The 68,264-nt window shown below is 49.9% G+C and overlaps 1 protein-coding gene and 1 long non-coding RNA gene across 11 annotated transcripts; one reads left to right on the top strand and one right to left on the bottom strand.

The window, feature by feature from the left end:
* Window positions 1-15,839: 15,839 nt before the first annotated feature.
* Mef2d (myocyte enhancer factor 2D) lies at window positions 15,840-43,262 on the top strand. 9 transcript variants are annotated; one of them, XM_035452050.1, is made up of 13 exons: window positions 16,156-16,478; window positions 23,750-23,822; window positions 28,197-28,300; window positions 28,711-28,892; window positions 29,398-29,601; window positions 31,121-31,258; window positions 32,220-32,430; window positions 32,630-32,686; window positions 34,701-34,891; window positions 36,537-36,666; window positions 40,832-41,045; window positions 41,350-41,656; window positions 41,939-43,262. In XM_035452050.1, the coding sequence occupies exons 4-13, from the start codon at window positions 28,839-28,841 to the stop codon at window positions 41,948-41,950; spliced, it is 1,518 nt and encodes a 505-aa protein (XP_035307941.1). In that variant the 5' UTR covers window positions 16,156-16,478; window positions 23,750-23,822; window positions 28,197-28,300; window positions 28,711-28,838; the 3' UTR covers window positions 41,951-43,262. The 9 variants fall into 9 exon arrangements, 8 of the variants coding, with proteins under 8 accessions (XP_035307943.1, XP_027248898.1, XP_035307944.1 ...); XM_035452049.1 differs by lacking the exon at window positions 23,750-23,822; XM_035452051.1 differs by lacking the exon at window positions 28,197-28,300.
* A 2,072-nt stretch (window positions 43,263-45,334) lies between these two features.
* On the bottom strand, window positions 45,335-51,680 carry LOC103163404. Of its 2 annotated transcripts, none has more exons than XR_003480658.2 (4): window positions 51,049-51,680; window positions 46,014-46,238; window positions 45,684-45,887; window positions 45,335-45,575 (listed from the first exon to the last, which is right to left on the bottom strand). It is a non-coding gene; the product is annotated as an uncharacterized LOC103163404 (long non-coding RNA). The 2 variants fall into 2 exon arrangements; XR_004772192.1 differs by having other exon boundaries at window positions 45,684-45,884.
* Between the last annotated feature and the right edge of the window lie 16,584 nt (window positions 51,681-68,264).

Below are 68,264 nucleotides of genomic sequence, written 5' to 3'. Positions count from 1 at the left end.
TTACAAGAGACACAAATGCAAAGTCCCTGTTATTGTCATTGGATGCCCTGTACCACCTTGGGACTTCCCTGGCAAGAAGACCAACATGAAATGTGGCCAAGATGTCCAAAACTGTGAGCCGAGAATAAACAGGGCTGTTATTGTTTACAAAGTATAATCTTGTAGTATTGTGCCATTGCTTTGTTTGCACTTTGACAAGTTCTTACAATGAAGATCAAGCTGGCCTGACACTATCACCCTTGCCTTGGCTTCCCAAGTGCTGGGCTTAACAGGAGTGAGTCATTATGCCCTGTTGGTATTGTGTTATTAGCAACAGAAAACAGGCTAATGCAGTCACCAAAACCAATAGTGAGGTGCTACAGAGTGTTTAGAATGCTAGAACGTTTTAAATTAACTTTTCTCTTTAAAAATTTACCTAGTGTTGGACATAGTGGCACACACCTGAGAGCCAGAGGCTGGTGAGCCTCTGTGAGTTTGAGGCCAGCTTGGTCTACAGAATGAATTCCAGGACAGCCAGGGCTACACAGAGAAACCTGTCTTGAAAAACAAAAACCAAACAAACAAATAACAAAATGCTAAAAGTTAATAACTCTGACTGCCCCTGCAAAGGACCAGGATTCAATTTCCAGCACCCACAGGGCAGCGCACAACCAGAAGATCCACTGCCCTCTTCTGGCCTCCCTGGGTACTGCACACGTAGCACATACATACAGGAAAAACACCCAAACACATAAATTTAACTTTTTAAATGTTAAAGTAAAATTGAAGACAGGACTCTAGCTACTGGGAAAAGATATTAGGACAAGAAGTCAGAAGCTCCATATCAGCCTGAATTAGAGAATGACATCCTGTCATAAAATAAGGGATTAGAGAGAGAGCTCAACTGTTAAGAAAACTGATTGATCTTCCAGAGAACCCAGGTTTGACTCCCAGCACCTACATGACAGCTCACAATTCTCTGTAGCTCTAGCCTCAGAGGATCTGATGCCATCTTCTGGCCTCCTGGGCATCAGGCCCTTATGTGACTCACAGACATACGTATGGACAAAACACCCATACACATAAAAATAAATTTAAGAAAATTTGAGACAAGGTCTCTCTATGTCACTCTGATTGTCCTGGAACTCACTATGCAGAACAAACTGGCCTCAAACTCAGAGACCCACCTGCCTCTGCCTCCTGAATTCTGAGGTAAAAGGCATATGCCACTATGCCCAGCACTACATAAATTTTTAAAGAGAAAGTTTAACAAAACACTGTGCCAGGCAGTGGTGACACATGCCTTTAATCCCAGCCCTTGGGAGGTAGACATAGGTGAATCTGAGTTCAAGCATAGTCTACAGAGTGAGTTTCAGAATAGCCAGAGTTACACAAACAGAAAACCTTCTGGAGATATGTAGAGGAGGGTAGAGAAAGGGAAGGGGAAGGCAGAGGAGAAGGGGGAGAGGAGAGCTTGCTAGCTTGGCCACCTGTGTGGTTCCCTCATTGCACGTGGTGAACTTCACAGTGTGGGGGGCCAAGAAGTCATGGAGCCAATGGGGTGGTAGATTCCATTTCCATCCTTGTAGCACTTTTGGTTTCTCTGAGTTTTCTCAACATCTGCCTTAGAGAATCAGGAAAAGAGAAGCTAGGAGTTTTGTTCTTACCCTCTGTCACTAGTGTCCATCTGTTCCAGCAGGATGAGGTTAGCTTCCAGCCGTCCTGGGTACCTTGGCACCAAATATGACTCCATACCCTGTCCCTTGCCTACCACTGAGGAGGGCATTTTGCTACAGTCCTGGCAAATCCACAGATTTGCCCCCCTCTTGAATTTGACTCTAGTGGCATGTCTTTTGAAGGGCCACAACAGAAGCACCATCCATCATTTCCAGGCACCGATAGACATAATATTTTGTTTACACTATTTGTTGTCATTTTTGTAACCCTTTGAGTAACTCTCACATTATCATAGCACTAAAGAAGCCATGGCTCAGAGAGGGTCAATGATTCACCCATGGTCACACAGCTAGAGATGATGGAGCAGGGACTGGATCCCAGAGGAGTCTGACCCAGCCTTCCCACCTAGCCATTTCTTTCCATTTCTTTCTTTCTTTCTTTTTTTGTTTTTTTTTTTTTTTGTTTGTTTGTTTGTTTGAGACAGGGTTTCTCTGTGTCTTTGGAGGCTGTCCTGGAACTAATTCTTGTAGACCAGGCTGGTCTCAAACTCACAGAGATCCACCTAGTCTCTGCCTCCCGAGTGCTGGGATTAAAGGAGTGTGCCACCAACGCCCGGCCCCACCTAGCCATTTCTAAATATGAGTAATTCTGAGATTCCCCAAGTCCAGACTGGTGTGTGTGTGTGTGTGTGTGTGTGTGTGTGTGTGTGTGTGTGTGTGTTCTTTCTTCATTTTTTTTTTTTTTTGAGACAGGGTTTCTCTGTGTAATTCTGACTGTCCTGAAACTCACTCTGGAGACCAGGCTGGCATCGGACCCACAGAAATCCGCCTGCCTCTGCCTCCCAAGTGTTGGGATTAAAGGCGTGGGCCACCACTGCCAGGCCTTCGTTTCTTTTTTTTAAGATTTATTATTTAGAGGCCAAAGAGATGGCTCAGCAGTTAAGAGCTCTTGCTGCTCTTATAGAGGACTAACAACTGCCTGTAACTCCAGGGGCGGGAGATCAGATGCCTCTTCTGACCTCTGTGGTTCCTGCATGCACGGCATTCATGAAGGCATACACATATAGACGTGAAATATGCATGTATACATATATATATTATTTGTGTGAGTGTGTGTGCGTACGTGTGCGTGTGTGTTCTCAGAGGTTGGAAGAAGGCATTGAATCCCTTGGAGCTGGAGTCCCAAGTTATTTTGAGTCACCTGATATCTTACTTTTTGTTTAGTTTTGTTTTTTTGAGACAGGATTTTCTGTGTAGCTTTGGAGCCTACCCTGGCACTCACTCTTTAGACCAGGCTGGTCTCGAACTCACAGAGATCCACTTGCCTCTGCCTCCTGAGTGCTGGGATTAAGGGCATGCGCTACCAACACATCACCTATTTTACTTTAAAAAAAAAAAAAAGATTTACTTATTATGTATACAGTGTTCTGTCTGTATATATGCCTATATGCCAGAAGAGGGCACCAGATCTGTTTGCTGGGACTTGAACTCAGGACCTCTGGAAGATCAGCCAGTGCTCTTAACCTCTGAGCCATCTCTCCAGCCCCAATATCTTACCTTTCTATTGTTGTGAAGACACCATGACCAAGGAAACGTAGAGAAGAAAGAGTTTATTGGGCTTACAGTTTCAGAGAGTGTGTCCATGACCATCATGTCAGGCAGTATTGCAGCCAACAGGCAGGCATGGTGCTGGGGCAGTAACTGAGAGCTTATATCTTGATCCACAAGTACCAGGCAGAGAGAGAGTCCTAACTGGGAATGCTGTGGGCTTTTGAAACCTCAAAGCCCACCCCCAGTGACACACCTCCTCCAACAAGGCCACACCTCCTAATCCTTCCCAAACAGTTCCACCAGCTGGGGACCAAGCGTTCAAATATATGAACCTATAGAGACAGTTCTCATTCAAACCACCACATATGACCTGGCTACTGGGAACTGAATTATTCCAGTCCTCTGGAAGAGCAGCAATCATTCCGCCCTTCTTTTTTGTTTTTTCTTGGTGACACCTTCACCATGTGCTTGTAAGGTCTCGTTCTAAGTATGCTTCAGTGATACGGGGTATTTGTACACTGTGTGAAGAGGTATTGCTATGATTGGTGTAATAAAGAGCTAAATGGTCAATACCTAGACAGGAGGTACAGGTGGGACTTCTGGGAACACAGAGGACTCTGGGAAGGGAAAGATAGAGACACAGAGCAAGCAGGATGTGCGGGAAGAGAGGTGACAACCATGAGTCATGTGATAGAATGTAGATCAATACAGATGGGCTAATGTAATTTAAGTTTTAAGAACTTGTTAAAAACAAGCCTAAGCTATAGACCGGGCTTTCATAATTAATAAGAAGTCTCCATGTCATTATTAGGGAGCTGGTGGGAGCTGTTTGTTTGTTTTTTGTTTGTTTGTTTTTGTTGTTGTTTTTCAAGACAGGGTTTCTCTGTGTAGCTTTGGAGCCTATCCTGGCACTTGCTCTGGAGACCAGGCTGGCCTCTCCCGAGTGCTGGGATTAAAGGCGTGCCCCACCAACGCCCATCGAGAAAGACTTGTTAAACTCAGTACTTGCCCCCCACCATCTCTGGATATGTCACTATGATCATGGGGTGCTGGCTGTCTTCCTCAGCAGTGATAAGGTCCCAGCTGGTTTTTCCCTGTCCCTATCACTCCTGTCTGCTCACATGCAGTACGGAACTGGAATCCCACAGCTACTTTCTGGGTTTTCCTTTTGTTTTCTGAGACACAGTCTCACTAGCTTTGGCTTCTCAGCAGTCCTCCTGCCTCAGCCTTGGGAAAGCTGGGATCCTAGGCATGAGGGGCCATCTGGCTCCACAGCCACTTGTTGCTGGATGGGCATGGGTGTACTCATTGGCCTCTATGATCTTCAAGTTTCCTTGTCCGAGAGCCTCCAAGCCCTAGTGAGCAGTGTGGTGGCATAAAGCAAGGATGAAGAGAAAAAACACTTACACCCTTTTTGTCTCCAACTCTTTCTCTAAACAAGAGGCTTTCTCAGAGCTTCGTGTACCCCCCTCAGCAGTCAGCCCTGGCTTAGGTCTGGAGCATATAAGACCAGGATTTCAGCTTCCATCTCCTCTTAGAAGAGGGGGCTGCAGGAGGTGGGGCCATACCAGGATGAATGGCAGAAGACTGGCAGCTAGCAGGTGCCACATGTGGGAGCTCATTGTCACAACAAACCTGCTGAGGTTCCAGCCTGCTGGGTCCGAGTACCTTGACCAGTGGAGTCTAGCTGCTTATTAAAGGCCTGTTGAATAAAGGCGAACATGTCAGGGGAGAAACTGAGCCAGTAAAGGACAGCAAGAGAATGGCATCGGCCCTGTTTTAACAGGGAGAGACTTGGTGGCATAAATCCTGCTAAAGACACAGTCACTTGAGTGAAGGCCAGGCGAGGAAGAGCAATTAGTCTTCTATGGATTCCATGGACCCTCCAGATGGTAGGCCCTGCCCACCTGTGGCACAGTGCAGCCAACCTGAAAATAGAGAGGAGTTGGCACAGTAGTACAGCCTTTGATCACAGACCTCAAAGGCTGAGGTAGGAGGGTCACAAATTCCAGGCCAGCCTGGGTTACAGGATCAGACTCTGTCTCCTAGAACAGCAACCAAGCTGGCCATAAGTGACATGCATCTGTAATCCCGGTACTCAAAAGCCTGAGGCAGAAGGATGACTGGGAGTTCAAGGCAAGTTTGAGCTACAGAGTGAGACCCTACCTCAAAGTACCCCCAACCCCCACACAGAGACTCACAACTGAGAGGAGGATTGGGCATAGTGCTGTAATCCTAACACGCTTGGGAAGCAGGAGAAACTGAAGTTCAAGGTCATCCTCAGCTTCTTATTTAGTTCAGTGCCAGCCTAGATTATAAGAGACCCCACGTAAGTAAGTTCGTAAAATAATAAATAAACCAGGAAAGGTAGTGGTATGGTAGGAAAACCAGGTTTGAAAAGTACCAGAGGCCCAGTGTATGCTGTACTATTAAGGGGACACATCCAGCTGCTTCCAGCTCCGGCCGGCTTCTACCCCTTTTCTACAGGAGTCACCCTTTGGCCTTTAAACAGGAAACTCCCCACCCACCCAACAGGCAAGAGCTCCATCCTGAGATACACTGAAGCCCAGGACTGTGCTTAACCTTATAGTTCCTGTCCTAGCCTTGCACAGTCCAGGTTCTCAGTCCTGTGAGTACCAAGCTAGAGAAGGCTCACACACTTCTTCCTCGATGCTTGCTGAGCCGCAGTCATCCTTGCCCTGTAGCTATGGGGAGGCAGGAGAGAGCTATAAACTTGGCCCACCCAGCTCTTTCCTGTCTCCTTGCTTACCATCAGAGCCAGGACCCCTCCTACATGCCTTCTGTTGCTTGGTAACCATGCATCCTCCCCATCCTGCAGCAGCACCCTGGAAACTCTAGTGGTGATACTGTAGGGAAAGCCTTGGTGGACCCTGCAGGACCTGACAAGCCACTAGTGGTCAGTATGTGGGAACAAGATCCAGAAAGGACTAGGTGTGAACTGGCTGCATCACATTCGGGCCCCATACCAACACTGACTGCTTGGCCTACGCTGGCATGTCACCTCTGGCACTCTCACCTCTGTACCTCTCATCCTGCCTTTCTGGGTCTGTGCCTGGGCACTCTTCTTCACTAGCTCAAGCAGCACTTCTGTCATGTTGGCTGACTCTTGTCAACACACACTTCCAAGGCCTAGCTGTCAAGCATGTAGGAGCCGGTCCTCACACCACTTACTCCTGAGGACCAGGCACTGTAGCTCCCTCACGATGTCTCAAAATGAGGACTCCTGTGACATCTTCTCACATAGCCCATGGTGGGAGAGTCACAAGGGCCTCAGGAGCATTCTTTCTCAGTCACCAGCAGGATCCCAGAGAAACCACACTGGCCTTAGTGGGCCAAGCAGACAAGGGCTGGGCCCTGAATAGAAAGATTTGCACCCTTACTTCCCTTCATTTATGTGGGCAGTCCTGGGAGACAGTGTCTGTGCCAACCAAAAATCTCTCCACCCAGACCATCACTCCACCACCAACCAACAGCAAGTACCCTTCAAGGGCATGTTGCTTGCCTGATCCACCCAGCTGTCCTCTGCCATCTAGCCTTCCTGAGTCACTGATGCTGGGTTTGACACTAGTTTTTGTTTTTGTTTTTGTTTTTGTTTTTGTTTTTTTGTGGGTTAAGAAGCTGGACAGAAGCCGGGTGGTGGTGACACATGTCCTTAGACCCAGCACTCAGGAGGTAAAGGCAGGAGGATCTCTGAGTTCAAGGCCACTCTGGTCTACAGAGCAAGTTCCAGAACAGCCAAGGCTATACAGAGAAACCTTGTCTTGAAGAAAACAAACAAACAAAAAACCACCACCATCCACCCAGAGCCAGCTGAGACAAGACACTGGCAGGTTGAAGGGACATGCTGCGAGGTGGGGCAGCTAGCTCCCAGCAGTCTGGAGGGATAAACTGTGTGGGGAGCCTGCAAGCTGCCTTCTTCTAGCTGAGGAGGCCAGCAGACAGTAGACAGCAGGTACTTTTAGTCCTGGGCCAAATGATCTCACCAAACCCCATTGCCCGATGCTGTTGCAACCTGGCTAGTCTCCCAGCTCTCCTGGGTCCCCAAGTAGAAGGGCTTTATATAGCTCACTCCCCAACTTGGGTTTGAATAATTAAACAGAGTGGACAGAAATAGCAGCCGGACAGTGAAGATGGGTTATTTTGGGGTTTTCTGGAACACAGTGCTCCTAGTGTCACCCAACCTCTATAGAGGGTGGAGCCAGCACTAAGGCTGCTGGGAGATTCCTGTGGGAAAACCCACCTGACTCTTTGGGCTCCATGGGTTGTTAGAGCTGCTCTGAGCCAAAGGAGAATCTCAGCTCTGCTTGGGCCTCTTTTTTAAGGATGAGTTGGCGCCACTGCCTCCTGATCTCAGTTATTCCAGGCAGGAAGTGCCCTGTGGTGTCTGTCAGGCCTTCAACCTTGGAGAGGGTGACAGAAACTGACAAGGATATCGATAAGCAGCTGCAAGACAGGCTGAACAAAGACTAGGTGGTCTCTAACTACAAGAAACTGGAATCAGGTGACAGAGGCTCTGCTCCCTCACCACAGGCATGAGGCTTAGGATGGGGAGTAGAGGCAGAAATAGGGAGAGAAGAATGGCAGCTGGGGGTAGGGGTGAGGGAGAGCAGGGGTAAGGCTTCAAAGACGAGAACACCCGAGTTGAGTTAGTTATCTGGCGGAGAAGTTCCTGCGCTAGATGCCGCATTATATATCTGTAATTACACTCTACGCTGACGTCAGATTGCAGAGTCAGGCCAGCCTGGGCTACAGAATGTTTCCTGGCAGGAAACGGGTCCAGCCTTCCACATTTCAAAGCAGTTGGCTAGCTGAGGCACATTTTAGTTACAGAACTGAACCTCAGCTCTCAAAGTTAAAATCCCCATGATTATACCTCTCTCCACCTCAGGATAACTGCAGGGTGGGAATTTAGTTCAGATTTGGGAGATACTAAAGTCATTAACTTTTTCATTTTTATTCATTTAACAAGGTGTGTATGTTTCGTTTTAGATGGTGTCTCATGTAGCACAGGCTGGCTTGGTACTCTTTATGCAGACCAAGGATGACTGTCTTAGTCATTGTGATGTGATGCCACTGTAATGTGGTGTCACTTCATTGCTGTGATGAAACACCATGACCAAGGCAACTTATAGAAGAAAGCATTTAATTGGGGGCTTGCTTACAGTTCCGGATGGCGAGACTATTATTATCATGGCAGAGAATGTGGCAGCAGGAAGGCATGGTGCAGGGGCAGTAGCTGAGACCTTACATCAAGAACGATAGGATGGAGGCAGAGAGGGGGTGGGGGGAAAGAGAGAGAGATTGGGCCTGGGCCTGGCTTTTGAAACCTCAAAGTCTATCTCCCCAGTGACACACCTCCCCCAACAAGGCAACATCTACTTCACAAGGCCTACCTCCTAATCCTTCTCAAATAGTTCCACTAACTGGGGACCAATCATTCAAACCTATGATCCTAGGGGGCCTAGGGTTTGAATTCTTATCCAAACTTCTACAATGACTGAATGCTTGATCCTCCTGGGTGCTAGTATTTGTTACAGGTGGGCACCACCACTCTTGGTTTATGAGACATTGAACCTGGGTTTTGGGCATCTAGCCAAACACTCTGAAAAACTAAGCTAACAAGAAACCTTTGGCCAGGCATGGTGGTTCATAACTTTAATTCAGCACTTAGGAGGCAGAGGCAGACAGATTTCTATGAGTTCAAGGCCAGCCTGGTCTACAGAACAAGACCTTGCCTGAGAAAGAAAAATAAAATTTATTTTCAATGACTTTTCTGTGTATGCTGGGAAGACAAGGGCCCTGCATCACATATATCATTAAGCTACGTCCTCAGCCTTCATGCAGCAAACTTTGAACTAAAATGTATTGCTATGTTTTATTTTTATGATTTTATTATTATTTGGACTACATGCATGCCTATGTGCTGCCTGCATGCTTGGTGCAGAAAGGGAGCAGAAGAAGGCATCAGATCTGCTGGAACTGGAATTACAGACAATGAATTACAATGAACCTCCATGCAGGACCCTAGACTTGAACACAGATCCTCTGGAAGAGCCGAGCTATCTGTCTAGCCCTTCCTGATTTAGAGACAAGGTCCCATATGTAGACCAGGCTGGCCTTGAACTCAAAGATATACCTGCCTCTGCCTCCAGAGTGCTGGGGTTAAAGGCATGCACTACCACACCTAGCCTGAGATTTAAAAATTCTTAGTTATGTGGCAATATGTAGGAGTCATCTGATGCTAGTGTGTGCTTGAGCACACACACACACACACACACACACACACACACACACACACACACACACACACGCACGCACGCACGCACGCACACACCAGCACACACACATATACACATACATACACACATACATACGTGCACCAGCACACACACACACACAGCACACACACACACACACACCAGCACACACATACACACATGCACGCGCACACACACTACATATACACACACACACACACACACACACACACACACACACACACACACCAGCACACAAACACACACACTGGCACACACACACAAATACACACACCAGCACTTGTGTGAAGGGCAGAGGACAACTTTCAGTGATCAATTCCTTCCTTCCACCATGTTGGGTCTGGGGATGGAAGAGATGGTAGGTTTGACAGCAAGTGCCTTTACCACTGAGCCAGCTTGCTCATTCTTAACATTTTTGCTTTTTGAGACAGGATTTCTCTGTAGCTTTGGAGCCGGTCCCAGAACTCGCTCTGTAGACCAGGCTGGCCTGGAACTCAGAGATCCTCCTGCCTCTTCCTCCCGAGTGCTGGGATTAAAGGCGTGCACCATCACTGTCTGGCTCAACAAACATTTTTTAAAAGCACCTTCTATAAGCTCCATGTTGTGTTTGGTGCTGGAAATAAATTTGATTGCCTTATTCTCCAGAAGCTCAGTTTCAGTAGGGGAGAGGGTCATTTCAGAGCCCATTCCCAGCCAGGCATTTAATCCCAGTACTCAAGAGGCAGAGGATCAACAGTTTAGGGCCAGGCAGAGCTGCCCAGTGAGATTCTGTCCTAAAAAATATTGACAACCCTACACATACTCTGCACTACTGCTGAGTGTTTGCCCCAAGCTAAGTGCCATGCAAGTACTTCACAGAGGGCTGGCAAGCCTGGTGACCTGCACTCTGTGTTTCACACCTGCACTGTAGCATATGCACACACACATTAACAATGAATAATTTTTAAAGGAGTTGTGTGAGATGGCTTTCTGGGTAAAAGGTACTTGCCATCAAGCCTGACTTGAGTTTGAACTCCCATAGGCTGTGTCCTTTTACCTCTACATGCAAGCATGGTACAAGTGCACACTCACACACGGAGTAAATAATGGAGATGCAACAAAAGAAGAGCTTGGCTGGGCAAGGTGGCACACACTTTAAACCCCACACTCTGGAGGCAGAGGCAGGGGGATTTCTGTGAGTACCAGGCCAGGTAGGGCCCCACAATGAGATGTTGTCAAACAAGTGAAAAGCTTCCGCTGAAATTGCCCTATTTAATGCTCACAGCAAGTTACACTGTCCAATGTCAGTCAACTAATAAACAGTAGAACCAGAGCGGGGACCCAGGTTCCAGTGCACATGGCTGGAAGGCAGGAAGGCAAGAGACGTTCAATAAATGATATATGCTTCAAAAAACAAGATCATCTGGTACATGAGTGTGTGTGCTGTGTGCATGGGACAAATAGGAGAGCCTCTTGAAAAAGGTGAGTCTACTGGGCTCAAAGTATCAATTCTCCCATACTACAACCGTCTACTCCCTGCTTTGCTATAGTTGGAGGCACAACACTTGTGGACAGACACACTGAGTATGGTGAAGGAAAAGACTGAACTCATGGTTTTTGTTGTTTTTGTCCCCCACCCACCCACCCATAGACAGAGTCATAGTAGGTAGTGATGACATCTGGAACTCACTATGTAGAGTCATATGTAGACCAAATTGGAACTCACAGAGATCTGCCTGCCCCTGCCAGTGTTTCTACCCAGCTAGAACTCAGGGTCCTTTTCTTTTTTCTTTTTGTAGTTTTTCAAGACAGGATTTCTCTGTTGTCCTGATTGTCTTGGAACTTGCTCTATAGACCAGGCTGGCCTTGAACTCATAGATCTGCCTAGCAACTCATGGTTCTTAAAGTTCAAGCCTCCTTTGCCTTTAGACTCAAACTGCTTCTCCAGCTCTTGGGTTTCTTTCCCAGATAAACAAACCCAAATGTCTGGGGGAATCTAAATGAAAAGCTCGGTTTAGCATTCGCCCTCTTGAGCTGGGGTATGTAGCTCAGTGGTAGAATGTGTACTTAATAAATGTGAGGCCCTAGGTTCAAGCCCTATAAAGGGGAGGAAGAGGTGAGAGGAAAAGGGAGGAGAGGATTAAAAGGGGGCCTCAGTTTCAACTGTGAAGAGAGCTTACTGCCCCAAATCGCCCAAAGTAAAGATCTGAGTTCGAACCCAGGAACCCACAAGGTGGATGGAGACCCAACTACAAGTTGTCCTCTGATCTACACACCACACACACACAATAGAAAGCAAAAGAAAAAAGAATATACTAACCTATTCTGAGAAGTCTTTTTAAAACAGATTTATTAGTACTGTACGTTTGGGGAAGGAAGAAAATGATGTATGTGAAGGTCAAAGGATAATTTTGGGGAGCTGATTCTCGGGCTTGCACAGCACCTTTAATCCCCTGAGCCACTTCGCTGGCCTTATGCGGTCCTTCTGAAAGTCTCCCCTGCATTTCTTCCTGCTCCAACTGTTTCCAACATTCCACTTGACTTTTCCTTTCTCCGGCAACCTAACAGGCCCTGAGCGACTGTCGCTTTAAGATCGCCTTCTTCCCCCCACGTGCTGTCTGGTTGGGCTGGCTATGCTGACGCACGATTGACGTCAATAGCAGCTGCTGGAGTTTGGGCACGAGGAGAGAAGTTGGGATGGGGGTTGGGAGGAGCGGAGCAAGAAGGCGAGTCATTTGCATTTAAAGGGGCCTCTTCCGAGTTAATCCTCGCTTTAAAGAAATTTGTGCTGGGCAAACTTTTTGTCCTAGGCTGGAGATGGGGGCAAGAAAATGGCGTGGTACAACTTGAGTTCATGACAACGGGTTTCAGATGTCCTTCCGCGGAAAATGGGAAATAGTCCGTCGATGCCCAAGCTGAGAGCACGTGACCCGGAGGGGGTGGAGGCAAGAGCTGGGGGAGACTACTGTCGGGCTGCGCTCGTCTGCCCCCACCCCCACATCCTGCCCACCCAACTGCAGCTGCCACCACATCCTGCCCAGCCGGGGGCAGGGAGCTCCTGTGGGGGGTACACGGACTCGGGACCCACTCTAGCACCTCTGCCTCTCAGCTCCAGGGGCCTCTGCTCTCGTCCCCGCGTCTGGTCCGAGGCACCCTGGCTCTCAGCGTAGGGCACCACTGTGCCACACCGGCCTTGCGTCCGGCGGACTCCGCTATCCATCCCTCACCCCAACTCTGCCCTGAAGCGGAGTCGTAGGGCCCCAGACTCGACCCCTGTCCTTGGCTAACACGATTATCGATGCCGAAATAAGGTGTTCAATAGAGTTTGCACAATCCCAACTCACACAGCTGCGCATATACATTTGCTGAGCGCGTTCCACGCCAGCTCTGCATCCCCGCAGGAACTCAGATGCTGGTGAGGAAAAGTACCTTTAGAACCCAAACCAGCAAGCCAGTGCGTCCGGAGGAGACAGGCGCGAAGGTGGAAGCAGCGTCCCACCTTCGCGCTGAGAATACACACGCCCACCTGCTGAGGGTCCGGTTCGCAAGCGTAGTGGCAGATGCGGGGAGAGATTGGAGGGTCTTTGCTGGCATCATCCAAAAACTGGAGGAAGAAGGATGAGCTGGTGGCTGAATTGCGGGTGGAGGTGGAGATTGAGAACTGTCCAGATGGCGCAGGGGAAGGAAGGTGAGAGGAGGGCCTGCCAAGCAGCTAGCTCACCAGACTACCAGACTAGAAGGGACAGCAGGAGCACTTTTCCTAGGTTAAGGAAGGTGGAAGGGGGGTGCTGAAAGGGATGGAGACCTGCGGGAAAGACCTTTCCAAGCACAGGTGAATTGGAGAAGCCTGAGGAGGGGCGGATAAAGGAGGGTTAAGTTTTGTTTGCCAGACAGCCTTGTGAAGATGGCACTGCAGGTGAGTTTACATGGTATTCTTTTTAGGACTTCGGTGGGCGTTTAAGTGTCCCAAGGGCCCACGGGGGAATTTTACAGCCGCTTTGGGCTGGAAGGGGACATTATTATTATTATTATTATTATTATTATTATTATTATTATTATTATTATTTAGAACAGATGGGTAGAAGCCGGCGAGATGGCTTAGCCAGTGAAGCGCTTGCCAAGACGCCTGGCAACCTGAGTTTGAGACCAAAACCTATGGAAAGGTAGAAGTAGAGATCGACTCCACAGAATCGTCCCCTGACCTCTAAGCATGCACCATGGCACGCTAACAAACACAATAAATTAATAAGAGATAGGTGTACAGTCAGAGATGGGAGAGGAAACGTGAAACACAGTCATTTGCCATCGAGGGGATTCTGGGATGGGAAGTCCAGGGTCTAGAAGAAAAGAATTCAGAGTCACTTTCCAATTTTCATCCAGTCTCCAACTATTACCTTGGCCCTTTTCGGTCCTCTGTGGAAATCAGGACCTCACGTTGTCACCTCTTCGCTTCTGCTCCAACATGTTTTCAGACTCTGGATTTTTGTCCCACTTGTCCGGTCTCGTGTGAGCTGTCTCGTCAGCACGTTAGCGTCCAGGGCCCCCACCTCCCCGGAGCTCTTCCCCCTTCCTTTTCCTTCTAGCTAGTCCTTTAATACCTTCCCCAGGTGACTCACCTTCCTTCCTCATTCCTTTGTTAAGGACTCAACATTCCAGGTCTAGAAGGCCCAGCCAACCAATCAAAGCTCTGGAAGGCCCGCCTCAGGTTTGAGATTGGCTAGGGCTGTGGTTGGCGGGAGGCTCACCAGGCAGATCTAGGAGAGGTTGGGGAGGGGATTCTGGGAAAGAATTTCTTCTGGGCTTGGTTGTGTTTTGAGAAACAATCCTCAGATAGAGCTGGGCCAGAGGGTTCTCTAGCTTGGATAGCCTCCAAGGTTGAGGCAGGTTGAAAACTCCTGAGGGCTTAGCTGTCCCGGGCCCATCCTGTTTTGTTTTCCTATGAGCTGGGACCCAGTGGTCTGAAGGCAGTGTTCCCAGGCCTGTTCCTAAGAAGTCTTTTACAGCAGCCCAGAATCTCTCCAGTCTCAACATTCTGCTTTTCCCGACGTCGGAAACAGCCGGAAAATAAACACCCTGATGACTAAACGGTTTCTCCAGCTAGAGCCTGGGGAAGCACTAAAAATAGAGGCCACAGTGAGGGAGGTTCCCCACAGGCAGGGCACTTTCCCATACTGCTCCCACCAGAGCTTCCAAGCCCGAACAAGGCTGTATTCTCCAAGTGCTTGGGGAAGGACAGATGCTTTCCCTGAAGTATTGGGGGCAAACCAGCCTGCTCAGGAGTACTGGCAGCCCCACCCCCCATACTACTAGGGAAACTAAAGAGCAACATTTGGGGACCATGTGTGATACTGTATAAATCGGGCTCTGGAAGGAGGGGCCCGAGTAGGATTGAAAAGGGAGGCCAAGGGAATAGGAGGCTGCTAGCTTCCTGTTTAAGGAGGTCCATTTAAGTCTCCAAGCTCTTTGCAGTACAGTCCTATTGAACTTATCCCCCTTGAGCCTTGTCTGGACTCACCCCCACTAAAGGGGCTCTTTTTTTTTTTTCAGTTTGAGCAGCCCATGAGTCATTACAGTGCAACATGAGGCCCTGTACTCATCTACTGGGAACTAAACTCACTCCAAATTCACAAGTACTGTGCTCACCACCTTCATTTTACCCAAGAGGCAGGAGAGTTAAGAAATGTGCTCTGCTCTTCATAAATAGTGGAAGGATTTGAGCCAAGACAGTATGACTCCAAGATAGATGTTTCTAACGCGCTCACTTGTTGCCTCTCCTAGACTCTCCCACAAACACCCAGAACAGGGGCTTTGTTCTGTAAACTAGATCCTAGCTTGTGAAGAACCTGTGTTTCTTTTCTACAAGGCTTTGAAGTCCAAGCCAGACGCCGTCATTTCCTCAACCTCCAGGTAGAGCCAGGGAGGACTTGGAAGTGACAGGATGCTGGACAGGAAGTCTGACGGGTCAGTGTTCAGAAGCAAGGGTGCGCACAATCTTGTTGTGAAGCACTTAAAAATTCGCCACGCCCAGAGGACACCAGGGATTTTAAAAGGTTTTTTTTTTTTCTTTCTTTCTTTTTTTTTTTTTTAAGAGAGTTACTATTTCTTCTTTAAGATGAGGCTTCTGGATGTTTCCTGTAAGGCAAGGGAGGTGGTGGTTGGGGTCCCGCCCCTTTAAATTGCCCCCTTGGTAGTTAAGTGCGCTGGGGCACTGAAGATTAGGTCACCCGAGAATTATGCACTGTTGCTTTAAATGGCTGGGCGTCAACCGAGCCGGGCCAGGGGAAAGGAGGGGACCTGTCACAGGTAGAGGGAGCAGCGGAGCTCCCCAGGTAACCCCGAGGCGAGAACGCGATCTGGCTTTGGAGCTTTGTCACACAGTAAGTGGAGGAGCCGGGGCCTCCCAACACTCTCTTCCCCGCAGAAGTTATCTACTTAGACCTCTACCAACTCTGGGGCCGGGGTGCGGAGGTCCCCGCGGCCTCGCACCGTCCCGCAGGCGGAGGGATCTGGGCTCCACGCGCCGCGGCCGCGCGCCCCGGCGGGGTGGGGCGCAGGCGAGGGCAGGGGGCGGGGCTGCGTCCAAGGCCGCCCTGCCAGGCCCCGCCCGCGCCCTGCAGGGTCCCTCCCATTGGCCCCCCGCTTGTCCATCACCTTCGTCTTTCCCCCCCTCCCATCCCGCAAGCTAGGCTGCGCGGTGCCTACGTCGGCCTCGAGTCTGGGGCTGGAGGAGTTGCCTTTGGAGCCCGAAAGGAGGAAGGAAGCAAAATATCAACAACCGTCGAGGCGGCTTGGGCGCTCGGCCGCGTCCCCGCCGCCCGCCGCCGCCGCCGCCCCCGCGCGCACCAGGGGGTCTGGGCCCTGCGGCGCCGCCCAGGCCGCGTGGACGCGGCGCCTTCGCTGTTCCCCGCCGGAGCTGCGGCTTCGCGCAGCCGAGGATACCGCGGGCCGGGCCGAGGCTCCCGGCGCCGTGACAACCCCGTTCCCCAGTGGGCTGGTGAGTCGCGACGCGCGCCGGCCCCTTTAAGAGCCCCTCCCCCACGCCGCGCGGCCGGGCGCAGGGTGGTCTGGAGCGCGAGGGGTGCCAGGGCGCCCAGGCACGAGCGTCCCGGGGGCCGGGCCGGGCCGGGTGGGGCAGCGGCGGCTGCGGCTGCGGCGGCGGCGGCGGTGGTGGAGGTGCTGGGGCGTCTGCTGTGACAGCCGCGCCTGGCACCCGAGCCCCCGCCGCCTCGCGCTCTGGCGGGCGCAACGCACGTGGCTCCGGCCGCGATCTCGCACCCGTGGGGGCCCCCCGGATCGGGTGTGTCAGCGACGCCCGCTGGAGAACCCCTGGCCAGGAGTTTGCAGCTGTTCACGTCTGGCAGGACCGGTCCGCGCCTCTCTCGGTCGGTGCTGGCCGAGCTGGTGCGAGTAGGGTTCGAGTGGTGTGGCTGGCCCAAGGGACTACGGTGCTCACGGCCTCCCATGGCAGAGATGGGGCAGCGAGGCCTCCTAGAGATTCCACCGAGTCTTTGGGGTTCCCAGTGGCCCTGGGCTACCCAGCTTGTCCCGAGTGCCAGCTCAGCCTGCGACTGACCGGCGCATTAGGGCCAGGCTAGGGGAGTACAGTGGGTGGATCCGGTATCCTGCCCTCCCCGTGAGAGTTTCCCTCCGAGGCCTAGCTGCTTTGGCTGAGTGAGTGGCGGATCTGGCGGATCTTCCCCCTCCCCCTAGCCCTCAGTGGGTCTGAGCTGCCTGACTGTGGGAAGTTTGCCGTCTGGGACGGTGACCTTGGGCTGCTCTGGCTGGATCTCGGAGGGGAGCCTACTGAGTGCACTTGGCCTTGGGAGCTGTCCACCTTGTGTTCCCCTCCCAGCTCTAGCGGAGGTGTCTGCGGGAGGGCAGCATTGACGAGGTACCTGTCAGTGTTCCCAGACACCCAGCTTCTGGCCTCTGGCCACCGGCCACCAAGCCCCAGTTCTCAGCCTGGCTGCCCCCAGCTCCCATGGCCTTGCCTGTGAATGAATTTCCTTCCTGCGTCTTCCAGGATGGGGGTGGGGTGGGGTGGGATGATTGTGGGAGTGGCTGAGAACCTTGTTATGTGGGGTGGTAGGGGAATACTGGAGCTTCTGTAGAGCACTTTTCCCATTTACCCTGAAATGGACACTGGGACCTTGGGATCTCAGCAGTCATATTCTTTGTTGTGATTATTGTGCCCTTCACACATACCCTATGTGTGTCTGCTGCATGCACTTTTGTAAGAAGATTCACTTGGAAGGCAGGGGCTTTCATTCATTCCCATACCTACCAGAGTGGTCAAGCATTGTACCTGATGTCACACAGCAAATCTGTATCAGAGTTTAATTTCCCCCTCTTTCTGCCACAGATTTCATGCAGGGAGACTCTTACGATTTAGAATGAGGACACACAGCCTTGCTCTTGCAGGCACTGGCCTATAGAAGCAGTAGGACCCAGTCAGAAAGTATGGGAAGCCTTGTGTTGGGGGATGGGCCAAGGGCTTGTGCTGCCTCTGCTAAGCCCAGTGCCTGGAACAGAGTGTGGGGGACTTGGACTAGAGGCAGGTGCAGGTTGCCAATCCCCCCTCTGTGTGGTGACACTGGGCTGGAGGACCCTGCTCCCTGCTCTGGCCTTCTGGCTTCTAGTGCTCATAGGCAGGGCGATGTGACAGGCTGGCTGGCTGCCGTTACATAATCTCTCCTGCAGGTTTTTTTTTTTTTTTCTCTCCTCCGGGTCTTCCTGGGTGGTATGGTGGGAAAGGTAGAGGAAATCTCCCCAAGTTGGGAGCTGGACCAGGGGATAGATGGGGTTAGGCTCACTGAGACCCCACTCTGACCCTGCTTTGGAAAGGGGCCTCTGCCGCAGCATCTTTAGCTCTCTCTCGTGTCCTTGGCCTGGACCTCTGCCCATCTTCCCAGCTTTGTCTTCTTTGCCAACTTAGCCCCCTGTCCTCCATGGTTGGCCCTGGCCTGGCACCAGTCCTTGTAGTACATTGTGCCACTCACACTGGAGTTGAGTGGATAGACTGGCTTCTTTCTGTTGCTTCCACTTCTCTGTCCCCCTGCCCAGACAGTGTGGCCTACAGAAGAAGAGCTGGAGGCAAGGGGATACTGTGTGTCACAAACACAGTTGTTGGTATCCAGGTTCCCTAAGGGGACTGATGATTTGAGGCAAGCCCAAGCCCATTGGCAAGGGTCAGATCTTGGGACCCTGGCTTGGACTTTGTAGGCTGTCTGAAGCCAATTGGCCTGAGAAAATTATCTCCCGTCACAGGGAAGCGGGAAGGAGGAATGGCCGAATGCGCACAGCCTCTGCATCGCTGTAATCACTGGTGGCTTTTATGAGGCAGTCATGGGGCCAGAGTCCAGCCAACCCTCTGTCCTTCTGTCCCAGTTTGGTGACTTACTCATGGGGGAGAGGTTATAGAAGCGGACATCTGCTGTGTTGTGGCTGACACTGCCCTCTCCACAGTTAAGGCTGGATGAAACTTGGATATCAGAAAGAACTTCCCAGTGAGGCTAGGTTGGGGAAAAGATGGCTCTTAACTTGGCCAGGAAAAAGAGGGGAATCTCAGGCATTCTCCAGTGACGCTGCTAAAAAGGCTTTGACCTTTGGCCTAGTGGGGCTGGTGCTACTTGGCTCCTGGAATATTTTCTCATCTCTCCTTGTCTAGAACAAAACATATTCTGAGTTGTCCTGGAGCAGTGGGAAGACTGACCTTAGAGCCCCTTTCCCCAGAAAGCAGGCTGGGGGTCTCCTGCAGGCCCAGTTGCACCTGGCAGTCTCCAGCAGGTCATGGGACACTTGCAGGAAGGTGTACAGCACACCCTTGGGGGTGTGACACCCACAGAGCAGCTGTTGCACTGCGGGGGTGGGGGCAGCAGTGGTAAAGATGATTAAAGGATTGGAGAGTGGGGGGTGGTGAGGGACTAGAGGCAGGAAGGCACACAGAACCCAGAGAGCCGGGCTGGTGCGGGGCTTGAGGTCAGAGCACAGATGGGCAGGCAGGGCCTCCTGTCTGTGGAGAGCGTGCCTTGTGAGTCAGGGAGCACTGGCTGACTTCCACCTCCCTTGCTGTTCTGTTCCCTGGCTAGCCACTGCCCCCCACCCTGGCCTGAGTCCTTGGGTAAGTTGCCCCTCTTCTCCCTTTTGGTGGCATACACACCTGTGTGCTTGGTGGTCCATGCTGATCTTTGTCCCCACCTTTCATGAGTAAGGCTACTCTGTTGCATTTGGGGGCAAATCCTTAGCTTAGGAGGTCCCCAAAGCTCTCCATATCCTCCTTTCCTTTGTCCAGGTTCAGCCCATATGCCACCCCTATCCCAGTTTCCAATGGCAGAATTAGGCAGCACTGCCAGTGTGGCATGGATTGAGGAGGTTGATTGTGGCTGACAGCCCCTTCTGTGTAGTGTACTGGAGGGAGTGACTTGCCCCAAGCTCTGGCCTGTGGCAAACCACACCCAGGCGGGACCATATTTACTCATTTAAACTTACCCTCCCAGGAGGCCCCGAGCTCCAGGCTTGGTCACTGACCTTGGCGAGGTGCCCCTGGCTGTTCTGGGGCCACTCCCCTAACATTGGGCAGACAACATGCCACAGGGAAGGCGTATCCTGCCTGTCTCTAGCTCTCCCCTCCTGGCATTAACCATGCACACCCAGATTCACAGGGTGCATGGTTCAGAGTCAAAAATGAAGACTTTTGAGATTCCCCAGAACTGGATGAAGGGGTACCATTGGGTGTTTCTGTGAAGAGTCCTAAGCTGGGCAGGGTTCTTTCTGCTACTGGTCTTTGGCATTGGGGAAACTGAGGCTGAAAGACTAAGGATTTATTCAGTGAAGTCCATTGTGAAGGGTTGAGGGATTTTGTCTGAGAAGGCATCTGTCTGCAGGAGGGAGACTCTAGGCCACTCTTGACTACAGTACTGTCTTGGTGCAGCACCCAGAGGTCTCAAGGGTGTTTTGATGGCAGTTTGTGGGTGCATTGCTCTGACTCCTGAGACAGTAATTCCTTCAGATGTCCCCCACCAATGGAAGAAGCCCCAAAGCAAGGATCTGGAACAGGAGCCAGCAACACACAGAGGCCCCTGGAACTCTGATTGGAGCAGACAGGAAAGGGATTGAAGGTAGCTCAGGGACAGGGCAGTCTTATCCCCCCCCTCCACCTCTGCCTTTCCTAGAGGAAGTAGGTTCAGTGAGAAGTGTCACAGCTGCACCCCCCCTCCCAGGACCTTCTGCCAAGACCTAGGGTGTGAGGATAAGGACTGGAGAAGGCTTTGAAGGGACCATAACACAAGACCCTGGAGTGGCATGAGAAACGGGATCTCCTTCCCACGCAAAGCCAGCTGCCTCGTGGTCTCAAAACCTGCTCTGCAGACGTTCCAGGTCCTTTCCTATTCCTAGTGACGTCCTCCTCCCCCCAGACTGGGTTTGAAGGCTAGGAGACTATAGACTAAGACAAGGGGGTCAGTGGAGTGGGGGGGGGCAGATGGCAGGGGAATAGGCCTTTTTTCTGGATTCTCTCTGTTCCAGTAGATGAAATATGAAGTGAGGACTGTGAGCAAGGGCCTGGCTGCTCTCCTCCAGCATGTATGGTGGGTGAGGGTGGTTCTTCTTGCTTTCTCTCCCCCTGACATCTGGACCCCTCTCTTTTTGCCCCCACACCTGCCTGCCTCTTGGCAGACTCCCTTGTGTGGTCCCCAAGCAGGCCCTTGGCCAGGCATGGAGTGGAAAACAGGTGTCCTGGCCCAGCTGTTCCTACTCTTCTCCCCCACCTGTCAGTTGGGGGTGGGGAGCTGAGGAGAAATGAACCCTTCACCTGTTCCCAGGGATGGGCCTTGCTTGTAAAAGCCCCTGAGAGCTTCCCTCAGAGGAGGGAACCCTCTAGGTCATGCATACACAGACAGCAGTCATTGCTGACAAAGTCAGAGGGGTTTCTGCAGTGAACTCTGTTGAGTGAAGACGTGTTTGGATGAGAGTATGTATTTGCTCAAGGTTGCTCAGGACCGATGGGCTAGGCACCCATCCTCACCTAGCCTTTCCTTAAAGCAATAAGCTAATCCCTATAAGAGCCACCTTGCCACCTTCTGCCTAGGGCTTAGAGACCCAGCCACCGCCAAGGCCCCTTTAAATCCTTGGTGCTCCTTGAGGTCACAATACCAGGAGGATTTGGCATCCCTGATTGGATTGGCCTCTTTCTGGCCTGTCTTGTCTCAGTGTGGGTGGCCCTTCAGTCTGCACTGCTTCCCATTCACCTTATCCCAGAAGTCCAGCAATCAAGGCTTAGCTCTTGGTCTGTTCCTGGATGCCTGAAAAAAAAAGTGCCCTAGGAGAGATCCTTTGTGAGATTCTCCAGTCTTCTCTGGCCCATGACATGCTCAGAATTCCATACTGTTCTTATTTCCATGGGAGGTCCCTCCACTTATCTTGCTAGCACCCACTTGTTGCAATAGCACACAGCCCCAAAACCAGCACTGGTGGCATCATGCTCATCCCAACGCCTGTCAAGATGATCTGTCTTCAAGGCCCAGCTGCAACTTTCACTTCTGTCTCCTGAGACCCCAGGGGGAAGTAGAGTAGGGAGGTGGAAGGTGACATACTTAACGGTCTCAACTGCCCCCACCTCTCCTCAACTAAGGCTTCTGATGGCCAAGGTCCCTCATACCGTATTCTTGTCTAGATGATTGAAGTGGGCTTAGATTGCCATGGCAGGATTGGCTGTGAGAAGGATGGCAGTTAGATACCAGAAATGACTTCCCAGAGTAGGGAAACTCAACTGGGCCTCAGTTCAGAGGGTATGGCTAATGTGTGGATGAAGTAACTGGACGGATAGCAGTTAGACTTCCAGGTATTCTGGGGCTGCTTGTCTGCCCACAGCACCCTCACGACCTCCATATGTCCCCAGCTGCCTGTCTTGGTTGGCTAGCTTCTGACAAGGTGAGCTTGAACCCCAGCCTTCAGAGTCCCCCCAGTAATCTAACTAATGTCCACTGTGTTGCACTCACTCTGCACAGTAGAGAGTGAACTCCAGAGGTCAGGTAGGAGTGGCCTGCTGCTAGTAGCCCATCTTGAGCCCTGTTCCAGATGCTCCTAGGTAGGCTGTGCACTTCTGCCTTTCTGTCCCTTTCCCTGGACAAGAGTGAAGTTCACAAGGATGGGTGCTGCAGGCTATGTCCCTGGGCTGTTTGTGCATTGAGGGGTACATTCCAAAAGAGAAGATGGAGCCAGGTCCTGAGTACCACCGGTGCTGCTGGATAGGGGTGGCCTACGCTCTGGAGTGGGAAGTTGAATTTGGAGGAATAAGGGTGGAGACACTATGCAAATCACCATGCAAATGAGCAGCAGTGAGTCATGGCTACTTGGCCTATTAGAGCTAAAGCAATGCACAAGCTTGGGTTTCAAAAATGGGCCATATCAATGGCAGTGACCTTGGGCCTAACCAAGACCAGGACCCTTGGATGCCCCACATCCTGGGTCCCAAAGGTGTGCCAGGTATTGGAGGGGACCCTGAAAGCTGCAACTGTTACCAGGGCCTCCTGTGCTCTACCTGGCACTGGCCCCAACAGAGTGACCCAGAGCCAGTGCTCACTCATCAGAAAGCACATCTGGGGAAGGCTCCGTGTCTGCTCCCCTCTGGCCCCAATGGGCCTTTCCTCACCAGCTGAAGGTTGCCTAGGCTGGCGCTTCTCTTTGGAGTACATGGCTGACTTTCTTCCTGATGGGCCTCCACAGGAAGAGCAGGGGCAGAGGACTGGGGAAGTAGTGCACCTGGGAGAACCTCACCATTCGACCCTTCTGCCATTCTGCCTCGGGGAAACTGGAGGGTCAGTGAGTGATTCATACACGCAGCAGGATCTCAGAACAGGCTAGAGAAGCCCGGCCCAGACCCTCCTGGCAAACTCTCCCTTGCCTGCCTGACCCCAAGGACTCACCCCTTGCCACCAGGGTACTGTGTGTCTTCCGTAGCCCATGATGGTTCCTGAGACCCAGTGGTGGCTCTAGGAACTTGGCTGTGGGTGGGAGTAGCTAAGTGGGAGGAGGCACAGGGAGCCTCAAGGCTTCAGCTGCTACAGGAAGAGTGAGAGCTAGACTTGAGGAAGGACAGGGAGTGGGGCACAGTTGACAGTCCCTCATGGAGAAAACAGGATGACATTTTCCCAAGAGGTTTGCTAGACAGGAGAGGTGGGAAGCAAGGATGGCGGCTGGGGGGGGGGGTGTCGGGCAGGCAGAGGGATTACCCAATGGTGCTCCTCAAGTCAGTTTCTGTCTCTACAGGTCATAGTGTCTGGGACCACCCCTCCCTTGCTTTCCTGGACTGTCCCCTAGCCCGCCCTCAGGTCCCTTGTTGGTGAGTTATAATTAGCTCACTGCCCAGGCTAAAAATAGCCCCTACCCAGCCCCAAGCTGCTGGCGGGGGAGGGGATGGTGGGACGTGGTGGGAACCAGGGTTTTAGGTAGTCAGCCTGCAGAACTCTGAAGGCTTGGGGCCTGCACCTTCATATGCTGTTGGGAACTCTGGAGGAGAGTTAGCTTGGGGCAGGGAGGAGAGGAGAGGGCCTGGAGGGTGCCCCCAGGACAGGCTCCTGGAGCACCCCTCGGCTGTCCATCCCAGTTGCTTTCCCAGACTTGTGCCTTCGCCTCACTGGCCCCTTTCTGTCTTCTTCCTGTGTCTCTGCATCTGTCCCCACCTTGCCCACGCCTCCTCCCACTAAAAAGCAGGCTGCCCGACTGTGGGGGTGACAGGTGGATTGGATTGTCGCCCCCTCCCCCAGCGCCTGCTGCTTATTTCATGCCCTGCAGCCCTACCAGGGAGAGGGTGGAGGAGGGTGACAGCTGTCTTCAGTGCTGCCTGAGGCCCCCCAGCGGCCTGCAAGGGAGGGGGAGCGCTTAATGAGAGCAGATCCCTCCTGTCTCCCACTCCCTTAGCCCAGGGCTTGGCCCTTCTGGCCTCTGCTCCTTTGGAGCCTGCTGGTATAGGGCTCCAGAGTCAGATGCATGCTGCATTTTAGAGCCTCAGGCAACCAGACTCAGGGCAGAAGGGTGTGAGAGAGCAGAGAATGGGGGTTCATTGCTAAAGAGCTGAGAGAGGATGGAGACTCCTGGAGGAAGGATGTTTCTGCTTGGCCCTTCAGCAGTGGCTACAGGAACCAGTCCTGACCCTACTCCCATCTCCACCCAGGCCCTTTACACAGGAACTGAGATGCCTCATTCTGAAACTCCAGAGTGGTTTGACTATTGCTCAGGTACCAAGACGTGTGACATTAGGGAGACAAGGGCCTATACTCCAATGATCCTTCAAACCCATGCCCCTTTGCTTTTCACTAGTCCCTCTTTTGCGGATAAACAGTGCACAGTTGCCATGGGATCCTAGATCCTGTGCTTTCCTGCTCCCCACCACCACCACCCCCCTGCTGTCAGCCTCCCTACAGATCCTACCAGCCAGTGCTTTCTTCTTTTACTACTGTGGTTATGGCCTGCTAGGAACACCACCCTGTCCAGCTAGAACCTACTGAAGGGCACTGCTGTGACACAGCTGTGGTCTGAGGTCAGAATGGGAAGGCCTGGGACCTGACACCTCAGCATGTCTGCTAAGAGCTGCAGACTAGGCTTAAAAGAGCTGCCCAGTCCCATGGTGGTGGCACACACCTTTATTCCCAGCACTTAGGAGGCAGACAGATCTCTGTGAGTTCGAGGCCAGCCTGGTTCACAGAGTGAGTTCCAGGACAGCTTGAGGTTATACAAAAGAAACTCTGTCTCACCCCCCCCCCAAAAAAAAAAGAGAAAAGAGCAGCCCAAAGGAACAGAGCCTGCATCTGGAGAGCAGATGACCGGGCCCCTGGCTCCTGGCAGTTAGTTAGGTTGTGGAACAGAGGACTAATTAAGCAGGTCCAGGTGTTGGTTAAAACCTCCTGATGGAGTAGGGAAGTTGGGTCAGTCTGAGGTCCTTTGTGACCATCTCTGCCCAGATGCCACTCTTCCAGAACTAAGATTGAATTCCTAATCTTGCCCCAGGGCATCTGAAGCAATGTGGAGCATTGCAGAGGGGACAGAGCCTGCTTTGTAAGAGAGCTTGTGGTTAGCTAGGAGGAAGGACTGCCCAAGGCAGGGTCTGTCCTCTGGTAGAGGAAGAACAGCAATGAGCAAGACCTGAGAGGCATGGGGTTATTATAAATGTCTGAACTAGTGTAGAAGGAGTCAGGGTTGCTGGGCCCTGACCTCTTAGACAGGTTCCCTCTGTTAAAGGATACTCACTGGGTCTCTCTGGTTTCCCTGCCTTCTCAGCCATGATCTTTCTCATATCCTAGCTCCCCCAGCATGCGGCAGGGATGGGGGGGGCAGTGTAGGAGATCAGCCAGGGAGCTGGTTGCCAGGCGACAGTTGCCTAAGCAACCCCATCCTCTCCATCTCCATGTGCTCAGGGCTACTCCTTAGAAGACTTAGAGTCTTACCCTCTGCACCAGCCGAGCTGAGTGTAGACAGGGATGGGGATGAAGGTGGCAGGGTTGGTTGGAGGGTCAGAGGTGTCCAAGCTGATAGGCTTTGATTGCAGCTGATAGCTCTGCAGAGGACAGTGAGAACAGCAGGATGGACAGAGATTAGACTGCAGGAAGGACTTCTTATGGGCTCATGTTTTCTTTGCATAGGTATTTCCTGGGCTACTTCCTATAGGCAATAGCATAGTAAGAAGACAGATCTGGTTCCTGCCTTCATGAAGCTCCAACTTTGGGGTAACTGGGCACAGAAGAGAAGCATAATTATTTGGAGATTGTAATGCCAGAAAGATTGAGACAGTTCACGCCCCCTTGCCTGAGGACACAGCACTGGCATAAGCAGAAGAGAGTTCCTGTCATCAGAAATCTGTTCATGGACTGAATGTGTTGAGCTGGGGACAGGAAAGGGGACAAGAAAAGAAGGAAGGCAGCCACGTGGCCACTAGGGTCAGGAGTTCCCGAGGCAGGAGTTCCTGAGGCTGTGCCAGAGAAACTTAAAAAGCCAGCTTACCATAGCCCTTGCCCCAGTGTGCCTTTCCACCTGCTGAGGGAGATCTTGAGAGTTAGGGATAGAGTCTTGAAGTCCAGCTGGAGCCTCTGCAGTGAGTTGAGCCACAGGCCAAGATTTGGGTCACAGGCCAGGAGAGATGACTGTTGCTTGGGTCATGCAGGGCTGTCTAGGCTGCTGCTGGTCTGGGATGTGGAGGGTGGACAGTAGAAAGCCAGGGACTGTGAAGCTCCTTGAGTGTCAGAGTCTAAGGGGAAAGGGCTTTGGTTCCCCCTTTTGGTAACCTTACACACATGCAGACAAAACACTTCCTTCCAGGGGAAGAAAAGGAGCTACTCTGTTCTCTGTAGATACTTAGGCAGGGTGGAAGCCAGACAATGAATTCTGAGGGACAGTCATGTGATCCGTGATGGTCCTAAGCAGCTTGAGGCCTTTCCTCCCCCGACCCCTTCATAGTCCGGTGCCTGGTGAACTTGGTCATCTACTCTGTAACCTTCACACCTTGTGGAATAGGCTAGAAAGGCATAGGTTTCACTTGGCAGCCACTGGCACCCAGCTGTTGCTGAGGAACCCTTACCTCCCTGCCTGTGAGTGTGTCTGTTCATCAGGTGCCTGTGGAGACCAGGTGACATTAGGTCTCCTAGGCTAGGTAGTGGTGGTGGCAGGGTCTACAGCACACACCTTTAGTCCCAGCACTCAGGAGACAAAGGCAGGTAGATTTCTGTGAGTTTGAGGCCATCCTGGTCTACAAAGCAAGTTCCAGGACAGCCAGAACTGTTATACAGAAAAACTGTGCCACCCCTGCCCCCTCCAAAAAGAAACATTTGTTCTGGGAACTGAACCCAGGTCCTTTACAAGACCAGCAAGAGCTCTTAAATGCTAAGCCATCTCCTCCTCAGTCTTCCAGAGCACCTACTTTGCAGATCTCCTGATGCCTCCCAATTTATTTATTTTTATGTTTTTTGGTGTTTTTTGTTTGTTTGTTTGCTTTTTGAGGCAGGGATCTCACTCTGTATGTCAGGCTGGCCTCAACTCACTGAGATCCACCTGCCTCTGCCTCTGCCTCTGCCTCTGCCTCTGCCTCTGCCTCTGCCTCTGCCTCTGCCTCTGCCTCTGCCTCCCAAGTGCTGGGATTAAAGGTGTGCAGCAGCAGCAGCACCACCACCACCACCATGGGCTATTGTCTTCTTGTTGTCTTTGTCAGCAAGGCTGCTGCAGCACTGGTTCCCTGGTCCTTTACAGAAACACTGGCCTGGATTAGGGTGAATTCAGTGGTGGAGCACTTACCTAGGGAGTGTGAAACCCTAGGTTCCATTCCAGACACCACAGTCATCAGAGAAAAGAGCCAGACTTTGTGGTGCAGGCATGTCACCATAGTTTCTTGAGAGGTTGAAGCAGGAAGATCACAAATTTAAGGCCAGCCTGGGAAACTTAGAAAGATCTGAGCTCAAGAAATAAAAATGGAGGTTGAGGGTGCAGCCAGGCAGAGCACCTTCGTAGCGTGTACAGGACCATTGGGTTCAGTCCCCTGTGTGAGGTGAAGAGTTAGGGAGGATAGATTTGCTGCCCTCCAACCTAGAGTAGCTTGTCTGTGTGTAAGCAGTGGGAAATCCCTCCCTCCTCCACACAAAAACTGTACTTGGGCTGGGTGAATGAAGCAGACTGATGTACACAAGCTCTGACTGGGGATGGACATTCTATAATTCAACCTCCACTGTCCCAGGTTCCATTAGTACATGTAAGGACCCTGCTGCCAACCTGAACTGGGACACCAGACACCCTTATTGACACCAGGCATCCTTCCTCTGCCTGCTGCATTCAGTCTGGGTAGGCATTAGTTCAACATGTTCTCTCTATGGTTCTCTCCAGTGGTCCAGGTGGTGGTGGTGGTGGGTAGGAGGGAGGGAGAGTACAACACATAGTACAGACAAGCTATACAAAGAATAGGGTATGGGTGCTCTCCAAGAAGCCAAGAGCCCTATATCTTCTGTGTGACCTAAAGCCCAAGGAGAGCAGTGACTTGACAATCAGCCTAGACCAAGTACTGGTCCCAGTAGGAGACCAACTTATACTTGGTATTGGGGGCACGTTTTCTCTATAGCCAATATTGCTTCAGTTTGGGCATGGGGCAGAGATGCCACTAGTCTGTCATAGGGGTAGTGAGTCTGGCTCACATCTCAAGCAACAAAGCTGGTGGTTGGGGGTCTAACAGTCCTCTTATGACCCTCCCCTCCCAGGAGGCTGTGCAGAGGTGTTCTGCAGACCATGAACTGAACACTAGTCCCAGACATTCATGAGCACAGTGTGAGGCTCCTGACCACCACCCAGCAGCCCCTTCTTCTGGCACTAAAGACCCCCAGAGAAGATGGGGAGGAAAAAGATTCAGATCCAGCGAATCACTGATGAGCGGAACCGCCAGGTGAGGAGGTCCCAGAACCCCATGTGGTAGATGAGCAAGGGCAGGGAGCCAGCTGCTATCACCCATGACCAGTTCTAGAAGAGGGCTTTTTTGGAAGCCCAGGGACTCACTGGAGGTTGTAACAAAGGTGGGGTCTGAATGGAGAGAGGAACACCTTTGTGTACCTCTTTAGTTCTGCTGGTCTGAGATAGGCCAGGGCCTCCTCATACCATTGCCATGCCCACAGCTCCCTCATCCCAACAGGAATCCTCCCTTTCCGTGCCTGGGAGCTGTCTTGCTCTTCTCATCCCACTGCAGAGAGATGTGGCCTCCTTTCCCATCAGAGGCTGATGTGTCTTGGCTGTGGTCTGGTCAGGGCTACTATTTTGTTCCTTTCTAGATCAAGGGTTTCCATAGACAGTGACTGAGTCACCCTGAAAGCAGAACTCCAGGGGAGGGGCTGTGTCCAGATACCTATGGGCAGAGGGACTCTTGTTAGACCTGGCCACCCACTACTCTCCTGCAGGTGACATTCACCAAGCGGAAGTTTGGGCTGATGAAGAAGGCCTACGAGCTGAGTGTGCTATGTGACTGCGAGATTGCACTCATCATCTTCAACCACTCTAACAAGCTGTTTCAGTATGCCAGCACCGACATGGACAAAGTGCTGCTCAAGTACACGGAGTACAACGAACCGCATGAGAGCCGCACCAATGCTGACATCATTGAGGTGCGCCTGTGCCCGCCTCTGTCCATGTGTAAACCCATCTCTTCTCCTGAACCAAGGCCCCAAGGAAGGAGGGGCATGACAGCAAAGGCATGAGACATGTAGCCAGTACCAGGCTTCAGCTTGACTTAGGCAGTGTGTGCCAGGTCTGAGGCGCATCCTGTGTCTTCTCTGTCTCTTTAGAGCCTCCTTCCTTCATCCTCTGGGATATTCCTTTTTGTGTCTCCCTCTTTGTTCCCACCTCTCCTTTCTGTCCTGTGTGGCTCTTGCCTTCTGTTTCAGAGTCAAATTTTGAAATGTTGAGGACTTGAGCTTTAGGACTCATCTCTGGTCTTTACTGGTACATGGCCTTAGGCAGGTGGTCTGGGCTGTGGTCTCTTCCACAGACTGAGCAGTGCTGACTTACAAGAGTGTTCTGTGAACAAATGAGACAGCCAGCTCATGCTTCTCACTCTAGGGTGCCAACATGGGGTACAGAGGTTAAGAGTACTGGTTGCTCTTCCAGAGGAGCTGGGTTTGATTCCCATAGGGCAGCTCACAACTGCCTGTAACTCTAGTCCCAAGGGATCCACTCTCTTCTGACCCCACAGGCACCAGGCACTCATGTGATACACATACATACCGGCAAAACAGACATACACATGAGATAAAATAAAAATAAGCCAGGTGGTGGTGGTGCACACCTTTAATCCCAGCACTCGGGAGACAGAGGCAGGTGGATCTCTGTGAGTTCGAAACCAGCCTGGTCTACAGAGTGAGTTCCAGGGCAGACGAGGATACACAGTGAAACCCTGTCTTAAAAAGAAAAAAAAAAAAAAAAGTAAAAATGAAGCAAGGGCTGGGGAGATGGCTTAACAGGTAAAAGCACTTAATGCCAAGTCTGATGACCTGACTTTAAATCCCAGGATCCTTGTGATAGAAGGAAGAGAACCAACACCTGCAGGTTGTCCTCTGACATGCACTCATGTGCCATGGCATATACACACACACACACAAACACACACACACACACACGCACGCGCGCGCGCGCAAGCACACGTGATTTTAAAAAAATGAAGCAAGTATCTTTAAAGTTTTGAGCAACCACAAGCACTTGGGTCTGCCACAGGTACACTCTAAGGTCATGTGCAAGGCTTTGGCCCCTGGGAGAATCTGGGGTGGTAAGTGCAGGTCCTTTGTGCTCTCCTGTGTCCTCCTCTCCTATCTCCATCCAGCTCGGTCACCTAAATAGAACTTAGGGGTTTGGATGGGCAGAGTTCCCCACCCCTAAACACATCCTTAGGGGAACAGGCTGGGGTGACAGAGTCGTGTAATATACCTGCCCCATGCCTAGGTTAAGTCCACTTCACTCAGGACCCCAAGGGAGCATTGTAGGGAGGAGAATGGCTCTGAGGGAGGGACTGGAGCTTCTGGAAACCATGGGAGAGAAGGTTGGAGAAGAACAGGGGATCCTTGGGAGGAGCTTGGAGGAGGCAGGAGGACCATTGCTGGCTGGCTGGCTGACTGAGTGGTGCGGTTGCAGACCCTGAGGAAGAAGGGTTTCAACGGCTGTGACAGCCCAGAGCCGGATGGGGAGGACTCACTGGAGCAGAGCCCCCTGCTGGAGGACAAGTACCGGCGGGCCAGTGAGGAGTTGGATGGGCTCTTCAGGCGCTATGGGGTGAGCCCTCCTCACCTTTTCTGTGGTCCCCTTCCGGCCCCTCCCCCAGGCGCTGCACAAGAAGCACAGGGAGTGTGAGAGCCCTGAGGTGGACGAGGCGTTTGCCCTGACCCCCCAGACGGAGGAGAAGTATAAAAAGATAGACGAGGAATTTGATAAGATGATGCAGAGTTATAGACTGGCCGTGAGTAGTCGCATGGAGGAGAGCCTCCTGTGCTGCATGGTGTGGCTTCACCCAGCCTTGCCCGGCCCGTGGCTGCCTCTGATGGGTGCACTAGGATGAGCCATCTTGGAGCTGGTACTGACCACTGAGGAATTCCTGACCTCGGTCTTGATAACCCTCTTCTTATAAAGTCCTTGCATAAGCTAGAGAGACAGGCATTCTCCCCTCACCAACAAAAAGTACAGATACCTTGAGTCTTTAGAGGACAAAAAAGAGTATGTTCTTTGTCCTGTTGTTTTGGGGGAGGCCCCCTTGGGCTGCTTTGGCACCCCTGCCTAAGGCATTCAGCTTTGTTTAAAGGAGGTGGAACTGCTAAAGGGAAGGGAGAGGGGTGGGCTTGAACTGCTCCTGAAGCAGGCCAAATGGTGGATGGCAACTTAGTGAAGCCGTATTCTTAGAAGTGTGTGAGTTGGGTCTGTATGCAGGGCACTAACTTGCTCCCAGTGTGTCCTGCCTGGCTGAGGACTAACCCACCTCCACTGGGGGTATCCAGTCCTGTCTGCAGGGGGCAGAGCCTTGCTCTTCTGCCTTGGACCAGAGCTATATTACAAGGTGCTCTCATCTTTCTGATGGGAGGTAGGTAGGATTACAAAAGGGCTGAAGGCAGGGAGTCCAAGGTGCTGGCCCTTGGAGATATAGTCCAGGAACCAAAGAACCCTTGTGCCTACCCTCTTGGGCAAAATGGGTCCAGGTGGAAAGATTCACCTGGTGTGACACCGCCTCCGTCTTTCTGTCTAGTCATCTGTTCCGGCCCCCAACTTTGCCATGCCTGTCACAGTGCCCGTGTCCAATCAGAGCTCCATGCAGTTCAGCAATCCCAGTGGCTCTCTGGTCACTCCTTCCCTGGTGACATCATCCCTTACGGACCCACGGCTCCTGTCCCCCCAGCAGCCAGCACTACAGAGAAACAGTGTTTCTCCAGGCCTGCCCCAGCGACCTGCTAGTGCAGGTAAGTGGGCTGGAGGGTGAATTGCTAAGGCGGAAGTGAGCCTCTGGGCTTCCATTTTCAATGGTGGGTCTTCCCTTCACAGAATTCCTGCATGTGTATGACTCTTGAGGGGGAAAAGCCTAGGACTCCTAAGGGACCCCCCCCCCCCTTCTTGTCCAGTCCCAAGACAAAGCTCACGGTAGCTCTGCTTTTCTCCCAGGAGCCATGCTGGGTGGAGACCTCAACAGTGCTAATGGAGCCTGCCCCAGTCCCGTTGGTGAGTGTAGCTGCCTTCCACAGGGTGGCTCAGAGGGACCAGAGACTTAAAAGAAAGGGGAGGAGAAATGGCAAGACCTAAGCAGGAGGCATCAGAAAATTTTTGTTTTTGTTTTTTGAGACAGGGTTTATCTGTATTGCTTTGGAGGCTGTCCTGGAACTTACTCTGTAGACCAGGCAGGCCTCAAACTCAAAGAGATCCTCCTGCCTCTGCCTGCTGAGTGTTGGGATTAAAGGTGTGAGCCACCAAAGCCCGGCCAGGCCCCTGGATTATTTTGGAGTCTACAGCAGTGACTAGTTAGAGTGACTAGTCACTGGGTCCAGGTGGAAAGGTTCACCTGGTGTGACACCACCTCCGTCTTTCTGTCTAGTCATCTGTTCCGGCCCCCAACTTTGCCATGCCTGTCACAGTGCCCGTGTCCAATCAGAGCTCCATGCAGTTCAGCAATCCCAGTGGCTCTCTGGTCACTCCTTCCCAGTGACTAGTACTAGAGGTACAGGTCAGGAAAACTAAGAATGCATCTACAGTGTATTGACGTGGAAAGTCTAGGAGACAAGTCTCACTATGTAGTCCTAGCTGGCCTGGAACTTGCTGTGTAGACCCAGATGCCATCAATTCATAGAATCCACCTGCCTCTGCTACCTGAGTGCTGGGATTAAAGGCGTGTGCCACCATGCCTGACCATGGTCCATCATTTTCAAACAAAAGGGACATCTTGCTGGGATTAGAACTTACCTAGACAAATGGTAGGCATGCACCACCCATGCACACAGGCCTCTGTGCTCCCATTGAGTCACCATACAGATATGTACCTGTGGGTATTCATACCAGAGTCACAGAAAGAAACTCCTGCTACCCCTGTGCCCAGCCACTTCCAGCCATTCTTGATCTTGGTGTGTGCTAGTGTCTGGCTGGTGACCTTCTAATGTCACCATTGACGTCACCCTGTCATTCTTGCCATTCCCAGAGTGATCTTGGAGTTGGGATAGAGACAGCAACATACTGTGTGCTCTTGGGACAGAGCAAGGTGGGATTTTGCACTGTAGTCACCACATACATTCCTGAACCTTAGACTCCCCCAGCTCAGTCTCAGCCAATGAACCACCCCTTTCCTGTTCTGGTTATTACCGGTCCTGTGTAAAGTGGGTGGGGGTGAGGGTACCTCAGCAATAGTTGTGCATTGGCGTCATGAAATTATGTACTAGAGATGTACCCCCTCCTTTCCTTGCCCATGGGACCTTGAACCCAGAATTGGGAACTCAGTGAGATGCCCTGGGCAAGTGACCACACCTCTCTCAACTAGTGCCATGCTTCCCCCTCTGCCCAGAACTGCTAATGCCCATCCCATGTGGCTCCCAGGGCTGGTGTGAACATGTATGATATACTGTGTGTGGAAGGCCTGTGCCTTGCAGAGTGCAGAACAAATATAAAAGATAGTTGTGATGCCTTTATCCCATTCTAGTTACGGTCGTGACAGCATCATCAGCCCTGGTGCCAGTAACACCATCACCGGCATTCAGTGGCCTGTCTCCCCCCAGGCTGCAGGCTTGTCTTATGCTGATCAAAAGCAGAGATACAGTTCCTGGCAAGGAAGCCATCTAAATGGTTAGCTAGCCCTGGCGATCTGTCTCCTTAATGAAGACCAGATCATAGCCTGCCCCATCCTTTGCCACTGTGGTCCTTGTGCACCCTGTGAGAAGTAGACGGAGGGGTCTAAGTGCTAGCTGGGCAGAGGCATGGCTGCAGGGCTGTGTTGTGTGCCCAGGGCGGACAGTGGCAGGAGAGGCTTTCTCTGTGTTCCCACTAGCCCCACACTCCCACTGGCCACATTACTTTGGCTTGGAAGCTGAGTTTGGGCTGAGGTCGTTGGGACCATGGCTTTAGGCTGTTCAGTGCCCATGTGGAACCATAGCATGCCTCTGAGGTCCTCCAGGTGACAAATGTGCCTGTCTGGGGCAGTTGGCAGGACAGAAGGCAGGCCAGCATTTTTCCTTTCCTCATCTCACCTCTCCAGGGAATGGCTACGTCAGTGCCCGAGCTTCCCCTGGCCTCCTCCCTGTGGCTAATGGCAACAGCCTAAACAAAGTCATCCCTGCCAAGTCTCCGCCCCCACCCACCCACAACACCCAGCTTGGAGCCCCCAGCCGCAAGCCTGATCTGAGGGTCATCACTTCCCAGGGAGGCAAAGGGCTAATGCATCATTTGGTGAGTGTGTTTCTGGGTCATGGCAGGGGCTGGGAGGTGGGAAGGAAAGAGTGACCTCTAGCAAGAGAAATGAAGGTTAGTTGTTTGTAGGACTGAGGGGGGAAAGAGAATAGGTTTTTTTGGGGGGGGGGTGAACCTTTTTTTCTCTGAGGCCTTTTGTGAGGTTACAGCACAGTAGTGCTGGCCAGAGGGTAGTAGAAATGAACAGGGATAGGAGAAAAGGTTCTGTGATGGAGAGGATGATAAAAGGAATTCACACTGCAGCATGAGAATAAGGACTAGCTCACAGTGTCTGATTGGTGGAGGCCAGGTTACAGCATTTTTCTGGATATCAGATGGCTAGAATATCTAGATATATCCTGCTGGGCCAGAAAGAACACTCTGCTCTCAGGCAGACAGGTGGATGGGGTGGCTATGTGGGAAGGACAGAAGCCTGAACATCCTCTTGGCTTTATTTCTGCTCCCAGACTGAGGACCATTTAGATCTGGTAAGTGTGGCTGAGATAAGCAGTGCTTTTGGGTTCCAGCTTTGCCTGTGTTATTCAGTCTGCAGCATGAATATGAGTGCCAGTCTTCTCCCTGTGTGTTTAACACGTGGTGTTTAGTTCCTGGTTGTCTGTCAGGAGCTGTGCTTAGAGCTGAGTGAGATATTGAGGTGAATGGGGCAGCGGGAAGGGCTGGACATGGCATGCATATGTATCTGTGTGTGCCTGGGTGTCTATGTATTACCACATTTATTCACACACATATATTTGTGTGCATCTGGAAAAGAGCATGAGCTGATTCCCAGACCTTTGAGGCCCCAGCCAGATGCCTGAATTGAGCCTCTGAATCCCACTGGCTGTCTGACTCCACATAGGCCCACGCAACACTGGAACCCAAGACACGGACCTAATTCTTAGAGGAAAATCTAGAAAAGTCAGTTTTCAAGGGGGAGCTGAGCCCTGAGGCAGGACTGAAATCGTTCTTAGCAAGGACTTCCCTGCTGCCTCTTTGCTAGCTCCTATCCTGAGCCCATCTCAGGCACTCATACAGCCCTCCCATGCTTGCATACTCACCGTCAGCCAGGAAAGAGGAGGGCGCTTCCTCCCCAGCTTGCTGACAGGAGGCCAGAAAGGCTGGAAAAGGCAAGCAGGCTTTGGCGGCCAACACACCGGCAGTTTCGGCCCCAGCGTGGAGTTGGAATAAACAAGTGACTCAGCAGCAGATGGAGCTGACAGCCCTAAACACGTGTGTGCATACATGCCATCACATGCCACCCCAGATCCCACATTCCATTCGCAGATGCTAGTGTATATCTCCAGGGGCATCTGCTACTGTAATGGGTGTAGAGGAGACCCCAGTGGTTCTAACCCAAGGGAGACCACAGCGCTTCCTTCTGTCCTTCCACCCAGGGGCCAGGGCTGTGTTCACGTTGAGCTCCAGGCTGTCCCTATGCCTTCCTTTCTGCATGGGTGCAGATGCAAGTGAATCTGTGCATGCTTTTCTCTGTGAGTCTTCCATCCTTGTGTGTGTGTGTCTGTGGGCCTCCAGGCTATGGTACCTTCCCTTGGAATTCAGGGACCTAGTTCAGATGTAGTATGGTGGACCGCCTTGAGGCAGCCCACCCATTTGCCATCTCTTGACAGACAGTTTTCTCCTACAGAACAATGCCCAGCGCCTTGGGGTCTCCCAGTCTACCCACTCGCTTACCACCCCGGTGGTTTCCGTGGCAACACCAAGTTTACTCAGCCAGGGCCTCCCCTTCTCCTCCATGCCCACTGCCTACAACACAGGTGAGTGTTCCTGTAACTTGGTACATCGTGCACTTGTACTTAGGGCAGGCGAGTGACCAGAGAAGGAGAATTAGAATGCTGGATAGGCCCCAATCCAAGGAAGGTTCTCCATTAATTAGTGTTGTAGTTAGTAGATGAAACAAATAAAAACAGGGTGCCAGGCTTGGGGTAAAGTGATTTGGTAAAGAGTTTAACTTGAAGGCATGCAGCCTTGGGTTCGGTCTAGCACTTCATAAGCCAGATGTGGTAGCTAGCACATCTGTAACCTGAGCACTCAGGAGGTGGGCACCAGAGGATCAGAAGTTCAGTGTTACCCTCAGCTACAAAGGAAGCTAAGTCCAACTTGAGCTACACGAGACCTGACTAAAGAAAGGGCTTAACAATTAGGAGTACTTGCTGCTCTTCCAGAAAGCCAAAGTTCAGTTCCCAGAACTCACACTGGGTTACTCACAGCTACTCACATCCTATAACTCCAGCTCTAGGGAATCCAAGACCCTCTTCTGGCCTTTAGACACCTACACACGTGTGGCATACACACACACACATACACAGACAAAAATAATATTTTTACGTTTATAAACAGAAATAACAAAATTCTTGGGTAAATTTGAACTTCAGATAAAACAAGTACATTCTTTATGCTAAAATGTATCCCAAAAACATGCTTATGTTTTTTTTTTTTAATGCATTATTTATCAGAAATCTGCTTTGAACTGAGTATCTTTTACTTTTAACATAGGTCCTTATGGAAGAAAAACCCCTGTCCAGTGTGGGGGGTGAGGGGCAGGATGGAGAGGTGGCCACCAGGTTAATAGATGTGAGGTTTGAACCCGGGGAAGAGAACATGATTAGTGCAGCAAAGCTTCCTGGAGGTGAAGAACAAGTGAGACAAGCAGCTGGGGGGTGCAGAGTGGGTTTGCTCAGTGCAGCAGTGAGTGGGAGGCAGGATAAGGCTAGGGAAGGCTGGGTGGGTCTGAAGGTGAGCCGCTACCTGGGGACATGGGGAAGGCCTCTGGATAGAACTGTGGTAGGCTGACATGGGTCCCCAGGGTTCTGATTTTACCAGCCACTCATACCTTCCCCCAGAACAATGTGCAATGTTCCCAACCTTCCTTGCCTGCCTTTTCACACTGTGTTGCTGTGTCTGTCAGAGACCTGCTGGTGGGGAAATGCTTTGTCACCTAGTTTCAGAGCTTTTGGCTGTAGGCTCTTTCCCAACAAGGAGGCCATTTCCCACCTCAACCACTGGCCCTCATAGTTGAATGACCTATGCTCAGACAGTTTGTGTGGTGAGAATAAACTAAACCAGAAGACCCCAAACTCTCCACCTCCCTAAGTCCTCTTAAAGCTGAAGCAAGTTAAGGTATAGACTCCACTACAGATACCCACAAATCCTGCCTTTGCCCTTCTTCCCAGCAGTGGAAGAAATCCTGAGTGGCATGCAGCAGCCTAGTTAGTTCATGCTTCTACAGGGACAGGCTATTGACTCCAGGCAGACTTTCCTGCCCAAATAGCTGGGGAAAGGCTGTTTTAGAAATGGCACCCTGTGGGCTTGTCTCCTGTCAGGGAATATTAGTAGATGAGAGGACTATGAGGCTCTTCTAGCCTGCCCCCTCACCCCACCCTAAGGGTAAGGAGAAGTCTTCCTGAGTCTAACAGGACAGTGAGCTAAACACAGCTCAGGTCTCCTTGGAAGCTTTGTTTGGGAATCCTACCATGTTGACTCTCTGCTTTTCCCATTCAGTCTTGTGAAAGAGGAGGGAAGTTAGTGTGCATCAGTGAACCTGAAACAGGCTCTCAACAGAATTGGCCATGGACTCCTGTATCACTGGGGTGTCAAACAGTTTTGGCCTCCGAGAAAGCAGGGCTCCAGTTCCTATTGCCACAGGAGTAGCTAAGCAGCCTTCTGTCAGCAGCAGACATTTGTGGGTACCCCATATAGTGTAAGCCAAACCTCAGCAGGTGTTGGTGATCTACTCTGGTAATAGTCTTCATAAGAGATGGGCCCAGCCCTGTAGACACAGCTTCAGAGGTCTGTTCTGTCTGTGATGACTACCACAACAGCTTGAGGAGGCAGCCAGGTGGCCTGGGGCTTGACCTCCAGGCCCTTAGGAAATAGCTTCCCAGTAAATAACGCTAGTGTGGTGGGATGGGGCAGAGTTGGGTTGTTCTGATCCCTCCCTACATCCTTGGGCAAGGCTCTGCCCTGTTCTGGACCTGGCTTCCTTTTTTCCTTTTTTTATAGTTAGTCCTAGGGCCTACTTTTTGCTCTTACACCGCTATTTTTTGTTGTTGATTTTGGTTGGTTGGTTTTGGGTTTGGGGTTTTGGGTTTTTTGAGGTAGGTTTTCTCTGTGTAGCCCTGGCTGTCCTCACTATGTAGACTAGGGTGACCTCAAACTTACTTGCCTCTGCTCCCAAGTACACCACCACCAGCTCTCTTGCACAGCATTGAAAACCAGTATCCAGGTGTCTGGAGAGATGGGTCAGTGATTAAAAGCACTGGCTGCTCTTTAGAGGACCTGGGTTCAATTCCTGGCACCAACATGGCAGCTTATAACTAACCCCAGTTTTAGGGCACACGACATCCTCACACATACATATATGTAGGCAAAACACCAATATACTTAAAATAAAAATAAATTATTTTTTTAATTCTAGGGAAAAAACCTTAAAAACATAAAAAACAAACAAACAAAAAACCTAGTAACTGGATTGACCAGGCTATAGTGAAGGTTAAAGGTACTAGAAAAAGCTGGGCATAGTGGTATACACTTTTAATCCCAGTACTCAGTAGTCAGAGGCAGGCAAATATCTATTAGTTCAAAGCCAGCCTGACCTACATACTGAATTCTAGGTCAGCCAGGGCTACATAGTGTGACCCTGTCTCAAAAAATAAATAAATAAATAAAATTGTTGGAGAGGCTTGAAGTGCAGAGCAGATCAGTAGATCAGTGGTGAGTTCTTGCCTAGCATGTGCAAGACCTGCACTGTGGAAAAACAATAAATAAAAGCAATGAAGTGGCCAGGGCTCTCAAGAGAGCTACCACTAGCTTTTCCCATGAACAGGCAACTCCTCAAACCTGAGGCTGCATCCGTCTCCTGTGAGCAGTGGTGTTTGGTAAATCTTGGAGTGTTCACTAGGAGCTCGGTGCTGTTGCTGTCCTGCCTACCTTCTATAGGACATGCTGCTTGCTTATCCTTGATGGCTCTGCTGCCCCTGCTAATCTCATAGTGAGGTTGCCAAGAATCTCTCCTCCTAACTGTGGGTGTTAGAGAGGTCACAGGCAGGGATATAGCAAGTGACCTTGAATTCACTGTGACTGGATGGCGCATCTCTTTCTAGCATGTCTTCCCGCTGTGTACACATCTCTGTGGCTTTTGTGGAAGGCATTTCTAAATGCCTCAGATACGATACAGCATGAGGCATACTAGAGCTGTGTGAGTGGTGAGTTGCTTAACTGGTCACCTATTAACAGGGCAGATGGCATAGTGTTTTCCTTAAGATCAGTGCTAAGCAAAGCAACTTCCCCCATAATGCAATGTTCCGCAGCTTAGGTCCTGAAGCCCCCTTGTGCTTCAGGGACATGAGTGCTGGTGGCAGACTCTTTTCTTCTGTCTCTATGCAAGCAGCAGCTTGAGCCCTGTTTTTGTTGTTGTCATTTGGTTGTTTGGTTGTTTTTTTGAGACAGGGTTTCTCTGTGTAGCTTTGGAGCCTGTCCTGGCACTGGCTCTATAGACCAGGCTCTGCTTGCCTCTGCCTCCCAAATGCTGGGATTAAAGGTATGTGCTACCACTGCCCAGCTTAACTTGAGCCCTGTTTAGGGAGAGTCTAGACATGTGGGTTCAAGGAAGAAGGTAGAATGCCTGTGCCTGTGGCCAGTTTGCCCCCAGAGCCTCTCCTTGGCCTGACACTAGACAGCTGAAGAGACTGCTGTTACACCGATACTGGCCTTCTTCATTTCCCTTCCTCATTTTTTTTGTCACTGTCCTTATAAAAGCAGTACTTGATTGATTTTTAAAATTGATGCCATTTTAAATCTATGAGTGTCATTTTCATGAATGTCTTCATTCTTTCACATCTGTGGTTAGACACCAGCTGTCCTCCCCAAAGGGGTGGGTGAGGTGCTCCCCCTCCAGGTTCCCCTCGCTTTCTCTTACCACAGATTACCAGCTATCCAGTGCAGAGCTATCCTCCTTACCAGCCTTCAGCTCACCTGCAGGGCTGGCACTAGGCAATGTCACCGCCTGGCAACAGCCCCAGCAGCCCCAGCAGCCACAACAACCACAGCCGCCACAGTCACAGCCACAGCCACAGCCGCCACAGCAGCCACCTCAGCAACAGCCCCACTTGGTCCCCGTATCTCTCAGCAACCTCATGTGAGTCTTTGGGAGGCTTTCCATGGGGATGGTAGGGAGTGTGGGACAGGTCTCCTTGGAGTTGTCCATGTTCAGTAAGTGGCAGTCATGAGCCCTTCCTCCCAGCCAGCAGGGCTAAGGGTGTGGGCTTTAGAAGATGGTGTGGACAGAATGGAGCTAACACTCACTTCTCTTCTTTCCCTTTGACACATGTCTCCCTCTTCTCCCAACTCCCCACCCTCATTCTGTTCTGTTTTTACCCTTTGGTGACTTCTTTCCACTTTTTCTGTTATTGCCTCCTATGTTTCTGACCCCTGAACTCCAGCCCAGGCAGCCCCTTGCCCCATGTGGGTGCTGCTCTCACTGTCACCACCCACCCCCACATCAGCATCAAGTCAGAACCAGTGTCCCCAAGCCGCGAACGCAGCCCTGCACCTCCTCCACCAGCTGTGTTCCCAGCTGCCCGCCCTGAGCCTGGTGAAGGTCTCAGCAGCCCAGCTGGAGGATCCTATGAGACCGGGGACCGGGATGATGGACGGGGGGACTTTGGGCCCACACTAGGCCTGCTGCGCCCAGCCCCAGAGCCTGAGGCTGATGGCTCAGCTGTGAAGAGGATGCGGCTGGATACTTGGGTACTGTAATATTGCCCTTCTGTCTGCCGGTGTCTGCATCACCCAGGGACTGCCCCACACGCACTCAGCCTGCTTTCTTTCCCACCCGAGAGGCCTTGTGGCCAGGCATTCCTTTTGGGTCAGTACTCACAGCCCTTGACCCCCTCCTTGCAGCATTGTGCCCTGCTCAGTGACCTCCAGCTGGCCTCGCCCTAGAGTTTTACCCCTTGGGAAGAGGGTTGGGGTGCATCCTATAGGCCAGGCTGCCCCTCACACCACCTTTTCCATCTCCTCTCTTCACAGACATTAAAGTGACGGTTCCCACTCCCTCCTCTCTGCCTCCCTGATGAAGAGTTGACAATCTCACCGCCCACCCCTCCCTGTCCTGGGCTCCTCCCGCTCGATCCCCCACTTCCTTTTCTTCTGCTCCATGTCCTGTTGATGGTTACATTTGTGTATAATTATATTATTATTATTATTATTATTATTATTATTATTATTATATTTTTAAATTCGAATTCTCGCTTTAGAGAGAGGGATGCTCTTGCCCCTTTCTTGGCCCCACCATTTTCACTGGTGGGGGACTCTCTTTATTGCGGGAAGGGGGGGACACTTTGCACGTTGTACACATATGCTGCAGGAATGGGGGGCGGTAGGCCTTGGAAAAGGACAGGTGCCGAGCCCTGCATGTGGAGCCCTCCCATCCCATTCCCAGACAGGTGTAAAGAACCAAAAACTATACAACAACTGAAACCCGTACAGTCGACTGAAACCCCAAAGCTGGCTTGATGATGGGTTTGTGTCTCAGGGACAGGAAGAGGTAGATCTCTGCTTCTGGGCTGTTCATGGCTAATAACCCATCTTGGTCCCTCCAGCTTCCTGCGTACACACCACACTCACTGATTCTGGGTACTGCACCACAAGATCTGGGTGCTATGCTTGGCAGGCTGCCTGGGAATCTGAGGCCAGGGCAGGGGCTTGAAGTAGGAACCTCTCTGGAGGAATCATTGGAGGGAGACAGCTGTAAGAAAGAGGGCTAATGAGGGCGTAAGGACTGGGTGTGATGAATTGGGACCCTATCCCTGGCTTTTCCTTTAAAATGTACAGTGCAATAGATCCCCAACCCTCAGCCTACCCCAACCCTAGAAAGCTGGTCATGTACTGGAAGAGTTGGGAGAGGACCTTCATCGAAGTGGCTCTAGGGTGGGTCAGAGTCAGCCTTTGGTTCCCTGGGGCACTGAGGGCAGGAGGCCTGTCAGGGGCAGGCATGGGGCAAGCACCTCTCTGTTCTGCATATCGGTACCCAGAAGAGTGCACACTGGGCACACAGCATGGTCTGTGGAGCTAGAGGTCCCTATAGATGAGGCCCCTCCCCCATCCTCCTAGCTCCTGCCCCTGACCCACCTCCCAGCTCTTTGCGTGCTCCTTGTCTCGCTACCTCCTGTCCCTCCACCTCCAGGCCACACCCCAAACCTGCCCTCTTGCTACTGTAATTGTAAATAGCGACCTTCCAAAATGTTAGTGGTTAACAGTCCAGGAAACTGTTGTGTTTGTTGTTGTTGTATTGATATGAAATGAGATTCTATTTTTGTCAAAGTATATTGTAATAATAATGACTCAAATGGCCCGTACTGTACAGATGGGATTCTTCTGCTGTTCTTGCCTTCCTCTCCCAGACTTGTGCTTTGTCGCCTCCTCAGTGGGGCTTCAGGCAAGCACCCAGGGGCAGTGCAAGCATTGGGTCCTAAGGCCTCTTGCTGAATCTGAGATCAAACTGGAGGGAATAGACACACCCCCAGCCTGCTGTCTGTCACCACCCCTCCCCATTCCTCTTCTTCCTCACCCAGGGGAGGGGATGGGAGGCAGCACACACTCCCTTGGGGCTTCCTCCCAGTTGGAGGGTTGAGTTAGACAAGGCTCAGTGTTGTAGTAAGATGGTCTTTGCCCACCTGTGACCCAGCCTTTTGTAGTATTTGACACTTGATGCAGGGAAGGAGCCAGAAGCGGGGGTGTGAGCATGCTCTCGGGGGCGTATCTGGGTGCACCCTGTATTTATGTGTTTGTATGCAGCTGTGTGGATGTACCTTTGAGTGCCTCTGAGTCCAGTGGGTGTATTCGTAAATCTTATGTGACTCAGGCTCCAAGGGCCTCTGTGTCTGTGTGGTTGGGTGTGTTTACACAGGGATAGGTGGCTTCCAGTTCTGTAGCTCTCACTCCCCTCTTCCCTGGGCTGCTCTCAGTCCTAAAACATTTGTACTAAAGTTATAGGGAGTTGCTAGTTGGCCATCTGCTTCTCCCCACAGCCTACCTCCACCAGGGCCTCACTCGAGGAGCTCTGTCTCCATATGGCTGTCCACTAGTCCCACCCAGACCAGTTCTACCCTGGAGTTCTCACTTGTTTGTGGAGCAAACTCCAGTTCCTCTTCCTTCTGGGACCTTTTGCCTTCCATAAGGCAGGGACCCTCCTTTACCCAGAGCTTCACCCCAGTAGCTGACCAGGCCAGGGTGTCACACACAGATCCTGGCTTCCCACCCCTCCTCACAGTTCCTAGAGAGAGTTTTAAGACTTGCTTAAGGCCTTGAAAGAAGCCAGGGTGTGGTCCTGTGCAGAAAAGCAACTGGTACATTGTAGGCCCTCAGTAAATGCTGAATGGGTGAATGATAGGTGCTCAATGAATGGAATCACTGGCCTCTTCTCAGGCCACATTTCTAGGCTGAGCTTGGCCACCGATACAGCTCAGGGTGAGGCCCCTGAAGTTCACAGTGTGCTACTCAAGTTTGCCATCTGCTTCCTGAAAGTAAACCTGGCTTCTGATTGCCATGTATGGGTGTATGTGCGTGTGTGTGTGTTCGTCTCTGTCCCTGACAGTAGGGACAGTCTGAATGAATATGTGACGTTTCTGCAGTTCAGTATCTCCAGGTTTCTCCTGGAGCTATGTAGGGGCTTCTGGCTGGCCAGGCAAATGGGTCCCTTGAACCCAGACCTCAAATGGGGACTTATTTTCTTCCTCTCACAAGCCAAATTTGCCTCCTATCCACTCCCTCTGCAAAACTGGGTATTTGCCAAAGTAGCCTCTGGTGTCATCCAGTGCCCTTCCCACCCAGGTTTCCCTCAGCTTTCAGGGATAGTGGGACTGAGGGCCACCCCACATGCCTCAGTGGAACACATTCCCTCCACCCCCAGCAGTGCGCTCGACCATCCCTCCCCACCTTGGACAGGAAGGAAGATGCACCTTCTCTTATTGGTTATTTATTTGTTTGGAGAGACAGAAATGATGTAAAAGTATCTAAAAATCTCTCTATCTCTATATATTTTTAACTGACTCTGGAACCCCCTGTGGGGGAATATAGGCTCTCCTGGAGGCTGGGAGCTCCTTGTTCTACCCCCTTCTGCCTCCTGCTCAAGCAGAGGGATGGGACTTAATGGGGCAGGAGGACTAAGACTCCCAAGGAGAATCTGAATTCTCTACCCCATTCAAGTCCTAGAGAGAGGCAAGTAGGAGGGGTGGGGCCAGCCAAGAGGTGACCCATCCCCAAACTTGACAATCACCCACACTCCTGGCTCCTGGGTCTTGGGGCAGGGTGAGTCCAAGTGTGTGGCTGTCGAATTGTTTTCATTATTTCTTTCCGTGCTGTACGGTGACGCTTTCTAGTACTCTGCACATTAAGAAAAGACAAAGTCCTCGAGATTCTTACAAGTTTGGTTTGAAAACTCTTTCACTATATTTGTTGTAAAGAGGTTTACTATTAAAAGAAAAAAAAAAGAACATGTTTCTGATACCTCAGCCTGGGTTTTGATTTCTTTGGTGCGGCGAGTACCTGGCGTCCCTGGCAGAGTGAGAGTGATTATCTGAGGACAGGCTTCTCAGGCACCCTGAAGGTAGAGGCAGCCCCAGGACTGAGGAGAGGGGTGGTCCAGGTAGAAGCCTTGAAAGGGATCCTGCAACACAGGAAAACCAAATGTTCCTAGGGTTGGGTGCAGCCTTCCCTCTCCAGCCTTTCTTGGCTGACTTCCTTGGCACAGTTAAAACAGATGGAGCCCACTTACACGATTTACCAGTGTCCCTCAGGTCCAGCATCATGCTCCTTCCTCTTAGCACAGCCAGGCTGTCAGCAGACCCGGCAACTGTGGAAGCTCTGCACCTGGTCCATGCCGTGTGCTGAAGCAGCTAAGCACGTGAGAGGCCTTAGCTCAGTGGCTATGCCTGCGCTGTAGTGCTTAAGATGACACGGTCTCCTGATCGGGCTGCTGCTGTGAGAGGACAGGAGTCAAGTTAGGCAAGGCACAGAGTGTGCTCAAGCCTCAGATTTCCATATTGCAAAATACTCATCGTCTGTGTTGGCCCTGCCTTTCTGACAAGGTCACTGTGGATCTCACCTCACGTCTTCCTCAGCAGTGGCAAAGAGATGGTGTCCTGATCAAGAAACGGCTTATAAGATATTGTCCTCCAGGCTGGGGCTGTAGCTCAGTTGATAGAGTGCTTGTCTAGTTCAGCCTCCAGTACCACATAAAAGCATTGTAGCATACACTAGTAATTCTAGGTATAGGCAGGAGGCCCAGAAGTTCAAGGTCATCTTCAGCTCCATAGGGTTACATGAGACCCTGTAAAAGAAAGATACCGCTGTCCTCTAGTGGCTGCTCAGATAGCAGCTTCCATGATGGCCTCCCACTGTCCCTGCCTGCATCTCACACGTATGCCCTTTCGAATGGGAAGTGTGGCTTCTGCTTTTCTTGTTACCTGCCCTTACATTATGCTGTACAGCCAGCCCTGTGGAAAGCCCACATGCTAAGGACCCATGGGCTCCTGCCAGCTGCCATTTGAATGAGGTCATCTTCTCCAGCAGTGTAGTTGCCTAACTTTACCAGACATTGCTCCAGGGGAGAACCTAAAGGTAAGAAGTACTGCCCAGCTCATCCATGCCCATGGGAAGGACTTTTTCTCCGAGGTGACCTCACAACCAAAATCCTTAGCAAAACCTTTCTGCTCAGTGCATCTCCCATCTGCCTCAGACTGTCTGGCCTCCTCTGCCTTCCTAGAAGGTATTGACTGCTGGGGTCTGGGATAAGCCTTAACTGTTACTCACAGACTTCCTGTTCCCTCTCTTCTGGTGTCTTCCCAGTCCCCATGTAGTTCAGTGGTATCTTGGGACTGGATCTGGCCAATAACCAAGGAGCTGTCATGTATATCCCTTCTGTAATACGGGTAGGCCCTGCCTCTCCAAGTGTTAATTCCCTGTCTTGAGCACCCTGCGAAGTGCTGCAAATCAAAGTAGCCTGTGTTGGGTCTGACATCCTCTTCTGGCCTCTACAAACATTGCATGCAGGTGGTGCACAGACATACATACGGGGAGAACATACTCATACATATTTAAAACAGCCTGGATTACTAAGCCGCTCCAGGGTGGTATTGGCACCAGGGGGACCTTTATGTGAATAGAAATGAAACCTGTGCTGTGACTATCCTAACCTGGCCAGCTCAGTGCCTTTCCCACTCAGCCATGGAGCCCTGACTGTTTAAAACCATGATAGTGTGATACAGAGGTCTCTGGACTCAGCATAGTCCAGAGTGTGCTGTAGTTCTGATACTCGCTGGCTGTTCCTATACAGCAGCGCTAACAGGTGCCTCTTTCCTTTAACTTCCACCTGCCCTTCTCCAAAGTATCCTTCCATCTTCAGCCCTGTTGATAATCTGACCCCTTCATGGTCCTCCACAGCTCACAACATACAGTGCAAAGGCCTCTCTGGTTCTGAAGGCCTTCAAAGGGCCAATACAGACCCCCTTCCAGGCTTAGTCCATGCTGTTCCTTGGACTCTAGGTGTACACTAGGAACAGGAAGGAACCTAATGGTTCCTATTTCTCATAGGAACAGGAGACAGAAGGACCAGCAGAAACTGTGCTTTTGAGATGAGAGATCAGGCACACCCACTCTAAACTAGTGGTCTGGGGGGTGTCTTAAGAGGAGCCATTTGAACTGAACTTTTGCAAACATGTAAGAATTTCCTGGGCATATGGGGCCTTAAGGAAAACAAAAAAGAATAGCATATGGAACTGAAGGGGTGGGTAGAGGCTGTGTGAAGGGCCTTCTTTAGCAAGACAGGCTTTATTCTACACATTTAGGCCATCAAAAGAGTTTAAAGGAATGAGTCAGGTTGGCCAGGAGCTGGAGTTCAAGGGCAACCTTGGGTTACCCAGTAAGACCCTATCTCAAAATGAACAAACAAAACTAAAGCAGGGCAGAGATGCATGCATACAATCTAGCATGGGGGAGTAGAGGCAACAGGATCAGGAGTTCAAGGCCATCCTGGACTACATCCTGAACTGGAAGGCAGTCTGGTCTATCTAAGACACTATGTCAAAACACTAAGATAAAAGAAGAAAGCTTGCTGGGCAGTGGTGGCACAAGTCTTTGGTTCCAGTACTTGGGAAGCAGAAGCAGGCAGATTTTTGTAAGTTCAAGGGCAGTCTGGTTTACAGAGCTATTTCTAGGATAGCCTAGGTAGAAGCAGAAGAAAGATTTTGCTAGCAAAAAACTTCTGATAGTAGTGCATTTCAGAAGGATTACTACATCAGAGACAAGAGGCCAGTCAGGAGCCTGTCACAGGGCTGCTTTTTTTTTTTTTTTTTTTTTTTTAAAGGCAGTTTGAGACAGAATCTCCCTGCATAGCCCTGCTGTCCTGTAATTCACTATGTAGACCAGGCTGGCCTCAAATTTACAGAGATCTGTCTGCCTCTACTAGAATTAAATACATGCACCACCACCACAACTCACATGGCTTAAACTTTCTCACAAACTGTTTTCAGCTGATTCCATGACCTGGATGTACAGATGAATATGCAAATCATGCATTTACTGGAAATGACAAATTTATATTTGTGTGTGGGTGGGTGTGGGGGGCACGTGAACCATGCATCAATGGTGAGTGTCTTCCTCAGTTGCTCTCCACGGAATCTGGAGTTTGCCATTTCAGTCATACTGGCTGACCAACAAGTTCCAAGGGTTTTCCTGTCTCTGCCTCCCAGTGTGGATGACAGGCACAACTACACCCATCTTTGGTGCACGGGACCTGAAGGCATGCTTGTGTCATCTCCATAGCCCAAGAAACTTATTTTAAATAAAATTCTTTTTAACTTTATGTACTTATTTTATATATGAGTGCTCTACATGTACGCCTGCACACCAGAAGAGGACATCAGATCCCATTACAGATGGATGTGGGTGCTGGGAATTGAACTCAGGACCTCTAGAAGAGCAACCAGTGCTCTTGACCCCTCTCCTGAGTTATCTCTCCAGCTCTAAAACTCCTTAAGATTGAAGCACCCAGTTCATCCAAGGCTACATAATGAGATCATATTTAAAAAAAATATTAATGTTTTATATCAATGAGATAGGTTTATTTTTACATAAATCTTGGCTGGATATTTGATAGTTTACAATGTAGACCCTCTTCAATATTTTTCCATAATATTTTGATTTCATAATTGTTAACACTGAGTATACTGCTTGACATAAATATGTAGTGCACAGTTGTATATGTAGCCTGGTCAGTTTTATCAATTTAGAATCACCTGGGAAGAGGCAGCCTCAACAGAAGAGCTGTCTCAGGAGCTGCAGAGATGGACGGCAGTGGTTAGACACTGGCTACTCTTCCAGAGGAACTGGTTAGATTCAATTCCCAGCACCCTCATGGCAGGTAACAACTATAACGCCAGCCCCAAGGGATCCAATGCCCTCTTCTGGCCTCTCTGAGGACAGCACACATGGTGTACATAATGTACATTCAGGCAAACAAACATGCACAAAAATAAAATCTCAAAGAAAATGTTTTTAAAGAATTGCTTCTATCCGCTTGGCCGGTGGCCATGTCTGTGGGACAGCGGTCTTGATGCTAATTAATGTAGGAAGGCTGGGTCCACTGTGGGCAGTTCAGGCAGGTGCTCCTGGGCTTTAATAAGGAGCCAGTAAGCAGTATTCCTGTCTGGTTTCTGCCTCAGTTTCTGCTCTTTCTTCTCAGTGATGGACTGTGACATAGAAGTGTAAACCAAATAAACCCTTTCCTTCCTAAATTGCTCTTAGTCATAGTATTCATCCCAGCAACTGATCAAACTAGATGAGGGCTATGTCAGAAACTGCTGAAAGTTCCGTCCTAATCAGTAGTAGTAGGTGAATGTTGCTGTGACAAAATACCCAACAAAAGAACTTGAGACAAGAAGGGTTTTGGCTCCCAGTCAGCTCCTCGCCTTGCATGTGCAGGAAAAAGCAAGGAGAGATGGATGCTAGCTATCGTTCGGGTCACTTTTATCATTCTGGGTCCTACCTCAACTATCCTAATGAAGAAAAATCCCACAGGCATGCCCAGAGGCTCCTTTCCTGGGTGAGTCAAGATCCTCTTAAGTTGGCAGTGTAAACCATCACATCCACCAAGGCAAAATTCATTTATCCTTTTAAAATGGAACTCAAATCAGCAAGTCAAGTAGCAGCTTTCAAAATCAGGCCTTTGGGGACAGTGATGTGACTCCGAGATCTTGTCTAGTATACAGGAAACTCTGGGCTCACACCTCAGCACCAAAACACGTCAAGGGTGTTGCCGCACACCTGAAATCCCAGTAAGAGAAGCATCAGAAGTTCAAGTTCATCCCTTGCTATATAGTGAGTTCAGGATAACAAGGAATACATGAAACTCGCAGGGCATTGATGGCTCATGCCTTTAATCCCAGCACTCAGGAGGCAGAGGCAGGCGGATCTCTGTGAGTTTGAGACCAGCCTGATCTACAGAGCAAGTTCCAGGACAACCTCCAAAGCAATACAGAGAAACCCTATTGGGGGGGGGGCGTCCCCAAGGATCTTAAAACACTAATTGGAAACAGGCTAGGGAATGACAGTACCCGGCACAGTGCCTACACAGGACATAATTTTATGTGTCTATGTACTACGAGTACCTGAGTGTCCACAGAGGGCAGAACAGTCATCAAGTCTATTGGAACTAATATTACAGACAGTTGTGAACTGTCTGACATGGGTGTTGGAAACTGAATTCTGGTACCAAACACTCTTAATCCATCCCCTACCCCTTCTACCTCTCCTCAGGCCACACGTACACACACACATTTTTCTTTTAAAGAGGAAAATTAAAAATACTCCAACGTGTAACCTTTTGCCACTTCTTTTAAGCTGAAGGACAGGCTCCGTAAGTGCTGCCATATAAAATTGGACTGAGGTCTGGGTTTCTTAGACTTAGACTTCGCTATCAGGTCAGTGGTTCTTAAGAGGCAGAGAACAATTGGTGATGCCTGTCAATTGTTCATGCCACGTGGGCCAGTCCAGTTATTATGGGCCAACTTCTCCGGCCTTGTGATTGTGTGGAAACTTATTTAAGGAACAGCAGATGTGTAAGGAACCCAGGGCGATCCCACCTCAAGCTCTTAAAGCAGTAGTGGAGCCAGTAACCCGGACTTGAACATCTGCAGCCTGAAATCACTGTGTCTCTGCCCGGTCTCCCAGTCCTGGGTCTGCAAAGGAAGAGACAGACAGACAGCCCTGTGGCGTACACAGCCTCCGTTCTTTGCCCCCGGCGTAGCGCAGTTGCTCTCAGTGTGCTGCTGGTCAGCTCCGGCCTTGGGCGGGTTGCTCTGTGCTGGCAGCTCAGCTCCACCCTCCCAGGAGAGCAGCCCACGACCGCTCGCTCCTATTTAGGACATCAGCTGCCACGTGCACGCAGCATGCTGGGTGACCCCGGGCCGGAGACCTGCGGAACGGACGCCGGGTCACGCGCCGGCCAGGCACCGCCCCCACGTGACCCGCGGTGTGTTCCGGCGGGCCATGAAGTGCTTCCGGGTTTCAAAGCAACCCCTCCCCCCCATGCTAAGGAGAAACGGGGGAGGCAAAGGAGGCAGGCCCTAAACATCCCCTGGCATCCATTTCCGCACGTTTGGCCCAGAGGCGTCTCGGAGCGCTTGGCTGCCGTTCATGGGCGGCAGAGCTCGCTCCCCAGCCGCCCTGGGCGCCGCCGCGCGTGGAACAAAGGCCCGCAAGCCCCGCCCGGCCCCGCCAGCGGCTCAGCGGGAGGGAGGAACCGAGGCGCACTCCATTGGCCCTTCCGGCGAGTGACGGAAGCGTCGGCCAACCGCTGCCTGCACACGGCGGTGCTTGCGTGCGTGCGTGCGTGCGTGCGTGCGTGCGTGCGTGCTCGAAGAATCAGCGCTCGAGGAAAAATTCGAGTTAAGCCTCTGCTTCCGGAAGTCTCTCTGGGGCTTCGAGAAGGTACGCATGCGTAGAGCGCCTCGGTCGACTCCTCCTCAAGCGGAGAGAGCTGGTCCCCCTCAGCCCTCTCCGCAGTTTTACAGAGACTGTCAGCTCCGCATTGTAAGGTTGGGCATTGCCTGGACGTCCACAAGGAGCATCTGAGAGGCGAATGCAGCCGTTTGTCATAGTCAAACAATAGTCGAAACTATTGTTACCTGCAAAGTTCACGCCGAAGAACAGCACGATGTTACAAAAAGAACGGAAAGAAAAAAAAAAAAAAAGGCGCGGAGCTGGGCATGTAGTTCATTTGGTAGAGCATGCAGAGCCTGGGTTTCGACCTGGTATTGCACAAACCAGATATAGTGGCAGATGCCTGTAATCTCAGCACTTGGGATCTGGAGTGAGCTAGATTAGGCCAGACTACAGAGTTCCGGGCTATTCCGGAATATATGAGACTCTTGTCTTAAAAATAAAATAAAATAAAATAAAAGGAAGAAAGCCTCAAACGATTTTGTGTTATGTTCCGCCTTAATGGGCCAGAGGTTGGACATGCTTGACTGTATTTTTCTGCCCTCTGGCAGTAAGATTATAGTGCGAATAGCCTGAGAGCTATTGGCCTGAATCTACAGAAGCTCTGCAGTATTAAGAATCATGGTTTGGGAGAACATTCCACAGCTTGTCAACTGCCCTATATCCTTTCTCTCAAGAGGGTCCTCACAATCCCTCCAGTGCCTAGCAGAGTTCCATTCCCAGCCTACAATGACCAACAAAGCCCTGTAGAAAGGTGGATAGCCCGGTCACAGGTTTAGGATTAGGATGCTGGAGTCCCAGAACACTGTCAAGATGAAGCAACCTAAGGCCCCATCTCCCCATCCAGGGTTCTTTACTATTAGGGACTATCCCCCTGCTTACGAAGAACTAGTGTCTAGTTAGGGTGGTTACCTTTCAAGAAAGAGCATAGGCACAGTTATAGTCACAACACTGGAAATTCGTCTGTGTCTGTGGTCCAAGAAGCATGCTTGAAGGAAATGACAACAGAATGCTAGGTTGTAACCGCAGGGATCAAGCTCAGGGATCCAGGAAACCTTAGAGCATTCCAAACACCTGAAAGCAGCTCTTGCAGTTCAAAGATAACAAAATAACAAAAGCTTTGGAAGAGTAGAGGAATAAACACGGGCTGTGCTGATAGTTAACCTGGAGAGAGAGGGGGAGGCTGAAATAGGAAACAGCACAAGTGGATGCTTTTGGCAATGTCCTGTACTAGGTTAAATGTTGGGGGCTGGAGAGATGGCTCAGAGGTTAAGAGCACTGACTGTTCTTCCAGAGGTCCTGAGTTCAATTCACAGCAACCACATGGTGGCTCACTGCCATCCGTTATGAGATCTGGTGCCCTCTTCTGGTGTGCAAAGATACATGGAAGCAGAATGTTGTATACATAATAAATAAATAAAATTAAAATGTTTAAAAATGTTGGGTTTCTGGCTATTCATTTTGTATGTATGTATGTATTGTATGTATGTATGAAATATATTTTAAAGGGTGATGATGCAGTGGCCCTAGTGACAAAAACTACTTGAGAAACTAAGGATTGCATATGCAAGGCTGGCCTACATTGCAAATTCAGTTCAAGGCCAGTGTTCTGGTTTGCTTTCTAAAGTTGTAATAGCACATTCTGACCAAAAACAGCTTGGGCAGGAAAGGGTTTATTTCAGTTTACAAGTTAACATCCATTACCAAAAGAAAGTCGGGATAGGAACTCATAGAAGCAGGAACTGAAGTAAAAACCATGGAAGAACACTATTTATTGGCTTGGTCCCTGGCTCCTGAAGGGACAAAACCCTCACCCAGCTCCCTACTTTAGCAGCCATGAAAGGCTGCAGAAAAGACCCAGAGAATAGCAACCACCCTGGGAGGGCCTATAGGCCCTAACAACCAGTTGACAAATCAGCACAGGACAGGTCTCCCAAGCCTGGAAGCACTAATCCTGAGATTGTTTCATACCCCTAAACACCCCCCTTGCTCCTCCCAATAAATTCCCCGCCTCAAAGCTCCTTCTGGTCCTTCTTACTCCATCCATCTGATGAACTGAAAAGGGCATGAGTTAAGACAGTTAACTCCTTAAACAATATAGACTCTTTGCTTTTGCATTGGAATGGGTCTCTTGGTGATTTGGGGGTTCAGAATTTGGGCACAACACTCCCTTTCAGCTACTATTTTTATACTGTTTTAAAATTTTTATTTTGGAACTGGAGATATGGCTCAATGGTTAAGCACACTTCTTTCTGGGGACCTGAGTTCAGTTCCCAGCACCCACATGGTGGCTCACAGCCCTTCCAGCTCTAGCTCCAGGAGAACTGACCCCTTTTTGACCTCTAGCATTCACATGGTGGCTCACAGTCTTCTGTAAATCCAGCCCCAGAGGATCTGACACTTTTGGCCTCTGAGGGCACTGGACATGCTCATGGTGCATAGACAGACAGACATGCAGGCAAAACACCTGAACAGGTAATATCAGAAAGAAAAGAGAGAGATTGAGGGTAGTAAATGTTGCTTACTACGTATGTGTCAGTCCTTGGGTTCAATTCCCAAGACCTCAAAATAGAACAAATTAAGAGCCAGAGAAAATTTTAAGTGAATAAATGATAGTGCAAATAGTACTAAACGTTCAGTGTAAAATCAGGTACTGATCCAATATGCTGCCCTCTCCACCCTTAAAAAACTCATACAGTGTGATGTTTTTAAGAGTTCTTGGGTCTCTGTTGGTGTGGCCAAGTGGTAGAGAGCTTGTCAAGCATGCACAGTGTTGTGGGATTTACTCCCAGGAAGAAGGAGAAAAGGAGGCAGTGGCAGCAGCATGGTGTTTAATTAGAGGCAAGTACTCTAACCTGAGCCATCTCTTCAGCCCGTACACAGATCTTTAAAAGGGAAAAGGGGGCTGTGGGCTGGGGCAGAACTAGGTGGTACCAGCTGCGTTCATGCGGGGTGTAGATAGATACTGACATAGGCCCGAGGGACCTGGCTCTGACCCTCGACAGGCAAGGGGGTAGGACGACTCAGATTTTCTCGTCATCTCACCATTTTTCCACTAAGAAGTTAAAAATACCACCGAGTATAAGACATTAAGTATCCCAGACCCAGGAGTAGACAAACAAATCACTAGCTAAGGGGTGGAGGACAGGGTGAGTCTGTTTCTGCTTGGGAGAGGGTTTTCAAAGGGCTGTGCCATCTGCAGAAGGAAAGAAAACCACACAGCAACACTGGAGGTGTTGAAAAAGAGCCCACCCACCGCTTCATTGTATAAAAAAGGAAACGGGCCCAGAGAGGGAAAGCAATTTGTCAAGTTCACACAGCAAGTTAACTCAGAAATGAACCTCAAATTGTGGCAAGGACTCACATCTTTTCCCAGCTGAGCCTAATATGAACAGTTCAGCCGGGCAATGGTGTCGCATTCCTATAGACCCAGCACTCAGGAGGCAGATCTCTGAGTTCGAGGCCAGCCTGATCTACAAAGTGAGTTCCAGGATAGTCAGGACTACACAGAGAAACCCGGTCTTGAAAAACAAAAGAAACAAAGAACAACAACAACAAAAGAGAAAGTGTTGGGGTAGGTGGCACAGGAGAGCTTAGTTGTACCAAAAGCCCTTTTTTGCCATAAGGGGGAGGTCACAAAATTGTAGCCTTCCTGCAAGTGCCTTGTGTAGCTACTACGAAAGGCTGGCCCACACTTGTTGTGTGTCCAGCCACTGGGATTGTGCCCCAGGCTGTTTCAGAGTATATTTAACACCAACAGCAGCTTCAGCACTGAAGACATCGATTTCTTCTAAACTCTGTGTTAGAGCGAGTGGTTACACTACTTTCTGAGGTTCTCAAATTCTGTCTCTCTGTCTTTCCAAGTGTGAGTGTGCACAGAATGTGCATATAAATAGGAAGGTATTTAAAGGACTAGGGACTGGAGCAGTGAGATGGCTCAGCAGGTAAAAGCATTCGCTTTTTGAAGCCTGATGACCTAAGTTTGATTCATGGAACCCATGTAAAGGTGGAATCACCCTTAGACCTACACACACCACACACACACACACACACACACACACACACACATCAGGTAACTGACAACTGCCTTCAACTCCAGCTCCAGTTCCAGGGAATCTAATCCTGTCTTCTCTCCTCTTTGGGCATTAAATACTCGTGGTGCACATACGGACAATCAGGCACCTTAACATTAAACAGTAAATTTAAAAGAGCAGTAATAGGCCCGGCGTTGGTGGCGCATGCCTTTAATCCCAACAGAGGCAGAGGCAGGTGGATCTCTGTGAGTTCGAGGCCAGCCTGGTCTCCAGAGCGAGTGCCAGGAAAGGCTCCAAAGCTACACAGAGAAACCCTGTCTCGAAAAACCAAAAAAAAAAAAAAAAAAAAAAGCAAAGCAGTAACAAACACCTGTCATGCATATTTCTTTTCACTTCCTGGTGTCATGTTTATTTTGTCATGTTAATATGCACATTTCTGCATTTTTTCTTTTAATTTAATAGGTATGAGTGTTTTGTCTGCAAGTGTGCTTGTGTGCTACATGGGTATCTTGTGCCCACAGAAATCAGAGAAGGGCTTTGGATCCCCTGGGACTCAAATTATCCATGTGGGTGCTGGGTATTGATCCCAGGTCCTCTGCAAGAGCAGCCAGTGCTCTTAACCACTGAACCATCTCTCCAGGAGCTCCTCTTTCTTTGGGATGTTCTCTGTAAATCTGTTCCTCCAGTATCCATCACTACAGCTCCTTAGGTCATCCTCACTGTCATTTTGCATGAAATTACCAAACTTTCTTAATTATCAGTAAGATTTCTGTTTAAAGTATAGTTGTTTTTTCCCTCCTCAGTTATGTAGATTTTGCTTTGTTTTGTTTTGTTTTTGTTATAGGGTCTCCTATGTAGCTCCTGCTCTGTGTAGATTAGGCTGTCTTCAAACTCTGCCCCTGCCTCCTAAGTGCTGGGATTAAAGGTATGTGTTCAGTTATATTTAGTTAATAGACAGTACTCTCCTCATCTCAGACAGCTTTCCCTTTATCAAATGTTTGATTCCCTCATAAAACCTTTGGCCTCAGCCGGGAGGTCCCCACCTTTAATCCCAGCACTCAGGAGGCAGAGGCAGTAGGATCTTTGTGAGTTCAAGACCAGCCTGGTCTACAAGAGCTAGTTCTATGAAAGCCTCCAAAGTCACAGAGAAACCCTGTCTCAAAAAACCAAAAACAAAAAATAAAATAAAAGAAAAAACAAAACAAAAACCTTTGGCCTCAGCTAAAAGAAAGGAAGGAAGGAAGGAAGGAAGGAAGGAAGGAAGGAAGGAAGGAAGGAAAACACTAGCTGAACATCATTCCCTGTTAGTAAAAGTCTGTCTTAGTCACTGTTCTATAGCTGTGAGGAGACACTGTGACCAAGGCATAAAGGAAAGCATTTAATTGGGGGCTGGCTGACAGTTTCACAGGGTCAGTCCGTGATCATCATGGGGAGAGCATGGCGGCACAAAGGCAGGCATGGTACCGGAGCAGCAGCTAAGCTATTACATCTTGATCTGCAGGCGTGAAACAGAGAAAAAGAGACATAGAGACAGAGACAGACAGACAGACAGACAGCCTATTGTGGGCTTCTGAAACCTCAAAGTCCACCCTCAGTGACACACCTCCTCCAACAAGACCACACCTGTTGATCCTTCCTATCCAGTTCCATGAACGAGCAAGCAAGCACTCAGACATAGGAGTCTCTGGGCTGTCCTCATTCACAGCTCCACGGTCCCAAATGACACCTGTAGAGGAATGAGTTTCTAACTGTTCAGTCTAACACCAGAGCGCTGCAGTCTAACCTGACAGCATTTACCATCTTCTAATGCCAGCCAGTGTAGCTCAGTGGTGAGTGCTTGCCTGGCATCTGCAAAGCCCTGAGTTCAGTTCCAGTCCCAAAGAAGAAACACCCAGCCACACATCCTACAGTGTCTCTGTGAACTTAAATCCATTTAGCTGAAAATGTGCATCCCGTTCTTGACATTGCTCCCTTCTCTAAGGCACTTCTCCCTCTACCCAACGCCACTGTTAGACCTATCTGTTGAAGTCCTACAAGCCTGACAACTTACGTTCTGTCCCTGGCACCCACATGACAAAAGGGGATAACTGGCTCCCCCAAGTTGTCTTCTGATTTCTACATGCATGAAGTGGCATATGGGTGCGCACACACATACACAATAAGTAAATAAATAGTATATCTTGCTTTGTTGTGTTTTTTTTTTTTTTTTGAGACAGCAGAGTCTCATTATGTAGCTGTGGCTAACCCAAAACTGTGCAAACCAGGATGGCCTTGAACTCATGAAGATCCACTTGTCTCTGCCTCCTGAATTCTGGGATTAAAGGTGTGTATTACCATGCATGCCCCCCTAATGTTATAATTGTTTTAAAAGATTTATTTTTTGTGTGTATTGATGTTTGTCTGTATGTGTCTGTATGCCACATATGTGCAGTGCCCACAGAGGCAAGAAGAGGGTGTCAGATCCCCTGGAACTGGAATTACCAATGGTTGTGAGCTGCCATGCGGGTGCTGGGAACCAAACTCTGGTCCTCTTCGAGATCAACAAATGCTCTTAACTGATGAACTGTCTCACTGGCCCTGTTATTTAAATAAAGCAAAAGTCCAGTCCAGATGCCCCCTTTCCATAAACTGTCCTCTGGTGCTCCTACCTTCCTTTATCACCTCTTTTCTCGTCTCTGGAGTAATTTGTAAATGTAGTCTCCTACCTTCTCAGAGGACAGGCACTGCTTAGCTACATTTGAATCCAGAATGCTCTCTTGCTAACTACTCAGCATCCACAGCTTGCTGGTGACGGTCTGGGACACAGTCCAGTGGTGAATGTGCACAAGGCCTGGATTCAAAGCCGGGCCGAACAGGAAATAAAAATGTAGCTGTATGTAATGTCTACCTTTTAGTTTCACAGATTTTAGTCAAGGAAATGTTTGTCAGTTCTCAGTACCCTGTTAACACCTGCATCTGGGCTCCGTAAGGGGAGGTGTGCTGTGTTTCCCAGGGTGTTGCAATATATCAAAAGTACCCCTAAAAAAGAGAGGCTGTTTCCTGGGGCATTGGAATATATCAGAGAGGCTAACTTTTCTTCTGGGCTCTCATGTTAATAGCTCTTGACCTATGTTTTTTTTTTAACTTTACTATATTTTAAATTTTTATGTGTTAAAATCTTATGCATGTTTTACCTGCACTTAAGTCTGTGCACCAATGGCATATCCAGTGCTTGTGGAGACCTAAAGAGGGTGTCAGATCCCCCAGAATTGGAGTTACAGGCAGTTGTGGGTGCCGGAACTCAAACCTGGTCCTCTAGAAGAGCAGCCAATGATCTTAACCACAGAACCATTGCTTCAGGCCCTAACTCTTGACTAACAACACAGTCACTTCTGTTCTGAGTTCCTAGATAAAATCCCTAGCTCCACCATGACCTCTTGTAGGACTCCATGGGGTGCTTGGCCTCTTGGAATCTACAAGGACTCCACAAAGTGGAAAGAATTAAATGTGAGACAGATGAAGATGTTAGAACAATGCCCAGTAAGGCAGAGAGGTTTGAAAACTCTTAGGAAGGGCGTTAGTAAATGGGAGCGGGTGGGCTTTATGTACTTCCCCTCAGTGGCAGGGTGTCTGCCCCCCTGGAAGCCCATGTCAGTGCTTCCTAGTCTCTGCCTCATTGGGCTCACATACTCCCTTACCAGAGGACAGTGCTCTTGGCCACCAGGAGGAGCATTTGTGCCACAGAAGGCAATTCAACTGTCCACAATAAAAAGCCAGCCTCAGTTTTCTGGCCACCTCTTGTCCCTCTGGAGAGAACAGTTTGTGATGTTCTGTTTTTGATGACACCATCGGCATCTTTCCACCCCCACCTTCCTGCCACTGCCGCTATGGTCCCACCAGCATGGAGCTCACTAGCTTTAGGTTTAGCCCACTGAGCCAGAAATGGTGACTCCTCTGTTTTGCCTCTGAAGGGGGGGGGGTGTTCCTTCCACTATAGAAAATGAAATACCTGACATAGCCTGGTGCTCTGGTGCATGCCCTAACGCAGCACTTAGGAAGCTGAGGCAAGATAGCCGAGAGCTTAAGGCCAGCCTGGGCTACAACATTACTTCCAGGTCATTATGGGTTATAGTGTGAGACCCTGTCTCAAACAGGCAAACAAACAAGCAACAATAAAAAAAATGGGTAGATACAGATACCAAATCAAGCAGAATCACTGTGTGAACTATGAAGTACCAATGGGTTAAATCATGTGATTTCACCCTGTGTCGTCCGCTACTCACCTGCTGTTATCTCAGTGGACACTCATGCCCAGAAGCCTGTGGTGCCTTGGGCTGGAAGGGATCCCAGAACACCTTGCCTCCAATTCTGAAAACAAGAGGAGATGAGCATGGACCATAGCACGAGAGGTCAGGACATTCTGAGGACAGAAGCTGGACCCCTCTTTACACAGAGCTACCAAGAACAGCTGGACAGCAGGCATTTACAGAAACATCTGGAGCCATGAAGTGCCCCTCATGACCAGAGGGAAAGTTTAGTTTTTTTATCTTATTTTGTTTTAGTTTTTGCTGAAAGGTGGAGTGGTGTGGTAAATAAAATAACGAATGCAGTTGGACAGGTCGAGTAAGCCTGTAATCCCAGTACTTAGCAGATGGGGGCAGACAGCCAAGAGTTCACGGTCATCACTAACTACAAAGTGAGCTCTAGGACAGTCCTCCATACATGAGGTACCTCTCAAAAGATTAATAAGTAAATGTGAATGAGCGAGAGAGGGAAAGAATGTGTGGGATATTGTTCCCTGGGAACACTATTTCAGTCTTGGTACACTAGGTGGCAGCATGAAGCAGCAGAAGAGGACCCCAGGCTGCTCCAGGGCTGCCCCAAGGAGTCTTATTTGTGTTCCTCTGACTTTGAGCCCTGCTTCTCTTCCCACAGAGGGCCCTTCACTCACTCCATTCCAGTGTTAAGACACCACAACCAACAAGGAGGAGAAAAGCCTGGAGGCGTCAAACACCTAGGGTTCTTCTCAGAACCCCTGAAATCAAAGCTCTCCAACTCTCAAAAGAGCCTGGATAGAAGTGGGAATGAGAAGGCATTTACATAGAACCCCTGATCCACACTGATGGAGCAGAATGACCAACAGGACTTTTAAAAATCAAACAGTGGCTCCCTGGGGAAGGGTTGCCTTGCCAGCATTGCCTCAGGGCAAGCTCCTTGGAGCCTCTCTAATTTCTTCATATAACTAGACCAGAGATAGCTTCTCTAGCCGTGTTCTTCAGGGAACTTTGTTTTGCCTTTCCATCATACAGTGGATCTTTGCTATAGGACAGAAGCCAGGGCCACTGAGTAAATCTGTCATGGTCAGGGAACTCTGAAAAGCCACTCTTGCCTACAAACATCTACAGGAAGTTGATCCAGCCACCTTTGCCTTCAGTCATAACACAGTCATAACCCACCACTCCTTGGCTTCACTGCCCATGGGTTTTGGGGCAGTAAAGTGAAATCACCCCTTCCTGCTCCAGCCAGCCAGCCAGCCAGCATACAGACTTTTTTTTCAAAAATACTTTAACTTTATTTTATGTGCGTTGGTGTAAGGATACCAGAGCCCCTGGAACTGGAGTTACAGACAGCTGTGAGCCGCCATGTGGGTGCTGGGAGTAGAACCCAGGTCCTCATGAAGAACAGCCACTGCTCTTAACCACTGAGCCATCTCTCCAGCCCCCAGCATACAGACTTTTACAAACACCCACTCTGCACTCAGGCCTGCATTAGCCACTTGATAGAGGAATGAACCAAAGGAGCATGACACCTGCCCACACTCTACATCTAAACAATCATGTTTTTAATCATCCATCCCAAAGAGAAACTCATTCTTCATACCTTAATTGGCTATTTATGGCCTTTTCTGGTGGTTTCCTTGGTTTTTGTTTGTTTGTTGTTTTTTGAAATAGGGTCTCACATAGACCTAGGCTGGCTTTTGAGGATGTCTGACTTAATCACTATCCTATTGCTGTGAAGGCACACCATGACCAAGGTAATTCTTATAAAAGAAAGCATTTAGTTGGGAGCTTGCTTACAGCTTTGAAGCTTAGTCCATTATCGTCATGGAAGAGAGCATGGTAGCAGGAGCGTGGCAGCAGACAGGTGTGCTATTGAAGTAGCTGAGAGCTACATCCTAATTCACAAACAGAGAGAGATTAAGACTGGGCTTGGAAGGAGCTTATGAAACCTCAAAGCCCGACCCCAGTGACACACTACCTCCAAGGCCACATCTATAAGAACCAATGGGAGCCATTCTTATCAAGCCACCACAATATCCTACTTTGCTTTCTATTGACCAAAATAGTTGCTTTCTTCCATGACCAAAAGCAACTTGAGGAGGAAAGAGTTTATTTGGCTTACACATCCCCATCACAATCCATCACTGAGAGAAGTCCAGACAGGAACTCAAGGCAGGAATCTGGAGGCAGGAACCGAAGCAGAGACCATTATAATGGCATCTTGCCTTGCCAGTGAACTTGTAGTAGCTGCCGCTCCCTTTGTGCGTGGTTTCAGGTATGGATGTGACCCCTTTAAGATAGAGGAGCTGTGGGCTGGAGAGATGGTTCAGAGGTTAAGAGCACTGACTGCTCTTCCAGAGGACCTGAGTTCAATTCCCAGCAACCACATGGTGGCTCACAACCATCTGTTATGAGATCTGGTGCCCTCTTCTGGTGTGCAGATATACATGGAAGCAGAATGTTGCATACATAATAAATAAATAAATTCTTAAAAAAAAAAAGATAGAGGAGCTGTGAACTATCTTGGTGGTGGAGACCATCGGAAGAGCAAAGACTGCATTTTCTGGAGCAGGAAGGCCACGGTGATTATTTGCTCTTATCTGTATAAGTTCTTCCCCAACAAAACACCTATTAATCATTTATCTTGGGTCTGATGAACTCATTTAAACCCTGCCTTCAGACCGTGGAGAAATCTTGTTTACTGGCTTGCTCAGTTTGCCTTCTTATATAACCCAGAACCACCTGCCCGGGATGGCACAGCCCACAGTGGATGGGACCCCCAGCATCAATCATTAACCAAGATTATGCTCCAGACTTATCTACAGGCCAATCTGACTGAGGCATTTTCCAGATAACCTGTTCTGTGTCAAGCTGACAAAAAAACTAACTAGCACAGAGGATAGCTTTGAACTTATGTCCTTCTTGCCTCCACTCTCCAGTGCTGAGATCCGAGATGTGCACCACCACAACGCTCACGTTGTTCTGCACACCTCACCCTAACCTACGTCTTTCCCATTCCTAGTCACAGTTTTCCTGTACTGTTAGACAAGTCTGACCCTCCTCTGCCTGGGCAACCTTCTAACAACTAACGACAGACACTAGGCCTCTACGACTCATTTCTTCCTCACAAATCTTCACCTCAGGAGACACTCTCTTTTTCAAGAGTCATTTGAAGCGTTCCTCCCATACACCAGGCACTTTGCAAGCTCATGTCATCTCATTTAATGTTCGCCATAAACCCTATTCTAAGATGCAGACGATGGGATGGGTGAGGTAAAGTGGCCAGCCTACCCACTGCCCTACACCTCTTAGAGGCAGCAAGTGTCCTGATTGTCATTAGTCCTCTTCCTGGGTGCTGTCTCATCAGTCAGCCTTCTGCTCAGATGGAGCTAGTCTCAGCAGCACTTGTCACCTTCTTTGGTCTGGATAAGGTCATTCACCCAGCCAAGGACCACTTGGCATTAAGCAGTCACATGACGAGAGTGGCTCCTAATGAGCTAATGGGTACCTAGATATCTGAAATTCGGGGACCTGCAGCATTAAACATGGTCTTTCATACTATCTACTTTCTCCCACACCCTGTGTGTTCCATGTTACACTCATCCTTCAAAGACAACCCAGCGCATACACCTTCTATGACAAAGCCACTCTGACTCTACTTTGCTCAAACTGGTATTCTCTCTCTCTCTCTCTCTCTCTCTCTCTCTCTCTCTCTCTCTCTTCCCTCTCTCTCCTCTCCTCCTCTCCTCTCCTCGCTTGTAGCCAGGCTGTCCTTAAACTTTTCATCTTCTTGCCATAGCCTCCCATGTGCTGGAATTACAGACATGTGCTACAATTTCTCTACAGAATTTCTACCTATATTTTCTGAGCAGTAATTAATGTCCCTGTTTTCACTCCAATTATGACACATCCCCAGACCAGTTTTTTCGTTCCTTACTGCCTTACACATGGAGGTACCCAGCACACATTTGTCAAGGTAATCAACTTAGGAACTAGGAGTTCATCTTTTGTTTCTGAAAGCAAAGCCTCAAATCTTCCCATCAAGTCCCCTAAGTGCATGAATACCTCCTAGCCTCTGACTGGGGCTCATTCCCTGCCCCACTTTGCAGCACATCTGAATCAAAAAGGAGAAGATGGGGGGGTCAAAAGGCGAGAGCACCGTGCCCGAGATCCCGCAGCTGGAAGGATTAAAGCCATTTGCTTTCTCTGTCCCCCACCTCGGCTGTTTTTCTAAATGAAGCACACCCTCCTCCTGGGGGTCAGTCAGTTGTGGCAGAGCAGGGAAGACTGTCTTCTTCAGATTGTCCCCCTCCAGGTCCTTGAACAGGGTAGAAAGCAGCTAGCAATAACTGCTGACTGATAAAATGAGGCAGAAACAGCCTCAACTGAAGGAAAGTGGAGAGATGGCCTGTCCCTGGGGTGTGGCCATTCCACTGGCTTCATTCAGAGCGCCCTGCCCTCTGCCACACCTGAGTAAGGCCCACCTCTACTATCTAGAACTGTTATATATTCCTCTCCAGACAGTCACTATCTTTTTAGTTTTATTATTTCTTTTAGTTTTTCTGTCAGCTCGGGAGTGATGCATTTGATGTGTGGGAGCGTGTATGCATGCATATGGAGACCAAAGGTGGGTGGAGTAGTCTTCCTCTACTGCCTTCTCCTTTAGTTTTTGAAATAAGATCCTCTTCTGAACCTAGAGTCCACCTTCCTACCGGTTTGAGCTCAGCTGGCTGGTCACAACCCCCCAGGATCCTGTACATGCTGCTGGGAATCCAACCACAGTTCCTTGGGCTCCTTAGCAAGCACTAAATAAGCTGGGTTTCAGATTGCTGTGATAAAACACCATGACAAAAGCAAGTTAGGGACGGAAGGGTTTATTTGGTTTGCCCTTGCATATCACTGTTCATCACTGAAGGAAGTCAGGATAGAAACTCAAACAGGACAGGAACCTGGAGGCAGGAGCTGATGCAGAGGCCATGGAGGGGTGCTGCTTACTGGCTTGCTCCCCATGGCTTGCTCAACCTGTTTTCTTATAAAACCCAGAGCCAGCCCGGGCTTTGGTGGCACAAGCCTTTAGGGAGGCAGAGGCAGGAGGATCTCTGTGAGTTCAAGGCCAGCCTGGTCTACAGAGCCAGTTTCAGGACAGCCTCCAAAGCTACACAGTGAAACCCTGTATAAAACAAACAAAACAAAACAAAACAAAAACAAAACCCAGGGCCACCAGCCCAGGGATCGTACCACTCACAGTCGGCTGGACCCTGACCCATCAATCACTAATTAAGAAAATGTCCTACAGTTTTGCTCACAGCCCAATCTTACAGAGTTTTCTCACTTGAGACTCCCTCCTCTCTGAAGACTCTAGAAGTGTCAAGTTGGCATAAAACTAGCCAGAACACCTACTTGGGCCATCTCCCCAGCACCTTCACTGCCTGTTCCACGTACACTGATAGGAAGGAGACTACTGAAGCATTCCTAGCCTCCCCTCTGCTTTACCAAGCCCTTCTAGACAAGAGAAATAACCAGTGACTGGGCAAATGGGAATAGCCCACAGAATAAATGGGTGGAGATAAAAACAAGTTAGTGTTTATTGAATTTTTGTGCCCCTTTCCCCATAATTTTGCCAAGGGACAGATGAAAGCCGGATTTCAGTAATTATATCCCAGTAGTCTCAGGTGGGAAAAAAATGTAAAATGACTAGAAAGAGACCAGAATTGGCCTGGGCTAAGGTGGCCTCAAGGCAAAGACAGCAGGACAGGGGGGTACTGAATAGCCTGTCCCATACCTCCACAGGGGGCTGATCCTGAGAGACCCCTAGAGCCTTGGCCCGCCCCTCTCCCCATTCCCATCAGGGAAGGCTCTCTGGGAAGAAGGCAGGTCAGGAGCCTGAGTGACCTTTCACACCTCAGACAAGCTAAGTTTGTTTTCTGCCTTTCTGTCCAGGGCTCAATTGGGGGGGGGTTGGGGAGGATGGGGTGGGCCTTTTCCATTCTCTTGGTACAAATACCCCAGAGGAGCTGAAGTGGCGGGAGTAAAGGATCTATTTATTTTGGCTCAGGAGGGACAATGTAAGCAGATGGTCTTTGATGGGATTAGCGGCGTAATCTCTAAGACCCTGGTAAATTGGAAAATGATCCATTATATTCCAGAACCTTTGGCGGCTTCAGCTCCTGGGAAGGGAGGGGCAGGCCGAGGGGCACCTTGTTAGAATGGACCCCTCTGGGAGCAGCGGAATCTCGGAGAGCTTGGGGGAGGTTCTTTAGGCTGTCTTCCTTGGACCCTGGCCCTCTAGCCTCACTTCATGTGCTGGACAGCCCTCACACCCTCGTAGCAGCCCTGGGTGGGGGTGGGAAGATAATGTCTGCCTGCCTCAATATCTCCATCCATGTCGTCCCCACCATCTCCAAAGCCCAGTCCCATCTCCTCTTCCACACTGAAGGGCTGTACCGCAGACCCCAGGGAGAGCATTCGCTGTTAGTTCATGGGACTGGAAAACTGGAAGGGATAGGAAAGGCATGGCAAACTGCCCTAGTCCTGAAGAGCTCCTCTCCTTATTGAACTCTCTCCAGGCGCCAGGCATGGTGGGATTTGTGGGTGCTGATAGGTCATTTGTGGGCACGATTTCAACTGACTTTTTGCAGTTTATACAGAAAGTTGGATGTACAGAATTTCAGATCTGGCACTGAGTAAGAAGGCTCTGAAATGCCTGGAAACAGGATGTGTGATTTACCTGAGGTCATCCAGGTTAGCAGAGGGACTGAAACAACCTCCACACCCATGGCTTTTCTGTTTCTCCCCCTCCCTCGAAGCGCTCTCTCTCTCTCTCTCTCTCTCTCTCTCTCTCTCTCTCTCTCTCTCTCTCGTTGTTCTCACTCTCCTTTTATTTGACTCCCTGTCTTTCTAATACAGAAACATACTATGAACCACACATCTGTGTGTTCCACACGTTATAATCTGTATAAGTGTAATAGTGTTATTTATCTCATTCAATTTCAACTCTCCCATCATTACAACACGATTCTGTAAAATCTATTCATGTTGATAAATCCAAATTTTCCCTTTACTGAACAACATCTTGTTTATCTATTTTAGCATTTCAAGTCATTTTCCATTTATTTTGTTTTGTTTAAGAGAAGGTCTTCCTATGTACTTCTGGCTAACCTGGAATTTACTATATAGAAAAGCTGGCCTCGAATTTATGAACTATCTTCCTGTCTCTGTCTCCCAATGCTAGAATTGCAGGCATACACCACCATGCCTGGCCTACACATCCCAATTTATTGTTGCATCTGTTCCTGGATAGGTATCTGAGTGAATTTAATTACACTTAGAGATTTTACTTTGAGTCTTAAAAACTAAAGCATGCTGGGCAGTGGTGGCACATGCCTTTAATTCCATCACTCGGGAGCCAGAGGCAGGCAGATTTCTGTGTTCAAGGCCAGCCTGGTCTACTAAATGAGTTCCAAGGCAGCCAGAGCCACAAAACAAAACAAAAAAGAACACACACGCACAAAACATAACAAACAAACAAAAGCCCTAAAGCATAGAGCAACATAGTGCCCTGTACATGCAATCCCAGCACTTGAAAGGTAGAGAGAGGTAGGAGGATGAGGAGGTCAAGGCTAACGTTGAATCTGAGGCCAACCTCGGATAGTTGGACATTATCACAAACAAACAAGCAAAAAAAAATACAAAAAGAAAAAACAAAACAATCAAAATATCCACCATCTTCACAATTTTCCAAAAATAAATTCACAAATAAAAGAAGGGGGTGGCTAGGGATATAGCCCAGGGGTAGAATGCTTGCTTACCATGTACAAAGCCATAGGTTCAATACAAAAGCCCCCCCCACACACACCCCGAAGGAAAGAAGGAACAAATGCAAATTATTAAGAAATACAAATTATTAAGCCAGGAGGGTTGCTGTGAGTTCAAGGCTGGCCAGAGCAACAAGCAAAACTCTGTTTCTAAATAATGCTGCTTCTGGCGGTAAACGTAGAAAGGCAGAACACATTCAATTCCAAGAAGAAGAAGATACATCACTCTGGGCTGGGCTTGTGCTCAAAA

Source organism: Cricetulus griseus (assembly GCF_003668045.3).
Source record: "Cricetulus griseus strain 17A/GY chromosome 1 unlocalized genomic scaffold, alternate assembly CriGri-PICRH-1.0 chr1_0, whole genome shotgun sequence".
Taxonomy (NCBI): domain Eukaryota; kingdom Metazoa; phylum Chordata; class Mammalia; order Rodentia; family Cricetidae; genus Cricetulus; species Cricetulus griseus.
Note: the sequence above shows the minus strand (reverse complement) of the source record. Positions and strands in the feature narration are given on the sequence as shown.

Bases quoted from the DNA above. Each gene is read 5' to 3' on its own strand.
- Mef2d (XM_035452052.1), top strand. From the start codon at position 28,839: ATGGGGAGGAAAAAGATTCAGATCCAGCGAATCACTGATGAGCGGAAC. The intron at 32,431-32,629 runs GTAAGTGGGCTG...CTTTTCTCCCAG, and splicing joins CCAGCGACCTGCTAGTGCAG to GAGCCATGCTGGGTGGAGAC. The intron at 36,667-40,831 runs GTGAGTGTTCCT...CTCTTACCACAG, and splicing joins GCCCACTGCCTACAACACAG to ATTACCAGCTATCCAGTGCA.